At 40.2% G+C, this 72,089-nt stretch overlaps 1 protein-coding gene across 1 annotated transcript; it reads left to right on the top strand.

Annotated features, from left to right (window-relative positions):
• Positions 1–38,356: 38,356 nt before the first annotated feature.
• LOC128651806 (putative nuclease HARBI1) lies at positions 38,357–65,642 on the top strand. Its single transcript, XM_053704789.1, has 2 exons — positions 38,357–38,394; positions 65,227–65,642. Exons 1-2 carry the CDS (start codon positions 38,361–38,363, stop codon positions 65,604–65,606), a joined length of 414 nt encoding a protein of 137 aa, XP_053560764.1. The 5' UTR covers positions 38,357–38,360; the 3' UTR covers positions 65,607–65,642.
• The last annotated feature ends 6,447 nt before the right edge of the window (positions 65,643–72,089 follow it).

The raw sequence follows: 72,089 nt of genomic DNA, 5'->3' as shown, positions 1-72,089 counted from the left end.
CACTGCAAGTATCTGCCGCCCCCTGTCTTTGGAAAACATGTGCAGTGTCTTAGTGCGGGTGTTTACAACATTCACCTTTTCCTACAGCCGGTGTTCTGTAATATTTCCCTAATGTGTTACTTTGTCCTAACTATGTAACGCGTAAGGCCAAGCCTACATCTAGATAGAGAATTTTCATATCCGCCATATTTGTTTCAAATGGAGGCTGATGTTAAAATAGTGACTAGATTCTGTATAATTTTCCAACCACGCTATATTTGGCTGTTTTCAGTGCAGATTTTGCTGAAACATAAATAATTAAAACATAAACACAAAATATTATGTATGGTATTAGCTTATGATGATAGCGTTTATTTTAGAAATGTATTTTTCAGGCAATGTAACAAAAAATAATCTAAACATATCAGTATCCTGAAAAAATACATTTCTAAAAGTAATGCTATCATCACAAGCCATTAACATACATAATATTTTCTTATTATGTTGTAATGTTTTATGTTTGAGCGACATCTGCACTCAAAACAGCCAAATATAAACACCCGATCAATATTTTCACATCAGCCTCCAAAAATGGTGGATATGAAAGTGCTCTATCTGGCTGTACGCGTTACATAGGTAGGAAAACGTAACAGTAGGCAGATATAACAGAACACCGGTGTAAAGGAAACGTGATCACTAAAGAGTTGTATCTGTGAATAAGTGACCAGCATTGACCAAGCTTTTTATATGTGTATAGCGAATTGTGAATTTGTATTAGAAAGGATAGTTCAATAATACAGACTGTAATTTCACTAAAATAATTAGGAAAACTCCCAAATCATGAATCTGATATATGTAGGCTGACCATATTTCCTTGAGACAAAAACGGGACATTGAGATTTCAAAAACGGGACAGGTTTAATATTATTTATTCATAGGAAAAAAATTATGATTTTAACAAAAGTTAACTTTTATGACGTGAATATAAACTATTGAGCCAACAATTATTCTTCTGTTATTGGTCTCATTATCTCCACTATCATAAAGTATTCAAATTTATCATTCAATTTTACATTTGCCAAACAAACATGCTTTAGAAAAGTGAGTTTTCACCATAACGTCTAAATACCAATCCCCAGTGTTTTCACAATGTCCCCATGATGGGAATGTGTATATTTTTTAATCACATGCCCTTTAGCTAACTCAATGTTTCCAAATTATCCTCTATGTTGTCAAGGCAAATTCCACCAAAATATTAACTGATTTTTGGTAAAGGCAGGGTAAAAGTATAGCCTCTTAACAGGCGTTTAGAAGATCTGGATTGATTATTATATTAGTAGTTGTAGATTTTAGCTGTGTTGCCCAAAAATGTTACATGGACGAACTGAGAAAAATGTGGAAATAGTTACTTGATTGATAATGATAACTGTACAACATAATTAACATGCTCTTGCACTGCATACACATAATTTTATGTTAAATTGATTGACAGGCACACAGGTCAGACTCTTACCGTGCACATCTCTTGCAGAAGTTTATCTATTGAATTATTTCTCTGATGTCAGAATTGATAATGGCAGAGGGAGATGATCTTTATATCGATGACAGATCTAGTCTGACTCCTTACTCCTAGAAGACCTTGCTTGGCGGCTAGCTAGTAGTTCTAACTACCTTCCCTCTCATGACCTCATCTCAAAGTCTCTCTCCTCAGTCTGACAGCTCTCGACTGACCTGTCATTTTCTATCACACCCCTAATTTTGAGCCAGTCACTTGTAATGGCTAGTTATTTATTGTGCGCCGTAAACAGGCGTATTTGTCCATTTGCGGGCATGCAATAAATTAGCACTCAACTTGTAATCTAGCCCTATATCTCTAACAATAGAGTAAGATTATTATCAAAACTAAAAACAGAGCATCCAGCACTGATAGTCAAGGTAGCTGTTTAGAAAAACAAAACTGGTGTGGACCATATGAAATTAAGGGCTTTAAAAAATGCTTTGAACATTCAAGCCCAATGGTATAAAAGTGCCAATATGGTAGTACCATGGTAAACTTTTAAAAACACCTTCCTAATACTCCTAACGGAGGTGTAGAGTTTTAGACACTGAAACACACCAACAGATGCTTTTTTCTGCTACAAATAAATCTGTACAAAATGAAGAGTAAGTATTTTAATACAAATGTGGATATTTATATATTTTATATTACATTGAGTTTCTTGTAGGAAGCAGCAGTGAATAGAGATCTTCAATACTAATACTACTTTATTTTTATTGTAAATAAGCTTTTACTTTAACCCCTTAATGACAACAGTACTTTTCCATTTTCTGTCCGTTTGTGACAAAGGCTATTTTTACATTTTTGCGGTGTTTGTGTTTAGCTGTAATTTTCCTCTTACTCATTTACTGTACCCACACATATTATATACCGTTTTTCTCGCCATTAAATGGACTTTCTAAAGATACCATTATTTTCATCATATCTTATAATTTACTATAAAAAATATATAAAATATGAGGAAAAAATGGAAAAAAAACACTTTTTTTTAACTTTTAGCCCCAAAATCTGTTACACCTCTGCAACCACCAAAAAACACCCATGCTAAATAGTTTCTAAATTTTGTCCTGAGTTTAGAAATACCCAATGTTTACATGTTCTTTACTTTTTTTGTAAGTTATAGGGCCATAAATACAAGTAACACTTTGCTATTTCCAAACCACTTTTTTTCAAAATTACTGCTAGTTACATTGGGACACTGATATCTTTCAGGAATCTCTGAATATCCCTTGACATGTATATATTTTTTTTTAGAAGACATCCCAAAGTATTGATCTAGGCCCATTTTGGTATATTTCATGCCACCATTTCACCGCCAAATGCGATCAAATACAAAAAATCGTTCACTTTTTCACAAATTTTTTCACAAACATTCGGTTTCTCACTGATATTGTTTACAAACAGCTTGTGCAATTATGGCAAAAATGGTTGTAAATGCTTCTCTGGCATCCCCTTTGTTCAGAAATAGCAGACATATATGGCTTTGGCGTTGCTTTTTGGTAATTAGAAGGCCGCTAAATGCCACTGCACACATACTTGTATTATGCCCAGCAGTGAAGGGGTTAATTAGGGAGCATGTAGGGAGATTTTTGGGGTAATTTTAGCTTTAGTGTAGTGTAGTAAACAACCCAAAGTATTGATCAAGGCACATTTTGGTATATTTCATGCCACCATTTCACCGCCAAATACGTTCAAATAAAAATTTTTTTTACATTTTTCTAAATTTTTGGTTTCTTACTGAAATTATTTACAAACAGCTTGTGTAATTATGGCACAAATGGTTGTAAATGCTTCTCTGGGATCCCCTTTGTTCAGAAATAGCAGACATATATGGCTTTGGCGTTGCTTTTTGGTAATTAGAAGGCCACTAAATTCTGCTGCGCATCACACTTGTATTATGGCTAGCAGTAAAGGGGTTAATTAGGTAGCTTGTAGGGAGCTTGCAGGGTTAATTTTAGCTTTAGTGTAGAGATCAGCCTCCCACCTGAAACATCAAACCCCCTGATCCCTCCCAAACAGCTATATTCCCTCCCCCACCCCACAATTGTTCCCGCCATCTTAAGTACTGGCAGAAAGTCTGCCAGTACTAAGATAAAAAGGTTTTTTTTTGGGGTTTTTTATAGCATATTTACATATGCTGCTGTATAGAATCCCCCCTTAGCCCCCAAACTCACAGATCCCCCATCAAACAGTTCTCTAACCCTCCCCCTCTAACTTAATGGGCACCATCTTGGGTACTGGCAGCTGTCTGCCAGTACCCAGTTTATTAAAAAAAATATGCTTTTATTGTTTTTTTGGACTTTTTTCCCATTTTCTGTAGTGTAGCTTCCCCCCCCCCCAGAACCCTTCGATCATTTATTGCATTAAAAAAAACCCTTTTCTCCCAATTTTGAAATTACATTTTTCTGTAGTGTAGCAGTTCCCACCCGCTCCCGCCCCGTGCACGCGCCCGCCCGCCGCACACGTGCACGCGCCCGCGCGTCCGTGCGCGCCCCCGGACACTGCCGCATCCGATCCCGCCTCCGATCTTGCCCCCTCCAAATCACAGGCCCTTGGCAGGCCGCCCACCCACCTCCCTGCCTTGCTCCCACCCACCAACGACGCTCCGGTGCAGAGAGGGCCACAGAGTGGCTCTCTCTGCATCGGAGGCTTGTAAAGGGGTATTGCAAGAAGCCTCCATATGGAGGCATCACTGCAATACCCTCAGAGCTGCTGGAAGCGATTGTGATCGCTTCCAGCACTCTGTTAGACAACTGACGTACCAGGTACGTCTATTGTCATTAACTGCTTGTTAATGCATGACGTACCTGGTACGTCAGTTGTCATTAAGGGGTTAATATACACATTTTCTGTTGAATGTTGCAGGGTTTGGTACATTTACCATACCTAAAGGGACAGTATTCACCTTAGTCATCTTAAAGTCTTACCTTAGATTAGGCTGCAAACAGCCTCCTGCAGCTTTTCTATATCATGCAACAGGAATAGTAAAAAAGTTATTATAAAATTAATATTGTCTCTGCCCACTTTGAAATGACTGCCATGCTCCACCCACTGATGACATCATGATCTGGGCTGCATCTAGGCACTATGCCGAATATCATTGACAGATCGGTGGAATTCAACTAGTGAGCCTTTTGTGATTGGATGCCGTATGCATCCCAGATCATAATGTCATCAGTGTGCAGAGCTTGACAGCCATTTCAAAGTGGCCAGAAGCAATATTAATTTTAAAATAACTTTTTTACTATTCCTGTTGCATGATAGAGAAAAGCTGCAGGAGGCTGTTTTCACCTTAATCTAAGGTAAGACTTTAAGATGACCAAGGTGTAGACTGTCCCTTTAAGTATGATGGTATGCAAGGTAAATGGAATGGCAATTAAAGGGACATTGAACCCAAATGTTTTCTTTCATTCAGATAGAGCATGCAATTTTAAGCAACTTTCTAATTTACTCCTTTTATCAATTTTTCTTCGTTCTCTAGCTTTCTTTATTTGAAAAAGAAGGCATCTAAGCTATTTTTTTGGTTCAGTACCATGGAAAGCACTTTTTTATTGGTGGGTGAATTTATCTACCAATCAGCAAGAACATCACAGTGTGTTCACCAAAAATGGGCTGTCATCTAAACTTACATTCTTGCATTTCAAATAAAGATACCAAGAGAATGAAGAAAATTTGATAATAGGAATAAATTAGAAAGTTGCTTAAAATTGCATATATATATATATAATCCTGAAGAAAAAGCGCACTCCAAAGGTCTTAATATAGCTTCCACTTTAATGTGTTAACGTTTTCGAGCCTTTACAGCTCGTCCTCAGAATTCTGTTTCAGAATTGATTTCTGTCTGTCTGAGGATGAGCTGCAAAGGCTTGAAAACGTTAACACATTGAAATGGAAGCTATATTAAGACCTTTGGAGTGCGCTTTTTCTTCAGGATTGTGCATTTTGTTTGCTGCACCCAAGGCTATAGTAGTGAACTTTGGAGTGCACTTTGTCTCTTTTGTGTATATATATATATATATATATATATATATATATATGTATATATATATATATATATATATATATATATATATATATATATACACAGTATATATATATATGTAAAATAGTTATTTTAATCTATGTATCTACCCAATGAAAAGCACTGCACAGTTCTACTGGTCGCAAGGCCTAACCTAAATGAAACAGAAGCAAATTGCAAATGGTCTTATATCAAGTGGAAATTACTATAGCTCAAATGCTCCTGAACTGAAACCACAAAAAAAATAGATATGATCCAGGGGCTAGGTATTGTACCCTTTAATGGCCTATATTACGAGTGGAGCGCTTGCAAGCACGATATTTGCTCTCCACTAAGTAATACCAGTACACGCAAATGTGCGTTGGTATTAAAAGTTAAGCACAATGTGAATGCAACCTCGCATTCACATTGCCTGGAAACATTGTGCTCCCGATAGCGCGCTTCCATAGACTCCAATGTAAGCATCGTTCTGATGCCGTGAGACACAGCAAATAATCTAGCGCATCGCAGGGGGTACGTCGCACAGCATTGGGCAGCAAATTTAAAATATATATGTATATGAATATATACTGTACATACAGAATATATTTATGTGTTTATATATGCATATACATATATATTTTCAGTTTAAAATACAGTCCCAATAGGCCTCTATGTAAAGGCAATTTTCAGAGCTGTTTTTTTTTCTAACACCCCCAACCCCTCACTTTAACCCCTTATAACGGATTTGTGCAGTTTTTTTTTTCACAAAAAATAATGATATTCAATTTTTTTTAATACAGTTAACTGTACAGTTTATTATGGGGCAACTGGGGGACATTTGTATAATTAATCAGAGGTCTGACCTCTGGTTAATTGCGCTTAGTGCAAAGTGCTACCGCAAACTCGCAGAAGCATTAACCAGCTACTTGTAATGGCTGGTTATTTAACATGCGCCCGCAAACGGGTATATTTGCCCGTTTTTCGGGTGTACATTAAAATATCACTCTACTCGTAATCTAGCCCAATTTGTAAACATTTAGCAAACATCTTAGAATGGTAGACCTGCAGACTTTGGCAACAACTTCATCAGCCTGCTCTGTGATAATGCTCTCTCAACATCGAATCCTTAACCTTTATTCTACTCCAACCCCTACCTATCTGACGATGAAGGAATCAATGAGGAGAGTGAAACAGCTGAGAGAAATAGAAAATGGACCCCAACCTTCTGTTAATTGTTCTCTTGATTATTTCCATTCCTTACCATGCAACACAGCAAGTTAATTAGGAAAGACTGGCTGAAGACCAAAGCACACCTCAATAAATGGAAGCTGCATATTCTTATCTCAGTCCTGCTTATTTACTGTGTGATCCAAGAGTGAGGTAGCAGGAAGTACTGCATTAATTGCTTGATATACTGCCACTAAAGCCACATAAAAAGATAATCCAGGCATTAATTGCTTAACCATTTCAGATACATAGGCAGCTGCGGGAAAATATTACAAACCCAAAGCACAGTGTGCCTTTCCCAGAATGGGGACGTAAAAAAAAAAAGACTAATTACTGAAACAAAACTAAGCATTTACAAGTGGAAATGACTATGGCCTCTAGTTATCAAGCCGTCAACCTCAAATACGCTGGAATTCCGCAGCGTATTTGTGGCGAGGTTGATTCGCCTAAGTTATCAAGCCCTACACACCGGCAAAAGTAGAATTTAGTGACGTAAGCTTCGATCCGCCGGACTCAGTCCGACACAGATCGATTCTTACGTCACTCCAGATGTTCCGCACACAAGTTCGGCACAATCTGACTACTTTTGCTAGTTATCAAAAAACTAGCAGGTACGCTCGGCACTTTTCCGGCCCAGTGTACCTGGTTTTCAATCCGCCGCCCTGGAGGCGGCGGATCCCATAGGAATCAATGGGAGTCTGACCATAGCGAAAGTTCATGTTCGCTGCTACCCGACATCCCATTGATTCCTATGGGAGCTGTCTACACCTAACACCCTAACATGTACCCCGAGTCTAAACACCCCTAATCTGTCCCCCCCTACACCTCCGCAACTAAATAAAGTTATTACCCCCTAAACCGCCGCTCCCGGAGCGCACCGCCACTATAATAAATATGTTAACCCCTAAACCGCCGCTCCCGGACCCTGCAGTCACTATAATAAATTTATTAACCCCTATCCTGCCCCCCTACACCGCCGTCACCTATAATACATTTATTAACCCCTATCCTGCCCCCCCTACACCGCCGCCACTATAATAAAATTATTAACCCCTAAACCTAAGTCTAACCCTAACCCTAACACCCCCCTAACTTAAATATTAATTAAATACATCTAAATATTATAACTCTTATTAACTAAATTAATCCTATTTAAAACTAAATACTTACCTTTAAAATAAATCCTAATATAGCTACAATATAAATAATAATTATATTGTAGCTATCTTAGGATTTATTTTTATTTTACAGGCAACTTTCAATTTATTTTAACTAGGTACAATAGCTATTAAATAGTTATTAACTATTTAATAGCCACCTAGTTAAAATAAAGAGAAATTTACCTGTAAAATAAAAACTAACCTAAGTTACAATTACACCTAACACTACACTATACTTAAATAAATTATTCCTATTTAAAACTAAATACTTACCTGTAAAATAAATCCTAAGATAGCTACAATGTAATTAATAATTACATTGTAGCTATTTTAGGATTTATATTTATTTTACAGGTAACTTTGTATTTATTTTAGCTAGTTAGAATAGTTATTAAATAGTTATTAACTATTTAATAACTACCTAGCTAAAAGAAATACAAAATTACCTGTAAAATAAATCCTAACCTAAGTTACAATTAAACCTAACACTACACTATCATTAAATTAATTAAATAAATTACCTACAAATAACTACAATTAAATACAATTAAATAAACTAACTAAAGTACAAAAAATGAAAAAAAACTAAGTTACAAAAAATAAAAAAAAATAAGTTACAAACATTTAAAAAATATTACAACAATTTTAAGCTACTTACAACTAATCTAAGCCCCCTAATAAAATAACAAAGCCCCCCAAAATAAAAAATGCCCTACCCTATTCTACATTAAAAAGTTAACAGCTCTATTACCTTACCAGCCCTTAAAAGGGCCTTTTGCGGGGCATGCCCCCAAAAAAACAGTTCTTTTGCCTGTAAAATAAAAATACAACCCCCCAACATTAAAACCCACCACCCACACACCCTTACTCTAACCCAAACCCCCCTTAAATAAACCTAACATTACCCCCCTGAAGATCATCCTACCTTTAGCCGTCTTCAGCCAGCCGACCGCCGATGGAACAGAAGAGGACATCCGCAGTGGCCAAAGTCTTCATCCAAGGGGCGCTGAAGAAGTCTTCCATCCGATTGAAGTCATCATCCAAGGGGCGCTGAAGAAGTCTTCCAACCAATTGAAGTCATCATCCAGGCAGCGTCTTCAATCTTCATCCATCCGGAGCGGAGCGGAGCCATCTTCAGACGAGCCGACCTCTTCTACCGACTGACTAACGACGAATGACGGTTCCTTTAAGTGACGTCATCCAAGATGGCGTCCCTCGAATTCCGATTGGCTGATAGGATTCTATCAGCCAATCGGAATTAAGGTAGGAAAAATCTGATTGGCTGATTGAATCAGCCAATCAGATTGAAGTTCAATCCGATTGGCTGATCCAATCAGCCAATCAGATTGAGCTCGCATTCTATTGGCTGTTCCGATCAGCCAATAGACACACGCTCAGGCCGTGGATCAGGCCGTAGATGAGCGTGAAGAGGAAGAGTTGTGGTCACCTTCACCACCAGAAACAGCCTTATCAGCCAATCTGGAGGTGCGACCAGGAGGCTCCAGGTTTCTTATACATATGAATGGAGACCCGCTGACCAGATACCAGTTCAGGAAGGTGTTAGGTCTCATAGCGCAGTGGGCGGGTCTTGATGGGTCACGTATTGCCCCCCACTCATTCAGAGTGGGAGCGGCGACGACGGCGGCAGAGCTGGGTTGGTCCTCGGATCGTATTCGCTCATTGGGGCATTGGAGATCTCAGCGGTACAAATCCTATGTTAGGCCTCTGTACGCATAAGGGTATGGGTTGATAACGAGGGATGTGGGCTTGCTAGGGTAAACAAAAAAAGGAGGCTGGCCATGGTAAATGGTGGTCAGGTCCAGTAAGTGTGCAAGCTAACTCTTGTTTCTTTGTTTCAGGGTGTGGATCGTCGGCCATTCATATGTGCACTGGGCTGCAATTCGAGCTGCGGCAATGTCAGGAGGACAGCAGCTGGGATTTCCATCGTCCAAGGCTGTGTTGCGTTGGCTAGGGCACAGGGGTTTGTCCTGGGCAGATCTGCCTGCATTGCTACAGGATGCCGCAAGGAGGTGGGAAAAGCCCCACATTTTAATTTTACATGCTGACGGCAATGACATGGGGGCCATCCCCACGTTAGATTTAATCCGGGCAATGCAGGCGGATCTGCAGCAGTTCCGACTCTGGTTTCCAGGTGTGCAAATCGGGTGGTCGAATGTGACCCCTAGATTGAGGTGGAAGCAAATGGTGTGCCATAAAGCGGCTTTCCAGGTCAGGAAAAAGATAAGCAGGGACCTGAGGAAGCAAGTAGAGGACCTCAAGGGTTTTGTTATCGCGCATGGGAACAACTCAGCAGCCCATAAGGGTTTATATAGGCAGGATGGGGTTTATTTAGAACTGGCAGGAGTAGATTTCTTTCTTCAGAACATCAGGCAGGCGTTACTCCTAAGGGTGTAGTGGTGGCGGCAAGAGTCTGGACCATTTAATTTGCAGGTCTGTCTCTTGTGGCGGGTGGTCAGGATCACGGCTGCAGGCTGGAAGGAGGTTTGAATGAAGGTCATTGCAGTCAGGGTGACGTCACAGGCTCGGTATGACTGATTATTAACAGGCCGAGAACCCCCTACATTTCAAAGCTGCGTTGAGTATCTCCGCCTTGTGGTCTGCAGCAGTGTCCCTTGGCCATTTTCTAGAAGGGGTTATATATATAGTTAGTTATGTAGGCCGATTGCCGCCACCCGTGTTGTTATTACCTGTCCTTGCCAGTACCCATTGCTGGAATTAATAAATACGACCCACGGGTCTTTCACCCACCTAATGTGTCGAGTTTTATTGACAAGTTATTAAAAGGTCAACTGTTAAGTTTAGTGTTATCACTTATTTAGGTTGTGAGCAGACACTCAGGAGATGTAGGGCATTTAATTATGTATGTGTGTGTATGTGTGTATGTATGTGTGTATATCTGTGTATGTGTGTATCTCTGTGAATGTGTGTGTGTGTGTGTATCTGTGTGTGTATTTCTGTGTGTGTATGTGTGTATCTCTGTGTATGTGTGTGTACCTCTGTGTATGTATGTTTCTATATTTCTTTGTATGTATGTGTGTTTATCTTTGTATGAGTGTGTATCTATATCTCTGTGTGTATGTGTGTGTATCTCTGTGTATGTATAATGTTATCTATATTTCATTGTATGTATGTGTATATATTTGTATGAGTGTGTATCTCTGTGTGTATGTGTGTGTATCTCTGTATGTATTTGTGTATCTTTGTGTGTATATTTGTGTGTATTAGTGTGTGTATCTCTATGTGTATCTCTGTGTGTATGTGTGTATATCTCTCTCTGTATCTCTGTGTGTATGTGTGTATATCTCTCTCTGTATCTCTGTGTGTATGTGTGTATATCTCTCTCTGTATCTCTGTGTGTATGTGTGTATATCTCTCTCTGTATCTCTGTGTGTATGTGTGTATATCTCTGTGTGTATGTGTGTATATCTCTGTGTGTATGTGTGTATATCTCTCTCTGTATCTCTGTGTGTATGTGTGTATATCTCTCTCTGTATCTCTGTGTGTATGTGTGTATATCTCTCTCTGTATCTCTGTGTGTATGTGTGTATATCTCTCTCTGTATCTCTGTGTGTATGTGTGTATATCTCTGTGTGTATGTGTGTATATCTCTCTCTGTATCTCTGTGTGTATGTGTGTATATCTCTCTCTGTATCTCTGTGTGTATGTGTGTATATCTCTCTCTGTATCTCTGTGTGTATGTGTGTATATCTCTGTGTGTATGTGTGTATATCTCTCTCTGTATCTCTGTGTGTATGTGTGTATATCTCTGTGTGTATGTGTGTGTATATCTCTGTATCTCTGTGTGTATCTCTGTGTATATCTCTGTGTGTGTATGTGTGGGTTTATCTCTGTGTGTGTGTGTGTATGTGTGTGTGTGTGTGTATATCTCTCTGTGTGTGTGTGTGTGTATCTCTGTGTGTGCATGTGTGTGTGTTTATCTCTGTGTGTATATCTGTGTGTATCTCTGTGTGTGTATATCTTTGTGTCTATTTCTCTGTGTGTATATCTCTTTGTGTATCTCTGTGTGTATATCTCTTTGTGTATCTCTGTGTGTATATCTCTATGTATATATCTCTGTGTGTATATCTCTGTATCTCTGTGTGTATCTCTGTGTATATCTCTGTGTGTATGTGTGTGTATATCTGTGTGTATCTGTGTGTATGTGTGTGTATATCTGTGTGTATCTGTGTGTATGTGTGTGTATGTGTGTATATCTCTGTGTGTATGTGTGTGTATATCTGTGTGTATCTGTGTGTATGTGTGTATGTGTGTATATCTGTGTGTATCTGTGTGTATGTGTGTATATCTCTGTGTGTATGTTTGTGTATATCTGTGTGTATGTGTGTATATCTCTGTGTGTATGTGTGTGTATATCTGTGTGTATCTGTGTGTATATTTTTGTGTATCTCTGTGTGTATGTGTGTGTGTATATCTCTGTGTGTATCTCTGTGTGTGTGTATCTCTGTGTGTATATCTCTTGTGTATCTCTGTGGGTATATCTCTGTGTGTATGTGTGTATATCTCTGTATGTATGTGTGTAAATCTCTGTGTGTGTATCTTTAAGTATGTGTGTAACTGTGTTTATGTATGTGTGTATCTCTAAGTATGTATATGTATGTACTGTATGTGTGTATATCTTTGTGTATGTGTGGGTGTATTTATAAGTGTGTTTGTGTGTCTGTGTATGTGTCCCTTTCATCTGCATCTTGTGTACTAACCTTACACAATCACGCCAGTACATCACCTAACATCAAAGGTCCTCATAGCACCCAAGGACCCAAAAACCTTAGAAATACAGCTTCTGTTATCAAGATCTACCCTTAAAAACACCCACCCAAAATAAAATAAAAAATAGATAAGATGAATTGGTGGGGGGCTGGAAATGTTAGGGATAGTGTGGCAGTGGTGGGTCCTAGGAGATCAGTGGATCCCCTTATAGTAGGCATAGCAATGATACCTATATAAATTATATGCCAGCACGTTTTACAAGCAAAAGGTGTTTTGTTTTCTGTGGCTACAGAATGCCCCCCAATTAAATTCTGTTGCAAAGTATTATAAAGAATGAAACTTTCCTGTTTTGTGAAAATATTGTAAGCTTCTTCTGTCTGTCTCTCCTTCCCTTCCTCCCTCCCTTCCTCTGTTCCTCCCTCATTTCTCTGTCCCTTCCTCTGTCTGTCCCTTCCTCTGTCTCTACCTCCCTCCCTTCTCTCTCCCTCCCTCCCTTCTCTCTCCCTCCCCTCTCCCTCCTTCTATCTTTTCTTTCCTCCCTCCTCCCTCCGTCTCTCCCTCCCTCCCTCTGTATCTCCCTCTCTCCGTATCTCCCTCTCTCTGTCTCTCCATCTCTCCCTCCGTCTCTTCCTCCTCTGTCTCTCCCTCCCTCTCTTCTCTCTCCCTCCCTCTGTCTCTCCCTCCCTCTGTCTCTCTCTCCCTCCCTCCTTCTGTCTCTCTCCCCTCCCTTCCTTTGTCTCTCCCTCACTCCCTTCCTCTGTGTCTCACTCACTCCCTTCCTCTGTCTCTCCCTCACTCCCTTCCTCTGTTTCTCTCTCCCTTCCTTCCTCTCTCCCTTCCTCGCTCCCTTCTTCTGTCTTTCCCTCCCTCTGTCTCTCCCTGCCTCCCTCCCTTCATCTGTCTCTCCCTGCCTTCCTTCCTCCCTTCCTCTGTCCCTCCCTCCCTTTGTCTCTCCCTCCCACTGTCTATCTCTCCCTCCCTCCCTTCCTCTTTCTCTCTTTCCCTCACTCCCTTCCTCTGTCTCTCCCTCACTCCCTTCCTCTGTCTCTCTCTCCCTTCCTCTCTCCCTTCCTCTCTCCCATCTTCTGTCTCTCCTTCCCTCTCTCCCTCCCTCTCTCTGTATATCCCTGCCTCCCTCCCTTCCTCTGTCTCTCCCTGCCTACCTTCCTCTGTCTCTTCCTTCCACTGCCTCTCCCTCCCTCCCTCTGTATCTCCCTCCCTCTGTATCTCCCTCTCTCCGTCTCTCCCTCCATCTCTTCCTCCTCTGTTTCTCCCTCCCTTCTCTCTTCCTCCTTCTCCCTCTCCCTCCCTTCTATCTCCCTCCCTCTGTCTCTCTCCCTTCATTCCTCTGTCTCTCTCTCTCTCCCTCCCTCCCTCCCTCCCTTTGTCTCTCCCTCCCTCCCTTCCACTGTCTATCTCTCCCTCCCTTACTCTTTCTCTCTCTCCCTCTCTCCCTTCTTCTGTCTCTCCCTCCCTCTCTCTGTCTCTCCCTGCCTCCCTTCCTTCCTCTGTCTCTCCCTGCCTGCCTTCCTCCCTCCCTCTGTCTCTCCCTGCCTCCCTTCCTCTGTCTCTCCCTGCCTCCCTTCCTCTGTCTCTCCCTTCCTCTGCCCCTCCCTCCCTCTCTCTCCTTCCCTTTCCCTGTCGGCATTTAGCGATGTCGGGCAGCCTCAATGTTAATCCCATGATCTATATTTTTTATAACTAGTCAGTAATTTTACCCCTTGTCTACTAGTAACATACAAATGAATGATTTTACCTCTTAAGTTGCCAGTAACAAGTAGTTTCTGCTCCATACTATAGTGCACAAGCACTTGTAAAATTACAATATTTAGTTCCTATTTAAAATATTTAAGAAAAAAATTGTCTCTTTATATGGCAATTAAAATCATGGTAGGGAGGGGCATATGAGGTGGGAGGGGCAATAGGGTAGAGGAGGGGTGAAGGAGGAATGTGGAGCAAAGAGGAGGTGGGGGGGCTGCCACACTTTTGCCCGGAGGCCCTGGTTGGTCTCAGTCCGCCCCTGGACACAGAAAGTGCTAGGCTATTCTACAGAATTTAAAAAAAACCTCTGAATTACATTGTTTCCAATGCAGCAAAGGATTCTGGGTAAGATATGCAAATTAAGTACACAATGACACACCTTTTTACTTCAGTCTGCTTTTCAGCAGGTTCCCTTTACGCCAAAGTATCGCTGTTCACACAGCTTATAAACTTAGCTAGGGTTAGTGCAGTGATTCATAACCATCCCAGGACAGACTGTTTCGTGGTTTTTGCTACTCATCAGCTGGGAGAAGGTTAGAATCACTGCTGGGTGAAGTTGATTCCAGGCAGAATACAACAACATTTTAAATTAGGGGGAGATAAAAGGCGAGTTTAAAATCCTCCACTACGCACAAAATGTAGAAAAAATAACTCATTGTGTAGTTCATTAGCAAATCTAGACAGGCCCAGAGGCTTGTTTTCCCACAGAAAACCTCTGAATTACATTGTTTCCAATGCAGCAAAGGATTCTACATTCTACAATGTAATTCAGAGGTTTTCTGTGGGAAAACAAGCCTCTGGGCCTGTCTAGATTTGCTAATGAACTACACAATGAGTTGTTTTTTCTATATTTTGTGCGTAGTGGAGGATTTTAAACTCGCCTTTTATCTCCCCCTAATTTAAAATGTTGTTTTATATATATATATATATATATATATATATATATATATATATATATATACACTGTATATATATATATACAGGGAGTGCAGAATTATTAGGCAAATTAGTATTTTGACCACATCATCCTCTTTATGCATGTTGTCTTACTCCAAGCTGTATAGGCTCGAAAGCCTACTACCAATTAAGCATATTAGGTGATGTGCATCTATGTAATGAGAAGGGGTGTGGTCTAATGACATCAACACCCTATATCAGGTGTGCATAATTATTAGGCAACTTCCTTTCCTTTGGCAAAATGGGTCAAAAGAAGGACTTGACAGGCTCAGAAAAGTCAAAAATAGTGAGATATCTTGCAGAGGGATGCAGCACTCTTAAAATTGCAAAGCTTCTGAAGCGTGATCATCGAACAATCAAGCGTTTCATTCAAAATAGTCAACAGGGTCGCAAGAAGCATGTGGAAAAACCAAGGCGCAAAATAACTGCCCATGAACTGAGAAAAGTCAAGCGTGCAGCTGCCAAGATGCCACTTGCCACCAGTTTGGCCATATTTCAGAGCTGCAACATCACTGGAGTGCCCAAAAGCACAAGGTGTGCAATACTCAGAGACATGGCCAAGGTAAGAAAGGCTGAAAGACGACCACCACTGAACAAGACACACAAGCTGAAACGTCAAGACTGGGCCAAGAAATATCTCAAGACTGATTTTTCTAAGGTTTTATGGACTGATGAAATGAGAGTGAGTCTTGATGGGCCAGATGGATGGGCCCGTGGCTGGATATGTAAAGGGCAGAGAGCTCTAGTCCGACTCAGACGTCAGCAAGGTGGAGGTGGAGTACTGGTTTGGGCTGGTATCATCAAAGATGAGCTTGTGGGGCCTTTTCGGGTTGAGGATGGAGTCAAGCTCAACTCCCAGTCCTACTGCCAGTTTCTGGAAGACACCTTCTTCAAGCAGTGGTACAGGAAGAAGTCTGCATCCTTCAAGAAAAACATGATTTTCATGCAGGACAATGCTCCATCACACGCGTCCAAGTACTCCACAGCGTGGCTGGCAAGAAAGGGTATAAAAGAAGAAAATCTAATGACATGGCCTCCTTGTTCACCTGATCTGAACCCCATTGAGAACCTGTGGTCCATCATCAAATGTGAGATTTACAAGGAGGGAAAACAGTACACCTCTCTGAACAGTGTCTGGGAGGCTGTGGTTGCTGCTGCACGCAATGTTGATGGTGAACAGATCAAAACACTGACAGAATCCATGGATGGCAGGCTTTTGAGTGTCCTTGCAAAGAAAGGTGGCTATATTGGTCACTGATTTGTTTTTGTTTTGTTTTTGAATGTCAGAAATGTATATTTGTGAATGTTGAGATGTTATATTGGTTTCACTGGTAAAAAATAAACAATTGAAATGGGTATATATTTGTTTTTTGTTAAGTTGCCTAATAATTATGCACAGTAATAGTCACCTGCACACACAGATATCCCCCTAAAATAGCTATAACTAAAAACAAACTAAAAACTACTTCCAAAACTATTCAGCTTTGATATTAATGAGTTTTTTGGGTTCATTGAGAACATGGTTGTTGTTCAATAATAAAATTAATCCTCAAAAATACAACTTGCCTAATAATTCTGCACTCCCTGTATATGCACTATGTAACCATTTCCTTTTAAATACCTTAAAACAAGAAAATCATTTTTATTCAGTTTTAATATTTTAAAATTTGTTTTACAATATATTTACTGTGAACATTTTTCCTTCCAGTGTTACATAGTAGAAATTGTTCTTTTATATATATATATATATATATATATATATATATATATATATATATATATATATAAATATGAAGAAAGCAAAAAAAAAATTTCCAATATACATTCAGTGAAACATCACAGACAAACTGAAGACTGACATGTTTCGCATATAGCGCCGTTCAGTACACCTGTGGTACCTTTTTAAAAGCAAAACTAGTTTATGATTGGTTTACAAATAGTAGTTTATGATTGGTATATATATATATATATATTTATATATATATATATATATATATATGTATATATTCAAATAGATATATAGGTATAGATACATATTGTTTTTTTACAACATATATACAGGTATACACCAAACTCCTAGCAGACATATTTCCCCCAGACACTCTCCACTAGAGAGACCCTACCATGTTTGAACAGCTATGTACAATGACTGAGCTACCGAGACATCTGATTTCACTAATATATAAGATTATCTTAATACCGCAGACCATAACACTCCCAACCTACACTATCACATGGAACAGAGAAATCTTTGTACTTATAACAAACACAAACTTTGACTCAAAGTCTTTCGGTTAACAAAACGCTCCTCAATCTCAGCCAACATCCAAGAAATGCACCGCAAGTTGTTATGTAGGTGGTAATTGACTCCTATGAAACTGCATAAGTGCTTTCCCACCTTAAGTGCAAAATTTTGGAGAGGATGTAACAGAGAGGGATCCCTACTCCATAAATGGTGGCCCTGCCTAAACTGAATTGTTTCTGGTGAGAGATTCTTGGAATAATATCAGACAAATTGAATGTAATCATACCTAACTCTCCTGAAGTCCTATTATTCCACACTTTGCCTAAACTTAAAGATGAAGCTAAGCTAGCCCTATTGCTGATAATGCTCACCCGAGCCAAAAAACTTATACCTAAAAAATGGAAGACCAAAACTGCCTCAACCACAACAGAATGGCACTCCTAGGTATCAGATTTACTATTGTTTGAATGGTACCATTAATTTAAAATAAAAAAAGAGAAGCTCACGAGATGATGTTGGCCATTTGGAACAATACACCCCTGTAACAAAGTTGTTGATGTAGAAACGCCTGTACTCACTCCCTGCACCTCATTGAACCCCATTCCATTTTACACCCCCTTTTTCTTTTCCTCTTTTTTTCCCTTTCCTCACCTCTCTATCCTCTCTCCAGTTACACATAACTTTTTCTTCCTCTTATCTACCGAAGGCACATAACAACGCTTATATTTTTATTGTTAGTTTACTGTTAAACATATTATTATTTTTTTTAAACAGTCAATATATTACATTTTTAAAACTTATCATGCAGCAAAATGTACAGATGGTATGAAATAACATAAGTATTGCAAGATATGCAATTCTGTAACAATCACTTCAGGATGATATAATATGCTAGAATATAGGAATGTCTCAAAATATAATAGTCTGTATGAAGACATTTAGGCCTAGATTTAGAGTTGGGCGGTAGCCGTCAAAACCAGCATTAGAGGCTCCTAACGCTGGTTTTAGGCTACCGCCGGTATTTGGAGTCAGTCAGGAAAGGGTCTAACGCTCACTTTCCAGCCGTGACTTTTCCATACCGCAGATCCCCTTACGTCAATTGCGTATCCTATCTTTTCAATGGGATCTTTCTAACTCCGGTATTTAGAGTCGTGGCTGAAGTGAGCGTTAGAAATCTAACGACAAAACTCCAGCCGCAGAAAAAAGTCAGTAGTTAAGAGCTTTCTGGGCTAACGCCGGTTTATAAAGCTCTTAACTACTGTGCTCTAAAGTACACTAACACCCATAAACTACCTATGCACCCCTAAACCGAGGTCCCCCCACATCGCCGCCACTCGATTAAATTTTTTTAACCCCTAATCTGCCGACCGCCACCTACGTTATACTTATGTACCCCTAATCTGCTGCCCCTAACACCACCGACCCCTATATTATATTTATTAACCCCTAACCTGCCCCCCACAACGTCGCCGCCAGCTACCTACAATAATTAACCCCTAATCTGCCGCCCGCAAAGCGCCGCCACCTACATTATAGCTATGTACCCCTAATCTGCTGCCCCTAACACCCCCGACCCCTATATTATATTTATTAACCCCTAATCTGTCCCCCTCAACGTCGCCTCCACCTGCCTACACTTATTAACCCCTAAACTGCCGAGCGGATCTCACCGCTACTATAATAAAGTTATTAACTCCTAATCCGCCTCACTCCCGCCTCAATAACCCTATAATAAATAGTATTAACCCCTAATCTGCCCTCCCTAACATCGCCGACACCTAGCTTCAATTATTAACCCCTAATCTGCCGACCGAATCTCGCCGCTACTGTAATAAATGGATTAACCCCTAAAGCTAAGTCTAACCCTAACACTAACACCCCCCTAAGTTAAATATAATTTAAATCTAACGAAATAAATTAACTCTTATTAAATACATTATTCCTATTTAAAGCTAAATACTTACCTGTAAAATAAACCCTAATATAGCTACAATATAAATTATAATTATATTATAGCTATTTTAGGATTTATATTTATTTTACAGGCAACTTTGTATTTATTTTAACCAGGTACAATAACTATTAAATAGTTAAGAACTATTTAATAGCTAAAATAGTTAAAATAATTACAAAATTACCTGTAAAATAAATCCTAACCTAAGTTACAATTAAACCTAACACTACACTATCAATAAATTAATTAAATAAACTACCTACAATTATCTACAATTAAACCTAACACTACACTATCAATAAATAAATTAAATACAATTCCTACAAATAAATACAATGAAATAAACTAACTAAAGTACAAAAAATAAAAAAGAACTAAGTTACAAAAAATAAAAAAATATTTACAAACATTAGAAAAAAATTACAACAATTTTAAACTAATTACACCTACTCTAAGCCCCCTAATAAAATAACAAAGACCCCCAAAATAAAAAATGCCCTACCCTATTCTAAATTACAAAAGTTCAAAGCTCTTTTACCTTACCAGCCTAGGATTCTATCAGCCAATCGGAATTCGAGGGACGCCATCTTGGATGACATCCCTTAAAGGAAGCGTCATTCGTCTGGAAGTCGTCGGTGAAGATGAACATGGATCCGGAAGAAAAAGATTGAAGATGCCGTTGATAGAAGACTTCAGCCGGATCATGGACCTCTTCAGCTCCCGCTTGGATGAAGACTTCAGCCAGATCATGGACATCTTCAGCCCCCCGCTTGGGCTTGGATCAAGACATCAGAGGAGCTCTTCTGGATCGATCGGTGAACCTGGTATGGTGAAGATAAGGTAGGAAGATCTTCAGGGGCTTAGTGTTAGGTTTATTTAAGGGGGGTTTGGGTTAGATTAGGGGTATGTGGGTGGTGGGTTGTAATGTTGGGGGGGGTATTGTATGTGTTTTTTTACAGGCAAAAGAGCTGAATTCTTTGGGGCATGCCCCGCAAAGGGCCCTGTTCAGGGCTGGTAAGGTAAAAGAGCTTTAAACTTTTTAAATTTAGAATAGGGTAGGGCATTTTTTTATTTTGGGGGTCTTTGTTATTTTATTAGGGGGCTTAGAGTAGGTGTAATTAGTTTAAAATTGTTGTAATATTTTTCTGATGTTTGTAAATATTTTTTTTATTTTTTGTAACTTAGTTCTTTTTTATTTTTTGTACTTTAGTTAGTTTATTTCATTGTAGTTATTTGTAGGTATTGTATTTAAATAATTTATTGATAGTGTAGTGTTAGGTTTAATTGTAACTTAGGTTAGGATTTATTTTACAGGTAATTTTGTAATTATTTTAACTAGGTAACTATTAAATAGTTCTTAACTATTTAATAGCTATTGTACCTGGTTAATATAATTACAAAGTTGCCTGTAAAATAAATATTAATCCTAAAATAGCTATAATATAATTATAATTTATATTGTAGTTATATTAGGGTTTATTTTACAGGTAAGTATTTAGCTTTAAATAGGAATAAGTTATTTAATAATAGTTAATTTATTTTGTTAGATAAAAATTATATTTAACTTAGGGGGGTGTTAGGGTTAGAATTAGCTTTAGGGATTAATACATTTATTAGAATAGCGGTGAGCTCCAGACGGCAGATTAGGGGTTAATGTTTGAAGTTAGGTGTCGGCTATGTTAGGGAGGGCAGATTAGGGGTTAATACTATTTATTATAGGGTTATTGAGGCGGGAGTGAGGCGGATTAGGGGTTAATAACTTTATTATAATAGCGGCGCGGTCCGGTCGACAGATTAGGGGTTATTAAGTGTAGGCAGGTGGAGGCGACGTTGTGGGGGGCAGATTAGGGGTTAATTAATATAATATAGGGGTCGGCGGTGTTAGGGGCAGCAGATTAGGGGTACATAGGGATAATGTAAGTAGCGGCGGTGTACGGAGCGGCAGATTAGGGGTTAATAATAATATGCAGGTGTCAGCGATAGCGGGGGCGGCAGATTAGGGGTTAATAAGTGTAAGGTTAGCGGTGTTTAGACTCGGGGTACATGTTAGAGTGTTAGGTGCAGACGTAGGAAGTGTTTCCCCATAGAAAACAATGGGGCTGCGTTAGGAGCTGAACGCGGCTTTTTTGCAGGTGTTAGGTTTTTTTTCAGCTCAAACAGCCCCATTGTTTTCTATGGGGATATCGTGCACGAGCACGTTTTTGAAGCTGGCCGCGTCCGTAAGCAACGTTGGTATTTAGAGTTGCAGTGGCGTTAAATTATGCTCTACGCTCCCTTTTTGGAGCCTAACGCACTGAAAACCCAGCCATTCTGTGAACTCTAAATACCAGCGGTATTTAAAAGGTGCGTGGGAAAAAAAGCATGCGTAGCTAACGCACCCCTTTGGCCGCAGAACTCTAAATCTAGGCGTAAGTAAACAATGGCACACCTCATTTTTTTATTTTTTAAACAATATATATAGTTATATGGGGACTTAAAAGATAATTAGACAACTAATGAAATGTTATCCTCAAGTAGTATATAAGGGCCTCTCATGATCCCCTAGAATGTTACCTTCAACTGAGGAGGATTTCAGGGGAATTAGAGAAAAATAAGATTTTCCAAGGATGCATTTTGCTATGATTACCCAATAAGCAATATCTGGGGGGGTGGATTTGGCAGATGAGTACTATGGGAGCTAAAATAATATAATCAGAAATAAACATACATATATAACTTGATGGAGGAGATAGCAAAGGTGGTAAGGTAACTAAAACATCTTGATAAGGAACATGGACATGATCTGATATACGGCATAGTTTTCGGCGCAATCGAGGGGAACCCGCGCCGCCCGTAATTTCACCTCGCAACTCGAGCTATCCAATATACTGCGCCATCAGATGCTAAACTGGCGTAAGTGGGAAAAAACGGCGATCAACTAAAATGTGCGCAAATACACATTTTAGTCGTCGCAAGTACTTATGCCAGTATTTTGTTCACGTAAAGTCTCAATAAAGAGTAGTTCGTACATAAACCCATGTGCAGCCGCCATTTTCTTTAGTGTGTCTGGTTGGTTCTTGGAGCTACAGCACACTACAGTGAGTATAGTGATTATTAGTAAGAGCAGTGAGAGAGGCCCATTTCATCAGTTAGTTAGGTTGGATTTTTGCATTTGTCTTTGGTTAAAGCCTGTACATTTACTTACACTTTTTTTTACATATTGCACACATTTTGCATACATACATATACAAAATACACAACACTTTTTTTTTCTAACACCTCACACATTTTATTTATCTTTTACAGTGTGATAGGCTGATTGTTTGGTTGTGATTGTGTATGATTGAAGTGGGAGTGAGTGTGAGTGTGTGAGTGTGTGTAGTTTGAGGATGACAGGGAGAGCTAGGAGGGGAGGAGGGGAGGAGGGGAGGGGAGTTGCAGGGAGATGATTATGGACAGGAGGAGCAGCAGGGTCCCCGTCAGGGAGTAAGTGGAGTGGGAAGAGGGAGAGCCAGAAGGGAGGATGGGAGTGGGGTTTCCCCAAGACCAGGCACACTTAGAAGAGGGATAGAGGGTGCACATGGGGATAGAAGGGGGGAGGAGGGAGATGATAGGGAGGAACCAACACCAGGGACATGCCAGGGAGGAAGCCAGGCGGCCCAGGATGATGAGCGCATGAGGTGCCCAAACTTCTCTTTCGCTGAAAATCTAGCGCTAGTCCAGGCCATCATGGAGAACCACACTGCCCTCTTTGGCCAAGAGAAGGGCAAAGGAGTTGGCCGAAGGCATAAGGCTGCATGGCTGTTGGTCGAGGATGCAGTAAACAGCATGACCCATCAGAGGAGGAATGTCAATGGGCTAAAGAAAAGATGGAACGACTGCAAGAGGCGGGTGAAGGAGAAAATGGGCCAAGAAGCCATGCACCAGAGGGGAACAGGCGGTGGTCCTCCCCGGAGGCTGAATACAATGAATGGCAGGAGATAATACGCAGGTCCCTGAGCATCACAGCAGTCCGTGGACTTCCAGGGGCTCGTGACTCAGGGGCTGCAACATCAGCACAGCATGCTGGTGAGTAACATCCCACACACCAGTATTATATGTATTTGTGATATAACATCCTTTAATGTCACACATTCATGTACACAATGAGGAGCATGGTATTTGGCCTACTAACAAAAACATCTACAATTATATTTCACATTAAAGGGACATTAAACCAAATCTTTTTATTTCACTATTCAGATAGAGAATACAGTTTTAAACAACATCCCAATTTACTTCTATTATCTAATTTGCTTCATTATTCTGATATTCTTTGTTTATTAAATATCAATGCACATGGGTGAGCCAATCACATGAGGCATTGATGTGCAGCCTCCAATCAGCAGCTTCTGAACCTATCTAGATATGCTTTTCAGCAAAGAATATCAAGAGAATGAAGCAAATTAGGTAATGGAAGTAAATTAGAAAGTTGTTTAAAATTGCATGCTCTAGCTGAATCATGAAAGAATAAAAATGGGTTTAATGTCCATTTAATGCTACTTAACACATTGAAATTCATGATATGAGGTGAAATAGTGAAATACTAACATGTCTCAGAGTAACACAGGCCACAAGGCACATGTAGAGTTTTCAGTAAATGGACACTATAGCCATCACAATACTTTTAGCTCAAGAAAGCACGTTATGTGCCTACATCAGGCTAAAGGAAATTGTGTGACCATAGTGTCACTTAAAGAACACATTTTCTCCATCACTGACATGTACACATAACTATTGTATGAAACACATACATGTATATTTTGCATATTAAAATCCCTCATATCACAAATCACAATGTGCACATGCATGTTATAGAGTTTGACATGAGAATGAGTATAGGCCCTAGCATGTATCAATGTACATTGTATGCCCACATGGATATATATATGATTGTACTAATACCTCTCATCATTTGACTCCTCAATAGAACCTCCTGTCACCAGAGTGCAAACGGGCATGCATCCACCACAACCACCAGTCCAAAGAATGCCTCCACTGCAACCACCAGTCCAAAGAATGCCTCCACCGCAACCACCAGTAAAAAGAATGCCTCCACCGCAACCACCAGTCCAAAGAATCCATCAACAAGGACAGTATGCTCCCAGGCATGAACTGGGTTGGACTTTCTCTGTTGAGGACCCAGACGTCATGCCACCAACATTTGCAGACAAGCCCTGGCAGGATCCCTGGGCGGAAGATTGTTCTTTTGGCTTCGAGGGCGAGCCAAGTCAGCCCCAAAGGGTACATGTCTTTACCCCTCCCCCCCAATATCAGGCCAGTCAGGGCTTTTACGCACAGGACATGCAAACTGGACAGGCTGAGTGGTCGTTGTACACCAGTCAGCAATGGGACTACCAGTCCACCTGGAGAGCTCCACCATCCGCTTCCCTTGGAAGAGCTCCAGCATCTGAAGAGGAGCATATAGCTGTATTTGTCCCTGATGCAGCACCAGCTGTAGTAGTTCCTCATGCAGCACCAGCTGTAGTAGTTCCAGAAGCAGCACCAGCTGTAGTAGTTCCTCATGCAGCACCAGCTGTAGTAGTTCCAGATGCAGCACCAGCTGTAGTAGTTCCTCATGCAGCACCAGCTGTAGTAGTTCCTCATGCAGCACCAGCTGTAGTAGTTCCAGATGCAGCACCAGCTGTAGTAGTTCCAGATATAGCACCAGCTGTAGTTGTTCCAGATGCCGCAGAAGCTGAGGATGTTCCAGATGCAACAGCAGCTAGAGGTGAACCTGTGCCTAGAATCCCTGCTGGTCAACAGCCTGTAGATACTCTGTATTCTCCCATGGGCGAAGAATACATTTCCCTCCAGAGGAGGCTCACAGCAAGCTTTGAGAGAATACAGAGAGACCAACGCAGGTTTTACAGGAGCCAAAAGACTTTACTCCAGTGTTCCATTGAGTTGCAACGGGACATGGCAGCATCTTTAAATGATATAGTCCAAAACCAGTCTCAGATGATGAGAGTTATTTCGGATATGCAGATGCAGACTGACAACAGATGGCGGGAACAAAACCAACTGTTGGGTGTGTTGGTGGAGCATTTCACACACCAGCAGGACACTGCCCCCAGCCTCTCATCTGTGGCCAGCACTCCTGCAGAATCCTCTGAATCCACACAACCCAGGAGAACCAGGAAAGCCACTCCAGGCACCTCTGCCCCCTCATCTAAGAAGCCTAAAAAAAATAAAATATTCTTATAGTTCACCATAAATCTTGTCCTCTGTTTTTTACCATATAATTGTCATCCACATCCATGTGAGGGGTGTTTTAGTACACTAATATTGTTAAAACATATAATAAGGCCTGTGTGGAAATGGCCCAAAAAAAGGTAATATTATCCTATTTCTAACATATTCTTGCACTATAACTCCCATCCACAATAGTTGTTTCTGAAGGGTACATATAGTAATATTCACTTGTAAGATGTAAATCAATGTATCTCACATCCAATATAAATGGACCCATTGGTATATATAGCAGTGATGTTACTGATAGGGTGGGCATTATCAGTTGTTTTAAGTCTGCAGGTGAGAGGTTGTGGTGTGTGTGATTGGTTTAACACAATTGCAAAGAGGCAGCCTTCAAGAAGGTGTTATAAATGATCTTATGAGCCATCCTAGGTTTTGCTTTCAACAAAGAATACCAAGAGAACAAAGCAAGTGTTCAAATTAAATCTGAAAGTAGTTAGAAATAACATGCCCTATTTAAAAGAAGGTTTTCTTTGGAGTTGACTGTCCCTTTATATATTTTGGCATCAGTGCCAAGCTGTGTTAGCATTAGAATAAATTACACTCCAGTGGGTTCTAAAGAGATGAAGGTAATCCAATTTACAGTAAATAAGCAAGTATATGTCCCCAATGTGATAAAGTACCTACAAGCTCAATCCATTTGACTATTTCAAATACACAAATAAACCTTAAAAAAGAAATATCATAGTATACTGTCCCTTTAACCTTGAGATGTTGCTTAAATGTATGTGTTTGTTAAGGCTTCCAGGGAGTTACGTTGGTTTTTTTAGTCAGTGCAAGGGCTCCTGCAATTTGTGGCGAGATGAGAATGGAGTAGATTTTCAGAAATCTGCGCGCGTAAGTCCTTACGCTGTATATTGGATACCAAACTGCGCGTGTTTTGTATGTCAGTCTATGGGTAAAAATAATATGGGCGAAGGCAGAAATATATGCGCATAACTTCTAGGTTATTCCGTATATAGGATACCAAACCAGCGCAAAATTTGGCGTTGCCGGATTTTGCGGGCCGACGATTTTTATTGGATCGAGCCCCATGTATTCATATATAACTGACCTGACTCCTATTATACACACCAGGTAGCTCTTAAATGACATTGACCATATCAATATAAGTGGGGTTTAGTGGAGAAGTAGTAACTGGGAGTAAATGTTTAATAAACCATCAAAATACGAATATATTGAACCCAAACAGGAATTAGTCAATGGGGCCTATCTATCAAGCTCCGAGCGGAGCTTGACGGCCCGTGTTTCTGGCGAGTCTTCAGTTATGGAGCAGCGGTCACAAAGACCGCTGCTCCATAACCCTGTCCGCCTGCTCTGAGCAGGCGGACAGGAATCACCGGAATTCAACCCGATCAAGTACGATCGGGTTGATTGACACCCCCCTGCTGGCGGGCCATTGGCCGTGAGTCTGCAGGGGGCGGCGTTGCACCAGCAGCTCTTGTGAGCTGCTGGTGCAATGCTGAATACGGAGAGGGTATTGCTCTCCGCATTCAGCGATGTCTTGCGGACCTGATCCGCACTGTCGGATCAGGTCCGCAAGACATTTGTTAAATTGGCCTCTATGGGGGATAGTTATCAACGTGTCAACTTTCCTGCCTTCGCCGGCCCTTTTTATCTTACCTCATTATGGATTGAGGTTAACGAATGTAAGCACAATACCTCTTGTATATAATAAATTTCCACTCTATTTTATACAGTATTATGCTCTGTGTGTACCTCTCTTTTTTGCATGAACCTGGGGGACGTTGCCATCCACTCTCTATATTATTGAGGTGGTTAAGATTCTCACCATCGCATGAAAGATATACAGAGTCCAAGGATACCATTGATCACAAGGCTCTTTCCCCCTATACCTGAACAAGACGTGGATAAAGCATCCAGAAAATAGTACTCGGGAGGACAAGGATAAAACCATCTTTACCCACACAGAGCAGACAGCTTACCTCATAAAGATTGAGGTCTCATCTGGTAAGCAGGAATTCTTACTTTTACAACTTTATTTGAAAACGACATTCACAACAAGAAACCAACAGAAACTGTGTTTATTTACCATCAAAGAACTGTTCACTTTCTAATAGAACAAATTGTTCCATATATACCAGTAGAGTCTACTATAGCAGAGTGCCTTCTTACTACCATTGATTGCTCTTTCTTTATTTTATATATATATATATATATATATATATATATATATATATATATATATATATATATATATATATGTGTTTTTAATAAAACTATTTAGCATTCCAATGTTCTTCACTTAGAAGAAAATGTTCTTTTTATTTTTAAATATTTATTTCTATATATATATATATATACATACAGTATATATATATATATATATATAGAAGGTATGATAAGTGCACTCCCACAAACTATAGTCAAATGCCAGGGTGCTAAGAAGCAAGCAAATAGTAGGTGTAGAACAAAGCACTTACTGGTCTTGAAAAGTGTCCAAACTTACGCCTAGATTTAGAGTTTTGTCCGTAAAGACCCGCGTAGCTAACGCTGCTTTTTTTCCCAGCGCACCCTTAAGACAACGCTGGTATTTAGAGTTGTCTGAGTGGCTGCGTTAGGCTCAGAAAAGGGAGCATTGAGCAGAATTTAGCGCCACTTCAACCCTCAATACCAGCGTTGCCTACGGTAGCGGTAAGCTGGAAAAACGTGCTCGTGCACGATATCCCCATAGGAAACAATGGGGCTGAGCTGGCTGCAAAAAAAACCTAACACCTGCAAAAAAGCAGCGTTCAGCTCCTAGCGCAGCCCCATTGTTTCCTATGGGAATACACTCTCTAAGTCTGCACCTAACACCCTAACATGAACCTAGAGTCTGAACACCCCTAACCTTACACTTATTAACCCCTAATCTGCCACCCACGCTATCACTGACACCTGCATTATAATATTAACCCCTAATCTGCCGCTCCGGACACCGCCGCAACCTACATTATTCCTATGAACCCCTAATCTGCTGCCCCTAACATCGCCGACACCTACATTATATTTATTACCCCCTAATCTGCCCCCCCAAACATCGCCGCTACCTTACCTACACTTATTAACCCCTAATCTGCCGACCGGACCTCGCCGCCACTATAATAAATGTATTAACCCCTAAACTGCTGCACTCCTGCCTCGCAAACACTATAATAAATTTTATTAACCCCTAATCTGCCCTCCCTAACATTAGAGTAGGGGTGTGTGGGTGGTGGGTTTTAATGTTGGGGGGGGGTGTATTGGCTTTTCCAATCAGCCAATAGAATGCAAGCTCAATACGATTGACTGATTGGATCAGCCAATCGGATTGAACTTCAATCTGATTGGCTGATTGCATCAGCCAATCAGATTTTTCCTACCTTAATTACGATTGGCTGATAGAATCCTACCAGCCAATTGGAATTGAAGGGACGCCATCTTGGATGACGTCCCTTAAAGGAACCTTCATTCATCGGGAAGTCGTCGGTTGAAGAGGATGGCTCCGCGTCGGCTCCTTTGAAGATGGCTCTGCTCCGGAAGGATGAAGATAGAAGATGCCGCCTGGGTGAAGATGTCTGCCGGTCCGGATGTCCTCTTCTGCCCGGATAGGATGAAGACTTCTGCCAGTCCGGATGTCCTCTTCTGTTCCATCGGTGGCCGGCTGGCTGAACACGGCTCAAGGTAGGGTGATCTTCAGGGGGTAGTGTTAGGTTTTTTTAAGGGGGGATCGGGTGGTTTTAGAGTAGGGATGTGTGGGTAGTGGGTTTTAATGTTGGGGGGGTTGTATTTTTTTTTTACAGGTAAAAGAGCTGATTACTTTGGGGCAATGCCCCGCAAAAAGCCCTTTTAAGTAAGGGCTGGTAAAAGAGCTGATTACTTTAGTAATTTAGAATAGGGTAGGGCATTTTTTTATTTTGGGGGGATTTTTTAATTAATTAGGGGGCTTAGATTAGGTGTAATTAGTTTAAACTTCTTGTAATATTTTTTTATTTTTTTTAATTTAGCGTTTTCCTTTTTTTTTTTTGTATTATAGATTAGTTTATTTAATTGTATTTTAGTTTAGATAATTGTAGGTAATATATTTCATTAATTTAATGATAGTGTAGTGTTAGGTGTATTTGTAACTTAGGTTAGGATTTATTTTACAGGTAATTTTGTAGTTATTTTAACTAGGTAGCTATTAAATAGTTATTATCTATTTAATAGCTATTGTACCTAGTTAAAATAAATACAAAGTTGCCTGTAAAATGAATATAAGTCCTAAAATATCTACAATGTAATTATTAGTTATATTGTAGCTATATTAGGGTTTATTTTCTAGGTAAGTATTTAGTTTTAAATAGGAATAATTTATTTAATTATAGGAATATTATTTTGTTTAATTTAAATTATATTTCACTTAGGGGGTGTTAGGGTTAGGGTTAGAGTTAGATTTAGGGGTTAGCGCCCCTTGGGGGATGACTTCTGCTGCTCCGGATCTCCTCCTCAGTTCCATCGGTGGCTCGGCTGAGTGAAGACGATTCAAGGTAGGATGATCTTCAGGGGATTAGTGTTAGGTTATTTTAAGGGGGGTTTGGGTTAGATTAGGGGTATGTGGGTGGTGGGTTTTAATGTTGGGGGGGGTTGTATTTTTCTTTTACAGGCAAAAGAGCAGTTTTCTTTGGGGCATGCCCCACAAAAGTCCCTTTTAAGTGCTGGTAAGGTAAAAGAGCTTTGAACTTTTTTAATGTAGAATAGGGTAGGGAATTTTTTTATTTTGGCAGGCTTTGTTATTTTATTAGGGGGCTTAGATTAGGTGTAATTAGCTTAAAATTGTTGTAATATTTTTAAAATGTTTGTAACCTATTTTTTTATTTTTTGTAACTTAGCTTTTTTTATTTTTTGTACTTTAGTTAGTTTATGTAATTGTATTTAATTGTAGTTATTTGTAGGTTATTTATTTAATGATAGTGTAGTGTTAGGTTTAATTGAAACTTAGGTTAGGATTTATTTTACAGGTAATTTTGTATTTCTTTTAGCTAGGTAGTTATTAAATAGTTAATAACTATTTAATAACTATTCTAACTAGCTAAAATAAATACAAAGTTACCTGTAAAATAAATATAAATCCTAAAATAGCTACAATGTAATTATTAATTATTTTACAGGTAAGTATTTAGTTTTAAATAGGAATAATTTATTTAAGTATAGTGTAGTGTTAGGTGTAATTGTAACTTAGGTTAGTTTTTATTTTACAGGTAAATTTCTCTTTATTTTAGCTAGGTAGGTATTAAATAGTTAATAACTATTTAATAGCTATTGTACCTAGTTAAAATAAATTGAAAGTTACCTGTAAAATAAAAATAAATCCTAAGATAGCTACAATATAATTATTATTTATTTTGTAGCTATATTAGGGTTTATTTTAAAGGTAAGTATTTAGTTTTAAATAGGATTAATTTAGTTCATAATAGAAATATTATTTAGATTTATTTAATTAATATTTAAGTTAGGAGGGTGTTAGGGTTAGTGTTAGACTTAGGTTTAGGGGTTAATAAATTTATTACAGTGGCGGCGGTGTAGTGGGGGGCAGGATAGGGGTTAATAAATGTATTATAGGTGGCGACGGTGTAGGGGGGGCAGATTAGGGGTTAATAAGTTTAATATAGGTTGCGGCAGGGTCCGGGAGCGGCGGTTTAGGGGTTAAACTATTTATTTAGTTGCGGCGAGGTGCGGGATCAGCAGGATAGGGGTTAATAACTTTATTATAGAGGGCGGCGGTATAAGGGGGGCAGGATAGGGGTTACTAAGTATAATGTAGGTTGCGGCGGTGTGCGAGAGCGGCGGTTTAGGGGTTAATACATTTATTATAGTTGCGGCGGGGTCAAGGAGCGACGGTTTAGGGGTTAATACGTATAGAGTAGCTTGCGGTGGGCTCCGGGAGCGGCGGTTTAGGGGGTAATAACTTTATTTAATTGCGGCAGTGTAGGGGGGGCAGATTAGGGGTGTTTAGACTCGGGGTACATGTTAGGGTGTTAGGTGTAGACATCTCCCATAGGAATCAATGGGATGTCTGGCAGCAGCGAACATGAACTTTAGCTATGGTCAGACTCCCATTGATTCCTATGGGATCCGCCGCCTCCAGGGCGGCGGTTTGAAAACCAGGTACGCTGGGCCGGAAAAGTGCGGAGCGTACCTGCTAGTTTTTTGATAACTAGCAAAAGTAGTCAGATTGTGCCGCACTTGTGTGCGGAACATCTGTAGTGACGTAAGAATCGATCTGTGTCCGGCGGATCGAAGCTTACGTCACTAAATTCTACTTTTGCCGGTCTCTAGCCTTTGATATCTAAGGCGAATCAGCCTCGCAACAAATACGCTGCGGAATTCCAGCGTATTTGAGGTTGACGGCTTGATAACTACCCCCCTATATCTGGTCACATACGTGCAATCTGCAGAACTAGCCAATATTATATGGACGTTAAGGAGAATGTAAAGCTGCCACATGAGCATCGAACCTATACCCTGTGGCAAAAAGCTTAAAATTCTAGCGATTGGTTTAGTAAATTATATATGACTATCATAGGTAGAAATATACGCACGTAACTTCTAGGTTACGCCGTATATAGCTAGGTTTATACCATCAACTATCTAAATTAATATTTAGTCTAAGAGTCCAATGAAGATAGATAATTTCTGCGCCAGGATCATGAATTATGGCAGTACCTCCTTGCTCTCTATACCGGGTTGTAAAAGACTTATTAGTCTACCTCCTCACCTAGTCACAGCTGTACAGCCAAGGTAAAAATGTGATTGCTAAGCAGTTATACTGACTTAGAGCATAATTGAAAAGGGCACCTGGGGCAAATGGTACAATATAGCTCTAGCTAAGTAAACATACTATCAGTCATATCTGCTATAACTAAAGCATCAAACTAAAATTGTTCAATATACACTAGGGGGTCAATTTATGATAGTGCGGACGGACATGATACGATGTAGCGAATCATGTCTGCCGCACATCGATAAATGTCAACAGCATACGCTGTCGGCATTTATCATTGCACCAGCAGTTCTTGTTAACTGCTGGTGCAATGCTCCCCCGGGAACAATGCCCACCCCCCAGATAAACTGACCCCTAGGACTATATATAAGAGCAAGTGTACTAACCAAAAAAGTGCAAAGAATAAAGTAGCAGCCCTATAGGGAAATCTCTGCATATTACATATAAGGATGGCTATTTGCATCTACAGGTAGATCAAAATAAACCAAGCATATCTCAACAGTGATATTAGGATAAAATTAACTAGTCAAAGGGTATAAAGTGCATGTTGGTTTGAAGTTAGGACTAATAAGTATATAAGGGTGAACAGTCCTGAAAGGTGTATAGCGGTATTAGTCGTAAAGTAAATTAGTGGATTTTCCTACAAACACTATGGGCTCCATGTACTAAGCCGTCAATTCATCCGTCATTGTAGACGCGGATAAACTCGCCGTTACTCGCCGCGGGCGAAATGGTGTCCGCTGTCGCTATGTACTAATATTCCCCCAATAAATAGACAAGTCTAGCCCGCCGCGAGCAGTTGCGGATTGTTGATAAATTTGACGCCTCGCTCGCCGCGACTAAGCTGATGGTACTTAACTTTCAGTTGAATTGTCTGGCCAATTATTAACACGTGACATGCAAGGTGTCACGAACATCATAGTAGTCGCGGGATATTTTGCTCCTATAAAAGTTCAACTTATCTAAACAACTTTATTATTGTTCAAAATTTTTTGAAGAGTGATAACAGAGCGTTATTTTTGTAATATTTATTTACAATTTGGATATGGCTTCATCTGGATCTGATAATATATAAATATTAATATAAAAATAATTATAAAGATTGACAACTAACAATACAAATTTAAATAGATTACTCTTTAATTACAGTCGACAAATTGGGCGCAATTTATGTACATGGAAATGAGAGAAAAATTAGACGCCAGTTATGCTGTAAGTACAATGCTGATATTACTGCCTTTTATATATGTCTAGACTGGCGTCTAGATTGACTTTCCTATTGTTTTGTACCTTGCCCGCCACCTAAAAGGTGGCGAGGCAAAAATAGCGAGGTGGGAGCGGAAATTGTAGCGAGCGGACAAATAGATTTTTTAGTACATTCGTTTTTTGGCGAGTTGGTGGTCAAATGTGTCTAATTACAGTGAAAAATGGAGCGGTAGCGAGGTTTGGCGGATAAGTACGCTCGCAATTTTAAAGATGCGAGTTTTAACATAATTGACGGCTTTGTACATATCAGTTTGCGAGTTTTGACGCGAGATTTGTTGCGGGTAGCTCGCTGACTGCTTAGTACATGGAGCCCTATGTGGGTTTATCTCACTCTCAGCTGCGGCAACTGTAGGTTGCAAAGTATAGACTGTAATAGGTGAGAACTATAGACAGCAGAAAAACATCAACTGAAGGAAATTGCAACTACAGTGATGAAGAATAAATGCGAAAGCTAAACTCTTCTCCAATGTACACTGATGGTAACTTACAATAAGTGAAGACAGTGTTTAAGGTCCTAAGTGAAAAATAAATTGATGGAATTAACTAGTAGGTCAAGTCTGGACTCTAACAATAAGCAGACTAGTAATGAAAATAATCTTCATATATAACAACTTAAACTAGAAAATGTATGACTGAGGAGCTATCAAACAAGCAAGCATTTAGAAAACATGTGAGGCAGCTATATACTTCAAAGAGCAGGCAGAAAACTCAGAAAATTCCATCAGCCAATCAGATTTTCCTACCTTAATTCCGATTGGCTGATAGAATCCTATCAGCCAATCGGAATTGAGGGGACGCCATCTTGGATGACGTCCCTTAAAGGAGCCGTCATTCGTCGTAGTCCGTCGGTGAAGAAGGTGGTTCCGCGTCGGCGGAAGGAAGATTCAAGACCCGGCTTGGAAGATGACTTCACCCGGATAGAAGACATCTTCAGCGCCTCTTGGAAGATGACATCGGCCGGATCAAAGACTACTTCAGCGCCGCCTGGATGATGACTTCATCGGATGGAAGATTTCTTCAGCGCCGCTTGGAGGATTAACTTCTTCCGCTCCGGATGTCCTCTTCAGTTCCATCGGTGGCTCGGCTGAGTGAAGACGACTCAAGGTAGGATGATCTTCAGGGGATTAGTGTTAGGTTTTTGTAAGGGGGGTTTGGGTTAGATTAGGGGTATGTGGGTGGTTGGTTTTAATGTTGGGGGGGGTTGTATTTTTCTTTTACAGGCAAAAGAGCTGAACTTTTTGGGGCATGCCCCCACAAATGGCCCTTTTAAGGGCTGGTAAGGTAAAAGAGCTTTGAAATTTATTTAATTTAGAATAGGGTAGGGATTTTTCTTATTTTGGGGGGTTTGTTATTTTATTAGGGGGCTTAGATTAGGTGTAAGTAGCTTAAAATTGTTGTAATATTTTTAACATGTTTGTAACTTATTTTTTTATTTTTTGTAACTTAGCTTTTTTTATTTTTTGTACTTTAGTTAGTTTATGTAATTGTATTTAATTGTAGTTATTTGTAGGTAGTTTATTTAGTTAATTTAATGATAGTGTAGTATTAGGTTTAATTGTAACTTAGGTTAGGATTTATTTTACAGGTAATTTTGTATTTCTTTTAGCTAGGTAGTTATTAAATAGTTAATAACTATTTAATAACTATTCTAACTAGCTAAAATAAATACAAAGTTACCTGTAAAATAAATATAAATCCTAAGATAGCTATAATATAATTATTAATTATATTGTAGCTATATTAGGGTTTATTTTAAAGGTAAGTATTTAGTTTTAAATAGGATTCATTTAGTTAATAAGAGTTAATTTATTTAGATTTATTGAATTAATTATTTAAGTTAGGGGGGCGTTAGGGTTAGGGTTAGACTTAGGTTTAGGGGTTATTAATTTTATTACAGTGGCGGCGGCGTAGTGGGGGGCAGGATAGGGGTTAATAAATTTATTATAGGTGGCGACGGTGTAGGGGGGGCAGGATAGGGGTTAATACATTTAATATAGGTTGCGGCGGGTTCAGGGAGCGGCGGTTTAGGGGTTAATACATTTATTATAGTTGCGGTGGGCTCCGGGAGCGGCGGTTTAGGGGGTAATAACTTTATTTAGTTGCGGCGGTGTAGGGGGGGTCAGATTAGCGGTGTTTAGACTCGGGGTACATGTTAGGGTGTTAGGTGTAGACAGCTCCCATAGGAATCAATGGGATGTCTGTCAGCAGCGAACTTGTACTTTCGCTATGGTCAGACTCCCATTGATTCCTATGGGATCCGCCGCCTCCAGGCTGGCGCTTTGAAAACCAGGTACGCTGGGCCGTAAAAGTGCCGAGCGTACCTGCTATTTTTTTGATAACTAGCAAAAGTAGTTAGAATGTGCCGCACTTGTGTGCGGAACATCTGGAGTGACGTAAGAATCGATCTGTGTCGGACTGAGTCCGGCGGATCGAAGTTTACGTCACAAAATTCTACTTTTGCCGGTCTCGAGCCTTTGATAACTAAGGCGAATCAGCCTCGCCACAAATACGCTGCGGAATTCCAGCGTATTTGAGGTTGACTGCTTGATAACTAGGCCCCAGAGTATGCAATCTTAAGCAACTTTCTAAATTACTTCTATTCTCAATTTTTGTTTTGTTTTGTTTTGTTTTTGTTCTCTTCCTATCTTTATTTAAAAAGCAGGAATGTGAAGCTTTGGAGCCCAGGTCTGGCGCTTAGCATAAGGAAGCTGCCTTAAATTGCTCCAGTAGAGGGGTGTAAAATTGGAGAAACAACATTGTGATTTTTTTTTTACATTTTGCTGCTGGGCTAGCCTACAAACATTCACTCTCCAGTCATGTTCCGAAGCCGTGACAGCACCAGGAACATGACCGGAGAGGAAGAGGGAGGAGCCAGCCAGCAGCAGTAGTCAGAGGAAGAGAGCGGGAAGACAGGCAGGAGTGCAACAGGCAGCAAATTTGAAGACACAAGATCTAGGGTAAGTTTGCCAATTGCCTCACTAATGATATATACTACTGATATATATATATATATATATATATATATATATATATATACCATGCATGCTCAGAGTCAACACAGTATATAAAACATATCTGTGGTTAGGAAGCATGGTGGTTTCGTTAGTAGGAGTTACATGCAGCTGCTTCTTCTTGCTACAGTTATTCAGTCTCGTCTGCAGACTGCTTGTTTTCACGCTCCCCTTTAGAGCTGGCTAAATTTACATTCTTACACAGCAATGATTTTAACTAGTACTAACTAAAACACCATGCTTCATTCAGATACTTCCTAACCACAGATATGCTTTTTCTGTGCTGTGCTGACTCTGAGCACGCACGGTATAAAAGCATATCAGTAGTTTCTGAACACAGCATGGGGGTGGTTTAGTTAGTACTAGTTAAAATAATTCCTGTCCGTGTCCTGTGTAAGGATGTCAATTTAGCCAGCTCTAAAGGGGAGTGGAAAAACAAGCCGTCAGCCATGTGTGGATATTTCTGGGAAGAAGAAGGGTTGCAGGCGAGAGTGTGGAGAAGGCTGCATTGGGTAAGTTCAGGCGAAAGTGTGGAGAAGGCTGCATTGGGTAAGTTTAGGCAAGAGTGGGGAGAAGGCTGCATTGGGTAAGTTCAGGCGAGAGTGGGGAGAAGGCTGCATTGGGTAAGTTCAGGTGAGAGTGGGGAGAAGGCTGCATTGGGTAAGTTCAGGGGAGAGTGGGGAGAAGGCTGCATTGGGTAAGTTCAGGCGAGAGTGGGGAGAAGGCTGCATTGGGTAAGTTCAGGTGAGAGTGGGGAGAAGGCTGCATTGGGTAAGTTCAGGGGAGAGTGGGGAGAAGGCTGCATTGGGTAAGTTCAGGGGAGAGTGTGGAGAAGGCTGCATTGGGTAAGTTTAGGCAAGAGTGGGGAGAAGGCTGCATTGGGTAAGTTTAGGCAAGAGTGGGGAGAAGGCTGCATTGTGTAAGTTCAGGCGAGAGTGTGGAGAAGGCTGCATTGGGTAAGTTTAGGCAAGAGTGGGGAGAAGGCTGCATTGGGTAAGTTCAGGCGAGAGTGGGGAGAAGGCTGCATTGGGTAAGTTTAGGCAAGAGTGGGGAGAAGGCTGCATTGGGTAAGTTCAGGCGTGGTGTTCAAGGAAAAAAATATTTATTTTAAATCACACTACTAGATGGAGCTGGAGCTGATAGTTGACACACAGCCTCATGCAGTTTCCATTTTAGTGTGCACAGTAGTAAGTGGAACATGTGGTTCAGGGACACAGCAGTTGGATATATATTTTTTCTACTCATCATTTATGGCCCTGTGGGCTATTAGTTTCAACAAATTAGCTTCTGTATAGAGAAGGGGCAATTGGTGGACAGGGCACCTATGCCGGTGTTCTGTCTGTATAAGCTGAACTGTGCTGCAGCTGCCTTATGTCAAAGTTACTGACCTTTTCTCCTCCCCCCTCAACTATTAAAAGTGTTTATTCAGGTCAAGTGTCAGCTCAGACTTCTTCCTGGTTAGATAGTTTCGGTATATGCTGCCAATCAATCTCCCTGCTTATAACGGAGGTGAGTGAAGAAAGACCTTTCTTTAAAAGTCTTTTTGACTCCTTGTCTGCTAAAGAGATATACAGTGATTTGTTATTTTTTTTACTTGGGTTGTGGCTTGATTGGTTAGGATATCTGTAACAGGTAAAAAAAAAACAGTTTGAGGAAGCTCAGTCTGTCTAATGATTGTTTACCTGCACTCTCTGTATGCAGGATTTCTGGATATCTCTGTACCCTGTGTATTCATAAATGGTGGACTGTCTGCATGTGGCATTACTAACTTTCTACATTGGCTTTATAACCTACATCCTGTGTATATGAAATATATGTCCACCTTTTAGTTGTATATACATGTACAGATAAAGCTTTTGCTGGGTATAATTTAACAGAGATGTAAACTCCTACATAAGTGTTTAAAATACCCAAATTACACAGAGAGATGCTACACACACACATACTCACAACACACACACTGCACAATGCACTACACATACACACACTCATCAGACATGCACACACCCCACACACTAGACAGTCACAGACATACACGCACACACTCACCATGCGCACACACACACTCACTGCACGCACACTGCACTACATGCACACTGCACTACACATACAAACACCACACACACTAGACAGACATACATGCACACACTCACCATGCGCACACACTCACTACACGTACACTGCACTACATGCACAATGCACTACATATACTAACACCACACACACTAGACATACATACACTCACACACTAACCATGCGCACACACACACTCACTACACGCACACTGCACTAAACATACACACACTCATCATACATGCACACTGCACCACACACACTAAACAGATATACACGCATACAGTCACCAAACACACACACACACAGTAACACACGCACGCTTAAACATAAACACAAAAAATAATCACGTTGCACCCTGACCAATTATTATGGCCAAAACAAGGCCTACAATCGGAGATGCGGGGGTGGGCAGCAGAATTTTGAGTGACTAGGGCAGCATAAAACCTAAATACACCACTGATATATATATATATATATATATATATTTATGCTTGATATTGGGGTGGGTGGCATTGTCGGGGGGTTATGGTGTCATGGTGGGGGATTGGGGACGTCAGAATACACCTTCGCCTGTATAGGCAAAAATCCTTGCACCAGCCCTATAGGAGCCAGCCCATTTTTTTTTTCAGACCTGGGTTACATTTGCTTATTGGTAAAAACTATCCAGGGTGCTGAACCTAAAATTGCCCGACTCCTAAGTTTTACATTCCTGCTTTTAAAACAAAAATAGTAAAAGAACGAAAAAAAAAGATAATTGGAGTAAATTAGAAAGTTGATTAAAATTGCATGCTCTATCTGAGTCATGAAAAAAAAATTGGGTTTAGTATCCCTTTAAACACTGAAGGGTGATAAAATTTGGACATGAGAACACGCCCTAATTGATGTTCCCAAATCCATATTAATAAAAACTTGCATATTGACTTATGGAGATGATGTGACTCAAATTTGTTGTTCAAGATGCAAAACAAAAGATTGTATGTACCAGTCAATTTTTTATTCACAATGTATGCCTTTATGTAAAAAAATCAATAAAGCTTGTTTAAAATAAATAAATAAATAAAAACTAAATAAACCAAATTCACATCCGGTTGAGCGCACTTGGTCTAACACGGTTTCGGGTTAGCAAGCGTTTTTTTTTTTTCATAGCATGCTTCATTGAATTCCATGGGGCGAATGCGTTAGCTTGGTTACAATGTCTGAAGTCCTGAAGTTAGCATGCATCGGGTTTCACTCGTGTGCAAGCATTTTACTTTTAACTTGTAATACGAGCTTAAGCCGGGCACAATAAAAGTTAACTTCTTAATGTGTGGCTCTCCCTATAGATATTTCAGGACATATTATCAAGATTTTTGTGATAACTTTTGATTTCAAATCAGCAAGGGAACATATCCCATATTTAGGTATTAGATTGCCATCTCACTCTACCCAACTATACCAGGCTTTATAACCTACATCCTGTGTATATGAAATATATGTCCACCTCTTAGTTGTATATACATGTACAGATAAAGCTTTTGCTGGGTATAATTTAACAGAGATGTAAACTCCTACATAGGTGTTTAAAATACCCAAACTACACAGAGAGATGCTACACGCACACATACTCACTACACGCACACTGCACAATGCACTACACATGCACACACTCATCAAACATGCACACTGCACTACACATACAAACACCCCGCACTAGACAGACATACACGCACACACTCACCATGCACAGACACTGCACTACATGCACAATGCACTACATATACTAACACCACACACACTAGACAGACATGCACGCACACACTAACCATGCACACACACACACACTCACTACACACACACTGACTACACGCACACTGGACTACACATGCACACACTCATCATACATGCACACTGCATTACACATACAAACACCACACACACTAGACAGACATACATGCATACTTCTTAATGTGAGGCTCTCCCTAAAGATATTCCAGGACATATTATCAAGATTTTTGTGATACAGTTTGATTTCAAATCGGCAAGGGAACATATTCCATATTTAGGTATTAGATTGCCATCTCACTCTACCCGTCTATACCAGGCAAACTATATCCCATTATTCAAAGCAATTAGAAAAGATCTGCTTAAATGGCAGAAACATAACATGCATACAAGCCTGAGGAAACGCGGAGCCCCCCGAGAAACGCGTCGCTATTATCCTTTGTATTTCACTGGGGAGACTCTTTATACACCCAGCTGTAACATTTGCTATATACCTTTGGTATTTTTTATTATTTTTAATAAAATACTTATTTGATTCATACACATGCTAAGTGGATGGTGTTAAAGACTCCCTTTCAGTTACCCAGGGGCTAGATTGCCCTCCTCTCTACATTCTCTCCCAGTTCCAGTGATACAGTCACATTGGAAGGCATTGGGTCGTGGTGAGGATTGTTCTACATCAGCCAGCTGGTTTGCTGCAGAATACCAGCCTGACTCTACCGGCACAACTGAGTGCCATCCCACTTGTGAGTACCCGGTGTTTTTCCATTTCTGGATTATCTGGTGTTTACTGATCTACACATGTGGTGCCTTTGTCCTTCTTTTTGTTTTTATGCTACAGAGGTTCATCATCCTATCAGGTGAAGTCAGAGAGCTGCCTACTACGTCCTATGCTTTTTGAGGATATCCATTGGACTTTTATAACACCATCCAAAGACTGGTTGTAATTATCTCTTGTCCGTGATATTTTGTTATCATTTATCATTTATTGTATTTTTATATTTTATATTTTGTCATTGTGGTCATATTTTTTGATCACTCCAGTCATTTTTATTAGTTTAGCGCCTCCTATAGGAGCTAGTGGTTCAAGAGGTATCTCTCTTTTACCGTCCAGACTATCACTCCTTGTACATTTATTAACAATGGTATTGAGCTGGTTGTTTGTTCCTGTAAGTGCACTTCTCTCTGTGCGTATTTAGTCTCCCTATGGGGAAAAAGGGGCAACCAGACGTGGACTCCTTGCTCAGTGTGCTTAGAGGAATACTGCTGCACCTCATTGACGAGGCCTGATAAAGGCAGAAACGATCATCTGGGGTTGTTCAGAGAGGAATATATATATATATATATATATATATATATATATATATATATATATAAATAACATTTTTAATAAACAAAGTTGCAAACAATGGTGTGTTTTTTTTCTAAACAATATAGTTAAAACAAGAAGGGGGTTATCTTCACATAATTTAGGGCCTTGGGTATATTAATATAACATTGAAGTGCTCTTAGGGGCTCCAATGAGCCTCTACTCAAATAATTGCACACGCCAAGTATCACCCAACAATATTAAATAACTAAATATAACCTTTCATATTGATAATTTGATTTTGACATTAAATAATTATTAGTCTGTGCATTTCAGTATTTGAAACCAAAACAGCATAAACTTGTAGTTAAATATTAAAAGAGCATATTCTAAATCTTTTCAAAACGTAGTTATATAGCTACAAAATCTACAATATAATGTAATGGGGAATTTTATAGGTAAATTATTGGAGAAAAACAATAAGGAAGGGTTACAATTAATTGAAATGATGTCACTTTGGTGCCGATTTATCATTTGTCTAGCAGACATGATCCGCTGTAGCGATCATGTCCACCAGACATCGATAAATGCCGACAGTATACGCTGTTAGCATTTATCATTGCACAAGCAGTTCTGGTGAACTGCTTGTGCAATGCTGCCCCCTGCAGATTCATGGCCAATCGGCCATAGCAGGGGCTGTTTCCGGCGAGAATGAAGGCAAGGCAAGCGCAGAAACAGGGGTATTTGGCTCCATTTGGGCAATGATAAATCGGCCCCCATGTATCAAATTATGGGTTATTATAAGTTGCAAGAATCTACAATAAATACGCTATATGGGCACCATATACTAAATAGTGATAGGTGCTCTGGAGCCCTTGCGGGGCAGGTTCACATATGCGAGTCTACTTCCTGCAATGTTAGAAGCAGCGATCATTAAACTGTTGCTTCTTGGCAAGGGGAAATCATTGATAGTTTGCTTGCTCTCAGTGACTGACAGTCCCTTCTCTCACGCGATTGGTCGCTTGAGAGAAGGGGCGGGCATTACACACTCACTTGAGCTTGTAATGATACATATGGGCAGCGGATCTTGTTCGCCCGCTGCCTGTATGTTGCAAAGGTAAGCGGTCAACTTTTCAAGTTGAGAAGCTTGTCTGCTCGACCTTTAGTACATGGCGCCCTATGATTGCTTTTTATGTTTTGTTTTGTTTTTTGTGGCGTCAAGATTCTATTGTGAGTAACATCTTTTGAATAATAATAGAAATAGACTGGAGCTGGGAATCTTGCTGAATAGTTTAAGGTCCTGGAAAAATACATTTTCTGAATGAGAAGTAAGAGCACTAGTAATGGGGTTCATGTACTTACATCATATTTGCCATATCTGAGATATCTTTTAAATAAGAGATTTATGCAGCTAAATTCCTGTAAGCCATAGTCCAGAATAACCATTACATGATCTGCTCATCACAGAGGTGATTTTCTGTAATAGTTTGAACTACAAAATAGCTCTAATAATATACTTTAGGTATATGCTGTAACAATTTGTTGATTAATTTAATCCTATGTTCTTAGAACTTTTGTAACTGTCCTGATTCCAGGTGTGATGTATGCAGTGGTATATGGCTAATGAACATTTTCTTTATTATCTTACATAATTTGTACACTTTGTTGGCTATTGTCCTTCTATGTGGTGGCTGCTATATTGGACTCTATGGAAATAAGTGGGATAGACTATTTTCTAAATATGACAGTCTTTTTCTATATAAAAGTTATCAGAAAGTAATTTCATCTTATGATGCTGTTGTTGTAGGTTTATTTTTTTCATTGGAGCTTTAAAGTCATATAATTAATGTTGTATATAATCAGTAGTTCTGTTGGTAGCACTAACACTAAATAATTGGTCCCAGATCAGATGCTATAGCAGAAGTTTTTAGCAATACATTTTCTCAGTTTTAAGGGTGTAAAATATTATGGGCCAAAATTAATTATGAGTGGAGTGCTAACAGTTATGCACAAGCGATAAGGGGTTTATCATGGGTGTTTGCGCTATTCGGGTTTACCACTCATATTACAAGTAAATGCAACCGCTTGCGCACAATCATGATTTATGCTAGAATGCTTACCGCATCCTCAGAGCTCTGGATAACCATTTTGCAAAACAAAAAAGTGTCACAAAACACATCAAAATAGATTACAAAGTATACTTACATATAATAACACATTCTAATAAGAATTATACTAAAAAATATTGCACACAAAAGTTTTAAGGTCTTAAAGATATGAGGTCTCAGGTGTTAGTAAAAAAAAGCCAGGCAAAGGGCTTTAACATAGAGATAAAGACATATACATCTCTAAAAATGTCTATATGTGTGTACATATGTATTTATATGGGTATATGTGTATTTATGTATTTACAGACATATATACACATATAAACACATAAATACATATATAGACATACTGTATATAGAAGTTACTTGCATTGGATCCATTTCCAGTTAAGTAGATGAAAACACGTAAAAGCATATTTATGCAATATTAATATTTAATAAAGGTTTTAACTAGGTATTTACTGTAAATATTTGACATTCCAATGTTCTTCATATAGCAGAATGTGTTCTAAGTATTTATAAATAGATATTCCTATATATCTGTATATATCTATACCTATATATAATAATTTATGTATATAGGTATAGATACAGTATATATTGTACCAAAATACCATCAGATATATGTAGAAATATTTATGAAGAACATATTCTTTTATGTGAAGAATATTGGAATGTGAAATATTCATATTTTCATGTCAGGTTAGCACAAACGAGAATATGCAATTGGGTTTGCTTGTGAGTAGAGTGTACAGTTTATTTATTTTAAATTAAACGTGATATTCTAACTTTGACTTTTTGCACTCGTCGAGTTAGCATGAGAACGAAAACTGTTTATTTTCAACTCAACCCGGAGAGCACAAAAAACGTACTTCTAGCACAGTTAACGCTCGAGCATGAGCGTAAATTAGTGCGCCACTTGTAAACTGGCCCTTTGATTGGTTAATGGTATCCGCTATTATTATTATTTTCCTCATATGTAAACCTTGCGCAGATCAAAGAAACATAACTATAAAAAGAACTTATTTAAATGAGGATAACCCCTTCTTTTTTATAGAGTTTAGAGAGGAAAAAACACACACAATATTGTGTTTATTAAAATTATAATTATTATCAGGTATTTGAAAAGCGCCAACTGATTCTGCAGCACTATAATTAAAAAATGCATTTTTTCAAACTCTTTGTTGCAGGTTTCTTATGTATCATAATATTGCTACTGTACATAAAACAATGGTAGAATGGATGAATCTGCTGGGTCACCTGGAAAAAAAAAGATATACTCTATATTCTAGCCCTATCAACTTACTTCAGGTTGCAAGCAATATATAACTCACCTTATGTAATATCAGAAATTAGTGCGCTAAGAACATGCCGGCTGTGCTAACATTCTCTAGTAAATCTTTTTTACTACTGACTTGTAATAAGATTGTGCTCTATTCCAAGAGCAGGGTCGTGATATAGATAGCATACCTGCACTATCAATAGCGATCCACTTGTAATCTAGGCCAAAATGTAGAAAAGAGCAAAGCTCAGGGTCAAAAGTTAGTGGCAGAAATCATGTTCTTATTTACTCGTACTTCTATTTAAAGTTTTGTTATCTGTAGGAAACAATTATCTAATTGGTGTTGTAATAATCGGAAATGTAAATAAAGGCAATCTCATCTCACCTATTTGTACCAGGGCTAGTACATTCTTGCATGCACACAATGATCCTTGCACAGACGGCTCACAAAATAAACCCCAAATGAGTCAAATCCAAGCTTTATAAGGAAAAATATAAAAGTGCAATCCACATGCAGTAACCAAGTGTGCATGCACACTAAACGTGTCTACACCGGGACTATGGTCTCTCTAACATTAGCTACTGTATGTGATCTTAGCACCTGTTTGCTATGGATTATGCTTTTATATTTTTTCGAATAATGTTTGGATTTGACTAATTTGGGATTTCTGCTTATGTTAGCCGTCTGTGCATGATTGGACTTTGCCATTTTAGCAGAGACGCTTCTCCTAAGCACCGACTTAAATACACCCCCCGCTCACTCTTGTTGGAAGGGAGGTAAGAGAGATTAACGCTCTTAAGATTTTTGTACTATTCTTGCAGTTACACTTTAAAATCGTAACTTAAAGGGGCACTCAATAAAAATTAAACTTTCATTATTCAGATAGAGCATGCCATTTTAAACAACTTTCCAATTTACTTCCATTAACAACATGTGCACATTCTTTGTATATTTAAACTTTTTGAGTCACTAGCTCCTATTGAGCATGTGCAAGAGTAAGTGTGTACGCATTTGTGAATGGCTGATGGCTGTCACATGGTACGTGTATGCATTTGTGATTGGCTGATGACTGTCACATGGTACAGAGGGAGTGGAAAAAGACATAACTTTTAAAATTGTCAGAAAAAAATCTACTACTCATTTGAAGCTCAGACTAAGTGCTATTGCATTGTCCTGTTATCTTGCATTTATTGATTATGCGAATCTACTGTGTTGACTGGTCCTTTAAGCCAAATCAAAAACCTAGTAAGAAAAATATTATATAAATCCCTATAGTGACTTGCAAATAATAATCTGCTAATAAATATTACATATTTGTAAATCCTGTCCCATGGTGAGGGTTAGTTGGTCATCAGGTAATGACAACTGTGGAGGATAGAAATTGAGGGAGGAGTTATTGACCTTTATGTGGCCTGTAGGAGGAGTTAGGCTGAAAAGTTAAGAATTTCAGTCAGACTGAATCAACCCTGTTGGTTGGAGTCACAGCAAATGGGAGGGGTGTTTGCCTGTCTTTAAGATTGTATATTTATGTGGGTACTGTCACTCAGATGAGCAGGTTCTGGGGTATAAAGTTTATGCAAGGTGGTGGCAGATTTAGGACTATCTTGAATACTGAAAGGGGCCAGCAGAATGTGCATCTTTCTAGAATTACCCCTATTAGGCATGTTTAAGAAACAGACAAGTAAGTAAGTTTATTGCACTGGAATTGGAGACTTGGAGGCTGGAAGAAGGATAAGTGAGCAGGCGTGCCCACACCAGAACTGGAGTCTGAGGAAATGCCCACTATGGGGCAAGGAACAGAAGTCCAAACTTAGGCTGAACACAGGAGGTGCCCACTGGAGGCCAGAGACTGGAGGTGCCCACTGGAGGCCAGAGACTGGAGGTGCCCACTGGAGGCCAGAGACTGGAGGTGCCCACTGGAGGCCAGAGACTGGAGGTGCCCACTGGAGATGCCCACTTGAGGCCAAGACTGGAGGTGCCCACTTGAGGCCGAGACGTGTAAGTATATCCTAGGTTACAATATAATTTACTATTGTCTCAGCAGTAACCTCCCATAGATTTGTATTATTTTACTGTGTTTCTAGTCAGGTGGTAATTATACTTGTGGAGTAAAGAGGATTCAGTTTGGAAAAATATATACAGATTTATTAAACAATATACTAACAAGCGATATACCATTTAATTATACACAAAACAAACTCTCTGTTACACTATGAAATAAAATATGCTATTAGACTTCGTTTTAACCCAGTAGGTACAGATCTAACAGTGCAGTCATAACAATGCAAAGTACATCAGCGAGAACCAACTATGCAGTATGGGTTACTAAGAACGGTTATTTAATACAATCTTTGCCAAATATTACCATTAAAATTATGTCTTGGTAACTTAACAATACAATGCAATTAATCAGATTCAGAATGAATATCTACAGCCAACGGACACATAAAAAAACAAACAAAAAAACACCTCTATAATGCTTCAACAAGTCTCAGCCTTAGGGAATATAAAACTACTAAAATTAAATATATCTAAACATAACGCCCAGGGTTTTCCTTACAATGAGCTAAAAATTAACTACACAATATCTATGAAAGGATTTCTTGTATTGTTTGGTGAATTAGATTCCTAGACAATGTAAACCAGACTATAGGGGTAGTACATACATATATACTGTATGTATATATATATATATATATATATATATATATATATATATATATATATATATATATTAATGGGCTTATAATTTATATCATGCCTATCTCAATAAGGACTTTATGCCATAACTTCTTAAATTATTTAAAGGGACAGTAAACCTAAAAAATAATGTTATATAATTCTGCACATAGTGCAGAATTATATAACATTATTTAGGTGCTATAGCCATAAAACCCTTTTTTCACTTTTAATATTTAAAAAACATACCGCTTTTACAGACCCGCTCTCTGCTCTTTGCTGAGCGGGTCTGTTTTTTTTAGTCAGCGCATCGGGCCAGCTGTATAGTCACAGCCCGGCCCGACCGCGCCATAGCATTAAGTGAAGCTCGCTCCTGCTGTCAGACAGAGCAGGAGCGAGCTGCACTTAGTCTTATGGCGCGGTCGGGCCAGGCTGTGACTATACAGCTGGCCCGATGCGCTGACTAAAAAAAACAGACCCGCTCAGCAGAGAGCAGAGAGCGGGTCTGTAAAAGCGGTATGTTTTTTAAATATTAAAAGTGAAAAAAGGGTTTTATGGCTATAGCACCTAAATAATGTTATATAATTCTGCACTATGTGCAGAATTATATAACATTATTTTTTAGGTTTACTGTCCCTTTAAATAATTTTTATACTTGTTACTGTATCCGGTCCCACAGAATCTCTTAGTCCGCAGGAAAAACAGGCAAAAGTTTCAAAGGATATCAAAAATATAAGATGGGTACCACCAGGATTCAAAGTTCTCTTTCAGGGAATTTTTGGACAGAGCTTTCAGCTCACTTTCAATCAGTGTAAAATCCTTTGTGTGTGTCCTGTGACCCAATTTATCCTGAACTATTACTCCGCCCTAATCTCTAACAGCCATTCACTGATGTGTGAGGATCTGCAATGCTGTGATTGGATAAACACTAATTAACTTTTGGGAAAAATTCACCCAATGTTAAGTATAGCTGGTTGTACGTTTACTAACTGGCCACAAGATGGCGATGGTGAGTTGTGCCATAAAGATGAACTATATCTTACATTTTATCTTTCTTAAAAACATATATTTTAAAAAGTATTCATGTGTTCATGGCTTATCATTTGGTTACTGTCTTCTTAAAAATATATTTACATGGGCTTTAACATAGGGAGATAATTTATATATACATCAATCTCCATATGTTTATTTAATATTTTTGATTAACTAAAATGCATCAGTTTAAAATTAAATCCTCATGATTTAGATAGATATTTATACATAAGGCATATACATATATCTCCCTATGTGGGTATCCCATGGGTAAGTGTATGTTACAGATGAGGCATAATGAATTATATAGTATTTTACTATAATTTCTCATTATATGTATATCTTAATCTGTCATGATTCCTTAATATATGGTAATATCTGGGAGTAGAATTTGATCACCCCTGTTGATCAGGTAATCAGTATATATCTTCATGTACAATACATAAACATAGAAATCAAATATATATATATATATATATATATATATATATATTTATATATATATATATATATATATATATATATTTATATATATATATATATATAAAACACGGAAGGGAACTGCACTCCAAGACCGGACCAGGTACACATCCAGTGACTCAGCAACATCCCAGCCCTGGGTGCTAAATAGCACTCCAAAAAAGCTGTGATGTCACCAGAGCCACAGGCAGTTAACTCCAGTCCGGAATGGGTGCAAGAAACAAGGGGGATTACAAACAAAAAGTAATACAACACATAGAGACACCCAGCACTCACCAGCTAGCTCACAGCTAAGATAAAATCACAACTGGAAAGGTTAGTTACCGCATCTGGCCAATTGGGAAAAGCTCAGGCACCACGTCAAGGTCCTTTCCACTGCCTGAGTCCCTAACAAAGCCACACCATGCGAGCTTACAAAGCCAAACAAACTGAAAACAAAGAAGGGGTGCACAGGTGGATGTAATCACCCAGAGAAATACAAAACACAGAAGGGAACTGCACTCCAAGACCGGACCAGGTACACATCCAGTGACTCAGCAACATCCCAGCCCTGGGTGCTAAATAGCACTCCAAAAAAACTGTGATGTCACCAGAGCCACAGGCAGTTAACCCCAGTCCGGAATGGATGCAAGAAACAAGGGGGATTACAAACAAAAAGTAATACAACACATAGAGACACCCAGCACTCACCAGCCAGCTGACAGCTAAGATAAAATCACAACTGGAAAGCTTAGTTACCGCATCTGGCCAAATGGGAAAAGCTCAGGCACCACGTCAAGGTCCTTTCTAAGGTTAACTGCCTGTGGCTCTGGTGACATCACAGCTTTTTTGGAGTGCTATTTAGCACCCAGGGCTGGGATGTTGCTGAGTCACTGGATGTGTACCTGGTCTGGTCTTGGAGTGCAGTTCCCTTCCGTGTTTTGTATTTCTCTGGGTGATTACATCCACCTGTGCACCCCTTCTTTGTTCTCAGTTTGTTTGGCTTTGTAAGCTTGCATGGTGTGGCTGTGTTAGGGACTCAGGCAGTGGAAAGGACCTTGACGTGGTGCCTGAGCTTTTCCCATTTGGCAAGATGCGGTAACTTACCTTTCCAGTTGTGATTTTATCTTAGCTGTGAGCTAGCTGGTGAGTGCTGGGCGTCTCTATGTGTTGTATTACTTTTTGTTTGTAATCCCCCTTGTTTCTTGCACCCATTCCAGACTGGGGTTAACTGCCTGTGGCTCTGGTGACATCACAGCTTTTTTGGAGTGCTATTTAGCACCCAGGGCTGGGATGTTGCTGAGTCACTGAATGTGTACCTGGTCTGGTCTTGGAGTGCAGTTCCCTTCCGTGTTTTGTATTTCTCTGGGTGATTACATCCACCTGTGTACCCCTTCTTTGTTCTCAGTTTGTTTGGCTTTGTAAGCTCGCATGGTGTGGCTGTGTTAGGGACTCAGGCAGTGGAAAGGACCTTGACGTGGTGCCTGAGCTTTTCCCATTTGGCCAGATGCGGTAACTAACCTTTCCAGTTGTGATTTTATCTTAGCTGTGAGCTAGCTGGTGAGTGCTGGGTGTCTCTATATGTTGTATTAGTTTTTGTTTGTAATCCCCCTTGTTTCTTGCAACCATTCCGGACTGGGGTTAACTGCCTGTGGCTCTGGTGACATCACAGCTTTTTTGGAGTGCTATTTAGCACCCAGGGCTGGGATGTTGCTGAGTCACTGGATGTGTACCTGGTCTGGTCTTGGAGTGCAGTTCCCTTCCGTGTTTTGTATTTCTCTGGGTGATTACATCCACCTGTGCACCCCTTCTTTGTTCTCAGTTTGTTTGGCTTTGTAAGCTCGCATGGTGTGGCTGTGTTAGGGACTCAGGCAGTGGAAAGGACCTTGACGTGGTGCCTGAGCCTTTCCCATTTGGCCAGATGCGGTAACTTACCTTTCCAGTTGTAATTTTATCTTAGCTGTGAGCTAGCTGGTGAGTGCTGGGCGTCTCTATGTGTTGTATTACTTTTTGTTTGTAATCCCCCTTGTTTCTTGCACCCATTCCGGACTGGGGTTAACTGCCTGTGGCTCTGGTGACATCACAGCTTTTTTGGAGTGCTATTTAGCACCCAGGGCTGGGATGTTGCTGAGTCACTGAATGTGTACCTGGTCTGGTCTTGGAGTGCAGTTCCCTTCCGTGTTTTGTATTTCTCTGGGTGATTACATCTACCTGTCCACCCCTTCTTTGTTCTCAGTCTGTTTGGCTTTGTGAGCTCGCATGATGGTGTGGCTGTGTTAGGGACTCAGGCAGTGGAAAGGACCGTGACGTGGTGCCTGAGCTTTTCCCATTTGGCCAGATGCGGTAACTAACCTTTCCAGTTGTGATTTTATCTTAGCTGTGAGCTAGCTGGTGAGTGTTGGGTGTCTCTATATGTTGTATTAGTTTTTGTTTGTAATCCCCCTTGTTTCTTGCAACCATTCCGGACTGGGGTTAACTGCCTGTGGCTCTGGTGACATCACAGCTTTTTTGGAGTGCTATTTAGCACCCAGGGCTGGGATGTTGCTGAGTCACTGGATGTGTACCTGGTCCGGTCTTGGAGTGCAGTTCCCTTCCGTGTTTTGTATTTCTCTGTGTGATTACATCCACCTGTGCACTCCTTCTTTGTTCTGAGTTTGTTTTGCTTTGTAAGCTCGCATGGTGTGGCTGTGTTAGGGACTCAGGCAGTGGAAAGGACCTTAACGTGGTGCCTGAGCTTTTCCCATTTGGCCAGATGCGGTAACTAACCTTTCCAGTTGTGATTTTATCTTAGCTGTTAGCTAGCTGGTGAGTGCTGGGTGTCTCTATGTGTTATATATATATATATATATATATATACACACACATATACACACACCATACTGGTTATTTCATATACTTAATTCCATATTTAACTTATCTATACATTCAAACATGTGGTACATAATTTGTACAGCATTTATCACCATTTTATGTAACAATTTTTTATATACAATTCAGACTTTTAACTTTTTGCATTTCCTTCCCAAACAAATGTTGTATTTTGTTTTTGTTACGCTGTGTCTGAGTTGGCCCCTAAGCCAGCAGGCATCTCATTAACATATGAGTGTGACCCATAGGTTTGTAAATCTATTCACAATTGTTTCTAGACAATGGGACTCCACCTGTGTTTCTTTTTTGTGTTTACAAACAGCAGGGGTTCTTCCTGGCAAAAGTCTTGTTACCTTTTCTTGGATAAATGTTTAATCCACTTAAGTTGTTGTGTATAAGATAAAAAGGCCCATTTCTCAAGCTCCATATGGAGCTTGTGGGCTTGTGTTTCTGGCGAGTCTTCAGACTCACCAGAAACAGCAGTTATGAAGCAGTGGTATAAAGGCTGCTGCTCCATAACCCTGTCCGCCTGCTCTGAACAGGCGGACAGGAATCGTCACAATTCAACCCGATCAAGTACGATCGGGTTGATTGACACCTCCCTGCTGGCGGCCGATTGGCCGCAAGTCTGCAGGGGGCGGTGTTGCACCAGCAGCTCTTGTGAGCTGCTGGTACAATGCTGAATACGGAGAGCGTATTGCTCTCCGCATTCAGCGAGGTCTTGCGGACTTGATCCGCACTGTCGAATCAGGTCCGCAAGACCTTTAATAAATAGGCCTCATAGTCCTAAAAACAAATGGTGTAGCTTGATTCAATTTGGAGACTGGATACATCAAAGTTTTAACAATGGTGGGGGCTGAAGTGGAAGTCTTTTGAAAACAAGTTTCACACCTTGAACAAATTTTAATAGGACAGTTTGCAATTTTAAAATATAGTGTTTCTGTTATAAGAAATGCAATATTTTTCCCTCAATAGACTGAAGGTACTTCTGTGACAGGCAGGAGACACCGATACTTCTGTGACAGGCAGGAGACACAGGTACTTCTTTGACAGGCAGGAATAACAGGTACTTTTGTGACAGGCAGGAGACACAGGATACACAGGTGCTTCTGTGACAGGCAAGAGACTCAGGTGCTTCTGTGACAGGCAGGAGACACAGGTCTTCTGTGACAGGCAGAAGACACAGGTGCTTCTGTGACAGGCAGGAGACACAGGTACTTCTGTGACAGGCAGAAGACACAGGTACTTCTGTGACAGGCAGGAGACACATGTACTTCTGTGACAGGCAGGAGACACAGGTATGTCTGTGACAGGCAGGAGACACAGGTATGTCTGTGACAGGCAGGAGACACAGGTGCTTCTGTGACAGGCATGAGACACAGGTACTTCTGTGACAGGCAGGAGACACAGGATACACAGGTGCTTCTGTGACAGGCAGGAGACACAGGATACACAGGTGCTTCTGTGACAGGCAGGAGACACAGGTACTTCTGTGACAGGCAGGAGACACAGGTACTGTACTTCTGTGACAGGCAGGAGACACCGGTACTTCTGTGACAGGCAGGAGACACAGGTACTTCTGTGACAGGCAGGAGACACAGGTACTTCTGTGACAGACAGGAGACACAGGTACCACTGTGACAGGCAGGAGATACAGGTGTTTCTGTGACAGGTAGGTATAACAGGCACTTTTGTGACAGGCAGGAGACACAGGATACACAGGTGCTTCTGTGACAGGCAGGAGACACAGGTGCTTCTGTGACAGGCAGGAGACACAGGTGCTTCTGTGACAGGCAGGAGACACAGGTACTTCTGTGACAGGCAGAAGACACAGGTACTTCTGTGACAGGCAGGAGACACAGGTACTTCTGTGACAGGCAGGAGACACAGGTACGTCTGTGACAGGCAGGAGACACAGGTGCTTCTGTGACAGGCAGGAGACACAGGTACTTCTGTGACAGGCAGGAGACACAGGATACACAGGTGCTTATGTGACAGGCAGGAGACACAGGATACACAGGTGCTTCTGTGACAGGCAGGAGACACAGGTACTTCTGTGACAGGCAGGAGACACAGGTACTTCTGTGACAGGCAGGAGACACAGGTACCACTGTGACAGGCAGGAGACACAGGATACACAGGTACTTCTGTGACAGGCAGGAGACAAAGGATACACAGGTGCTTCTGTGACAGGCAGGAGACACAGGTGCTTCTGTGACAGGCAGGAGACACAGGTGCTTCTGTGACAGGCAGGAGACACAGGTGCTTCTGTGACAGGCAGGAGACACAGGTACTTCTGTGACAGGCAGAAGACACAGGTACTTCTGTGACAGGCAGGAGACACAGGTACTTCTGTGACAGGCAGGAGACACAGGTACTTCTGTGACAGGCCGGAGACACAGGTGCTTCTGTGACAGGCAGGAGACACAGGTACTTCTGTGACAGGCAGGAGACACAGGATACACAGGTGCTTATGTGACAGGCAGGAGACACAGGATACACAGGTGCTTCTGTGACAGGCAGGAGACACAGGTACTTCTGTGACAGGCAGGAGACACAGGTACCACTGTGACAGGCAGGAGACACAGGATACACAGGTACTTCTGTGACAGGCAGGAGACACAGGATACACAGGTACTTCTGTGACAGGCAGGAGACACAGGTACTTCTGTGACAGGCAGGAGACACAGGTACTTCTGTGACAGGCAGGAGAAACAGGTACTTCTGTGACAGGCAGGAGACACAGGTACTTCTGTGACAGGCAGGAGACACAGGTACCACTGACAGGCAGGAGACACAGGATACACAGGTACTTCTGTGACAGGCAGGAGACACAGGATACACAGGTACTTCTGTGACAGGCAGGAGACACAGGATACACAGGTGCTTCTGTGACAGGCAGGAGACACAGGTACTTCTGTGACAGGCAGGAGACACAGGTACTTCTGTGACAGGCTGGAGACACTGGTACTTCTGTGACAGGCAGGAATAACAGGTACTTCTGTGACAGGCAGGAATAACAGGTACTTTTGTGACAGGCTGGAGACACAGGATACACAGGTGCTTCTGTGACAGGCAGGAGACACAGGTGCTTCTGTGACAGGCAGGAGACACAGGTGCTTCTGTGACAGGCAGGAGGCACAGGTACTTCTGTGACAGGCAGAAGACACAGGTACGTCTGTGACAGGCAGTAGACACAGGTACTTCTGTGACAGGCAGGAGACACAGGTACTTCTGTGACAGGCAGGAGACACAGGTACGTCTGTGACAGGCAGGAGACACAGGTGCTTCTGTGACAGGCAGGAGACACAGGATACACAGGTGCTTATGTGACAGGCAGGAGACACAGGATACACAGGTGCTTCTGTGACAGGCAGGAGACACAGGTACTTCTGTGACAGGCAGGAGACACAGGTACTTCTGTGACAGGCAGGAGACACAGGTACTTCTGTGACAGGCAGGAGACACAGGTACCACTGTGACAGGCAGCAGACACAGGATACACAGGTACTTCTGTGACAGGCAGGAGACACAGGATACACAGGTGCTTCTGTGACAGGCAGGAGACACAGGTGCTTCTGTGACAGGCAGGAGACACAGGTGCTTCTGTGACAGGCAGGAGACACAGGTACTTCTGTGACAGGCAGAAGACACAGGTGCTTCTGTGACAGGCAGGAGACACAGGTGCTTCTGTGACAGGCAGGAGACACAGGTGCTTCTGTGACAGGCAGGAGACACAGGTACTTCTGTGACAGGCAGAAGACACAGGTACTTCTGTGAAAGGCAGGAGACACAGGTACTTCTGTGACAGGCAGGAGACACAGGTACTTCTGTGACAGGCCGGAGACACAGGTGCTTCTGTGACAGGCAGGAGACACAGGTACTTCTGTGACAGGCAGGAGACACAGGATACACAGGTGCTTATGTGACAGGCAGGAGACACAGGATACACAGGTGCTTCTGTGACAGGCAGGAGACACAGGTACTTCTGTGACAGGCAGGAGACACAGGTACCACTGTGACAGGCAGGAGACACAGGATACACAGGTACTTCTGTGACAGGCAGGAGACACAGGATACACAGGTACTTCTGTGACAGGCAGGAGACACAGGTACTTCTGTGACAGGCAGGAGACACAGGTACTTCTGTGACAGGCAGGAGACACAGGTACTTCTGTGACAGGCAGGAGACACAGGTACCACTGTGACAGGCAGGAGACACAGGATACACAGGTACTTCTGTGACAGGCAGGAGACACAGGATACACAGGTACTTCTGTGACAGGCAGGAGACACAGGATACACAGGTGCTTCTGTGACAGGCAGGAGACACAGGTACTTCTGTGACAGGCAGGAGACACAGGTACTTCTGTGACAGGCTGGAGACACAGGTACTTCTGTGACAGGCAGGAATAACAGGTACTTCTGTGACAGGCAGGAATAACAGGTACTTTTGTGACAGGCAGGAGACACAGGATACACAGGTGCTTCTGTGACAGGCAGGAGACACAGGTGCTTCTGTGACAGGCAGGAGACACAGGTGCTTCTGTGACAGGCAGGAGGCACAGGTACTTCTGTGACAGGCAGAAGACACAGGTACGTCTGTGACAGGCAGGAGACACAGGTACTTCTGTGACAGGCAGGAGACACAGGTACTTCTGTGACAGGCAGGAGACACAGGTACGTCTGTGACAGGCAGGAGACACAGGTGCTTCTGTGACAGGCAGGAGACACAGGTACTTCTGTGACAGGTAGGAGACACAGGATACACAGGTGCTTATGTGACAGGCAGGAGACACAGGATACACAGGTGCTTCTGTGACAGGCAGGAGACACAGGTACTTCTGTGACAGGCAGGAGACACAGGTACTTCTGTGACAGGCAGGAGACACAGGTACTTCTGTGACAGGCAGGAGACACAGGTACCACTGTGACAGGCAGCAGACACAGGATACACAGGTACTTCTGTGACAGGCAGGAGACACAGGATACACAGGTGCTTCTGTGACAGGCAGGAGACACAGGTGCTTCTGTGACAGGCAGGAGACACAGGTGCTTCTGTGACAGGCAGGAGACACAGGTGCTTCTGTGACAGGCAGGAGACACAGGTACTTCTGTGACAGGCAGAAGACACAGGTACTTCTGTGACAGGCAGGAGACACAGGTACTTCTGTGACAGGCAGGAGACACAGGTACTTCTGTGACAGGCCGGAGACACAGGTGCTTCTGTGACAGGCAGGAGACACAGGTACTTCTGTGACAGGCAGGAGACACAGGATACACAGGTGCTTATGTGACAGGCAGGAGACACAGGATACACAGGTGCTTCTGTGACAGGCAGGAGACACAGGTGCTTCTGTGACAGGCAGGAGACACAGGTACCACTGTGACAGGCAGGAGACACAGGATACACAGGTACTTCTGTGACAGGCAGGAGACACAGGATACACAGGTACTTCTGTGACAGGCAGGAGACACAGGTACTTCTGTGACAGGCAGGAGACACAGGTACTTCTGTGACAGGCAGGAGACACAGGTACTTCTGTGACAGGCAGGAGACACAGGTACCACTGTGACAGGCAGGAGACACAGGATACACAGGTACTTCTGTGACAGGCAGGAGACACAGGATACACAGGTACTTCTGTGACAGGCAGGAGACACAGGATACACAGGTACTTCTGTGACAGGCAGGAGACACAGGTACTTCTGTGACAGGCAGGAGACACAGGTACCACTGTGACAGGCAGGAGACACAGGATACACAGGTACTTCTGTGACAGGCAGGAGACACAGGATACACAGGTACTTCTGTGACAGGCAGGAGACACAGGTACTTCTGTGACAGGCAGGAGACACAGGTACTTCTGTGACAGGCAGGAGACACAGGTACTTCTGTGACAGGCAGGAGACACAGGTACCACTGTGACAGGCAGGAGACACAGGATACACAGGTACTTCTGTGACAGGCAGGAGACACAGGATACACAGGTACTTCTGTGACAGGCAGGAGACACAGGATACACAGGTGCTTCTGTGACAGGCAGGAGACACAGGATACACAGGTGCTTCTGTGACAGGCAGGAGACACAGGTACTTCTGTGACAGGCTGGAGACACAGGTACTTCTGTGACAGGCTGGAGACACAGGTACTTCTGTGACAGGCAGGAATAACAGGTACTTCTGTGACAGGCAGGAATAACAGGTACTTTTGTGACAGGCAGGAGACACAGGATACACAGGTGCTTCTGTGACAGGCAGGAGACACAGGTGCTTCTGTGACAGGCAGGAGACACAGGTGCTTCTGTGACAGGCAGGAGGCACAGGTACTTCTGTGACAGGCAGAAGACACAGGTACGTCTGTGACAGGCAGGAGACACAGGTACTTCTGTGACAGGCAGGAGACACATGTACTTCTGTGACAGGCAGGAGACACAGGTACGTTTGTGACAGGCAGGAGACACAGGTGCTTCTGTGACAGGCAGGAGACACAGGTACTTCTGTGACAGGCAGGAGACACAGGATACACAGGTGCTTCTGTGACAGGCAGGAGACACAGGATACACAGGTGCTTCTGTGACAGGCAGGAGACACAGGTACTTCTGTGACAGGCAGGAGACACAGGTACTGTACTTCTGTGACAGGCAGGAGACACCAGTACTTCTGTGACAGGCAGGAGACACAGGTGCTTCTGTGACAGGCAGGAGACACAGGTGCTTCTGTGACAGGCAGGAGACACAGGTACTTCTGTGACAGGCAGGAGACACAGGATACACAGATGCTTCTGTTACAGGCAGGACACATAGGTGCTTCTGCGACAGGCAGGAGACACAGGTGCTTCTGTGACAGGCAGGAGACACAGGATACACAGGTGCTTCTGTGACAGGCAGGAGACACAGATACTTCTGTGACAGGCAGAAGACACAGGTACATCTGTGACAGGCAGGAGACACAGATACTTCTGTGACGGGCAGAAGACACAGGTGCTTCTGTGACAGACAGGAGACGCAGGTGCTTCTGTGACAGACAGGAGACACAGGTAGTTCTGTGACAAGCAGGAGACACAGGATACACAGGTGCTTCTGTGACAGGCAGAAGATACAGGATACACAGGTGCTTCTGTGACAGCCAGGAGACACAGGATACACAAATCTGTATTAATGAAATAGGTTACTGTTATATTATAAATAAAGCTGTACCGTATGATTGGGTATTTAAAATATACAGGGGAAGGCTAGATTTGAATGAGCTGATTAAAAGTATAACATTAGAAACACCTAATTAATAGCTTTAGTAAATTGTTAACCGACTTAAAGACAAAGAAAGAGAAATTTGCTGCAACAGATATCTAATCATCACCTAATTATTTAAAAAATGTGGATTTTTCACATCTTTGACATTTTATGAGAAGGTTAAATAACATCTCTATCTTATAACCTCAAGCAAAATTTGAGTTGCATGTCATACAGGAGTTTGTTTTTTTTTATCAGAGAGACGAAAGTGTTATTTAAACATAATTTCTTTATTAAATACTGTTAATTAAACATTGATAACCAATATCTAAATCAATCTAATAACTAGACTTTGGCCCACATTCAAATCAATCAGAATCCCCTTGTAAAGTGTATCAATGTATTTTTTTGTGGTTTATGAACACATTTCAAATCATTAAAAAAAACTGCAATAACCCATGAACAATTTGTACCACAAAAAAATTCCCCTTTAAAATGCATGGGGACATTTTGACACCGGTATTCTAATCATAAAAGAACATTTCTCCCAGATGGAACATTGAACAGGTAAGCCTTTTAAGCAGAATAATTTTAATATTTTTAAAGTTCTTGCACAAATGTAATTGTAATTAGCGAAACACAATTTATGAGAATCAGATCTTTTCATACATGTGTTCATTTATGAATAAAGTATGTGTGTCCTGTGAATGTGTGTGTGTACTTGGAAGAGTATTGTGTATAAAATAAGTGGGCCCTCAAATTAAAGAAAAAAAGACATGTTTTATTAGTAAATGAAGAACTTGCTGGTCCCTCTCCTTGCAAAAAAATCTATGCAGCTGAAATTCCAGAGCTAGAAATGTTTTTATAAATAACATTTATTGATGATCAAGTGTTCTCCCATTGTTTGATTGTAATGTATTCTCATGAAGGTCTCTTAAAAGTCTAAAAGAATTCCATAAAGGACAACCTAAAACAAGGCGGTCCTAGGGGGATAAAAAATTGTTCAGGTTGCACCACAGTTTTGCTGAGTAGGCACAATACAGCCCCTTCCAACAATGCTCATGGCGGCCTAGTCATGCTGTAACCAACCTATAATACTCCTGGACCCCCCAACTCCACCCACTGGCCACTCATGGCCCGGCCCCACACATGCATGCTTGAAATGCCACTGACCTAAAGTATGACCTTGCAAACCAGGAAATGTTGTCTAGGCAACTCGTATGTTTTTTTAAATTGATTTGTTGGGTTTCCTCATTAATTGGTGTGGCTTTATAAGAAATAAAAATAACACTCAAGCTGCTATACAAAGGACTCTATTTATCAAGCTGCATATGCATCTTTGGAGCCCCTGAGCCTACAGCCAAGAGGTAAGAAGCAGTGGTCTTAATAAAGCTGTTTCTTAACCATTCCACCAGCTCTGAGCTGGTCGTTTTAAAATCACCCCAGACTAGCCTGATTGGGGCGATTGACAGCTACAGCTTGCACATGATTGGTTGCTTGAGAGCAGGGAGTGGTGTTGCATAAGCAGTCATTTGTGCAATGATAAAAGTTGTGATCATGGGCAGACATATTCCCTAATTCGAAGCCTGTCCACCCGCACATTGATAAATGGAGCTCAAAGTGATAATTTTAAATGTTTGGAATCCATGCATTTATATAATAACCTCATTTATATGGATCAAATAGGGGTCTTTTCAAATGTTCAGTAACTTGATTGATTTTTCTTGAGTTTTTCAAATTTGAAATCACTCCAATCTATCTATTTAAATAAATTTAAAATTTTTGTGGTATTTTAGTGGATTTGCATTTTGTCTTGAGTAAACTCAACAATTATATTCAAATTAATCTGTAAATCATGTGAGCTGTTTTTTATGGGATTTTTGGACTTTCCTAATTTAGCAACCTATAAGTGAAAACCCATTTAGATCTGTTTTGAACAGCAAAACTTGTTTTCCCTTTTTGAAAACTAAATATTAAATTTATTCCCAACTAAAAGACAAAAATCAGAATGTTAAATTGTCACTGTAGTTAAGTCTTTCCACATTAAAAAATGTTATAGAGTATATTGTTAATTTCATACAGTGGGAACTGTTATTCTAATTACAATTTTTAAAAAGATCACTGACAATTATAGGGGGTGAATAGATAAAAATATCTATTTTGTGTGGAGCATTGTTGTATGTAAATTTGTTAGTAAACAGTTCTAAAAAAAAAACCCTTTCATGGCAATTGTTATAAGGTCTAAACCCCCTATTCCATCCTCCGTACTGTAAACCTTATCCTATATATAAATAAGACAACGCACACAATTTTTGGGAGAAAGAACCGGTCACGGTCCACGTTTATTAAATAAACACTTTAACTAGTGCCTAAGCGTTACTCTAATTACCCTTAGGCACTTAATCAACCTAACATCAAAACTTGGCAACAAGTTCGTAGTAATCAAAATCGTTGGCGGCATCTCTCCCTATCCTAGCCTCTACTAGCAGATGGTCAAGGCCCCTTCCGATACCTGCAGCGTGACACCCGGCTGTACACACCCAATGGCACTCAGAGAGAGTTGTGATGTTGAGAGATCTTCGGCCCACATTCGCGAGGGAGAGGACCCCCAGGCCGGCGCCTGGCGGGCATAACACCTCCCTTCTTTCTGGACCGTCACTCTTCTCTCTTTGTGCCCGCTCCCCGGGGCATTGACCACCCACCACAAGAGCCAAGTGACCTCTTGCCGCCAAACAGAAACCAACAGGCACCTATTAACTAAATAACAACAATAATAACAGTAACAATAATAACAGATTGCAAAATATCAACATTGCTAAACTCGCTTAAATAACCCTCAATAAGGCTCCCCTGACGTCCTTTAGGAACATGTCCAACCCAACGTCCGTCAGGTGGACTCCGTCAGGCCTAAATAGGTCCTTTTTGTCGGCCGTGATGTTTTCGTGCCTGATCACGAAGCCCCCCAAGCCCGTGACCGTCCTTCCCATCTCCCTGTTAATCTTTTTGCGCACATTATATGCAGCCTTCTGAGTAACAATGTGATGCCAATGCAGTCGAGCAACCACATTCGACCACCCCAAAGTCACCTCTTGCAACCAAGTGTGCACCCAATGCACATCTGCTGACATTCTTTTAATCAGGTCCAATGGGGGCAGTGCCCCCAAATCATTCCCCCCGAGGTGCAGCACTAAAATATTAGGCCGCCCCCACCTTCTGTGCGCCTCCTGCAAGAGCGCCGGCAAATCAGCCCACAACAATCCCCTGCGCCCTAACCACCGGAAGCTTGCCTTGGACGTTGGGAATCCAAGCTGCTGTCCCTCCGGTGACCGCAGCGCCCTGATGTATGCCCAGTGGATGTATGAATGCCCTACAATCCACACGCGAACTGGAGGGGATTTCACATTTACAACACCTGGTAAAAACAGAGTACACCACCATGAACCAACAAACCCGCACAGATTAGCTAACATAACAATAAAACCCCAGCAACAACAAAACTCCCCGTGCCATAATGCAACTTAACTTTGCCCTTTTGTTGGTCTAATATATGTTTTATACTGTGCAGATTTCCATCTACCCATGCACTTAATCTCCACTGCTGGGAGACACTTCTGCGCTGCACTAGTCGCTGCGCCTATCCGAAAAGAATGTGGGGCAATCCTGCTGGTGTCCAAGCCCGCATTCTCAGCCACCTTAGCAAGCACCCTACGGAATTGGAACGCCGACAAGGCTGAGCCATCCTTGTGTATAAAGAACAGCTCGCCTCCAGCAGGCCTCACCGTAAGGTATTGTTCCACACAACGGACCGGACAACACCTTCAACACCTTCCTAACCAGGAAGGCTCCTGAGTGGTCCGCATGACCCAACGCTTTGTTAAAGAAGGCTACAGCCGATAGCCTCCCGGCTGCACCAGCCCTACTGACCCCATCACGCCTCAGCTGCGCTAACCAGTCTAACACCTGCACCCTAGTGGCCCTTTGTACCTGCACTCCCCTTTGTAGACAGAAAGCTTCCCAGCTGTTCCTGTACGCCGACCACGTCCTTGGCGCCAAAGATGCCTTAACTAACGGCAAGATGCTCACCCAATCTTCAACAACTGCCAAAGAGAAGATGGCATGTTAGACCCTCATTCGCCGCCATGGGTGCTGCTTCCCTAAACTGCCCCCATTTAAATCGAGAGAGTGCGTCAGCAATAACGTTTTGCACTCCCGGGATGTATTTGGCGGTGAAATGGATGTTGCACTGCAAGCAGCGCAACACCAAGGGCTCCATGTACTAAGCAGTCAGCGAGCTACCCGCAACAAATCTCGCGTCCAAACTCGCAAACTGATATGTACAAAGCCGTCAATTATGTAAAAACTCGCATCTTTAAAATTGCGAGCGTACTTATCCGCCATACCTCGCTACCTCTCCATTTTTTACTGTAATTAGACACATTTGACCACCAACTCGCCAAAAACGAATGTACTAAAAAATCTATTTGTCCGCTCGCGTCAATCTCCGCCCCACCTCGTTATTTTTGCCTCGCCACCTTTTAGGTGGCGGGCAAGGTACAAAACAATAGGAAAGCCACTAGACACCAGTCTATACATATATAAAAGGCAGTAATATCAGCATTGTACTTACATTGTTCATTTCAGCAGCTATGGAGAGAATTCTGTTTTTGTTTATTCTCCGTTTGATGCAAATCCGGGCTAGAAGACAGAATACTGGAAATGTAGCTAATCGATTGGTTAGAAGAAGGAGAGTTCGAGTCCCCCGTGTATTCCTTCCACGGGTTGGTTTGCACGGCCTTTCTGACCGAGAGATCATACAAAGATTCCGGCTTGATCGTGAATCGATATTACACCTGTATCGAGAGATTGAAGATCATTTGGAGCCGATGACTGCTCGTTCACAAGCTATTCCGGGACTTCTGAAACTATTAGCTGCATTGCATTTTTTTGCAACAGGCTCCTTTCAGGCAGTTTCTAGTGTCATTATTGGAATGAGTCAATCTGCTTTTTCACGCCACTTATCCAAAGTAATAGGGGCTATGATGGTTATTTTTCATCGATATGTTTGTTTGCCATCTACCCCTGAAGAATGGCAATCTATCAAGTCAAATTTCTATAGGATGGCTGGGATGCCCAATGTCCTAGGTGCCATAGACTGTACCCATGTTGCTGTAAGACCACTTCAAGCTCGTGAGGAGATCTATAGGAATAGAAAGCATTTCCATTCCTTGAATGTCCAGATGGTCTGTGACCCCAACATGAGGATTATCAGTGTCCGTTCTAACTTTCCTGGCTCCTGTCATGATTCTTACATTTTAAGGCAGACTGGGTTATACCGGAAGTTCGAGGACGGAAATATGCCTGACGGATGGCTTCTAGGTAAGCATAACTGGCGTCTAATATGTCTCTCATTTCAATGTACCAAAATTGCGCCCAATTTGTCGACTGTAATCTGTATAGTTTAATTGTATTGTATAGTTCTGAATCTTTATAATTATTCTTATATTAATATTTATATTTATTATATCTTCTATTAGGAGATGGAGGGTACTCATGTACAGAATGGCTGTTGACTCCCTATAACAACCCACAGACCAGAAGTCAAGTACGTTTCAATGAAGCTCACCGATCTACCAGGGGGATTATTGAGAGGACTTTCGGTATTTTGAAAATGCGTTTTCGATGTCTTGATCGTTCTGGTGGTGCTATGCAGTATGCACCAGAGAAAGTTGCAAAAAGTATATTGGTTTGCTGCATACTGCACAATATTGCAATTAAAAGAGGCTGTCCATTAGAAGATGAAGATCCAATAGATGCTGATGATTTACCAGAAGAAATATGTGTAGAACAAGCTAATAGGCGTGGAAATGCAACAAGGGACATGGTTTCAGAACAATATTTTGTGTTTGAGGATTAAAGTTTCAGTTGATCAATAAAAAACTTTCTTTATTAACTTGTCTCCATTTTTTTTTTAAGAATTAAGGTTATTAAAAATCACTCATGATGAACAGTTAAATACATAACAGTTGTTGCTCTTCAATTATCAAAGGTTTCAAATAAATAAAGTTTATGATCAAAGTTATTACAGACAATATATTATAGGTAATACATTGTCTTTGTGACATCACACTAGTGTCTACAGCTGCTCTCACTCTTTTACATTATGTGATTATTGTAATGTAATCCCTCCATAGCTGATGCTAATTCATTGTATTGTGTCATTGAATTGTAGCTGTAACAAGCGACAGTATATTCAACAGTGCTTTATGTTATCAGATTGGATTTTTGAGTTAAAAAAGACTTGCAAATTTTATTTGTTTTATTCTAACCTCTATTTTTAACAGCTACTAGGTTTTCCCATATTCAAATAAATACCTTAAGGGCTTACTCTTAGCACTTATTTTCTTAACCTTTATAATATATTTTTGCATTCAAGATTTGTTAAAAGAATAGTGGCATATAGAAAATAATGGCAAAATAAATTATTTTATTACAAAATTATAATCTTTAAACATTATATAGTAACAATTGTAAACCAAAGTAACTTGTAATACATATAAACACATCTGAAAAAAAAGGAAATGTTTAGAAACCAAATAACAATTGTAAACCAAAATAAATTCTAATACATATAAACACATATGAAACAAAGAAAATGTTTAGAAACAAAATAACAATTGTAAACCAAACAACATTTTAATACATATAAACACATCTTAAAAAAATTAAATGTTTAGAAACAAAATAACTATTGTAAACCAAAGTAAATGTTAATACATATCAACACATCTGAAACAAAGAAAATGTATAGAAAACAAATATCATTTGTAATAACTATAAACATCGATATTTACAAACCTTCATAAAATACATTAACCTCTTAAGGACATATGACGGAATTTTTCCGTCATAAAACAATTGAGCAAACTGAAAGCTGTGTCCTTAAAGGGTTAATCTACATATACATTATATTTTTCTCTATTTTTCGGGGATACATATCTATATCAATGCGCTAATGATTGACATAACAATTAATCACGTCATCGTCTAACATGTCGCGTCCTGAACCTTTTGGTGCTGGAGAATTGGTGATATTAGTTTATGCCATGGATAAATATTTCCCTAAACGGATTGGTGGTGTGAGGGGAGTGAGCCAGGAATGCAGAGACAAAATTATATACGAGATGCTGAGAAGAATGCATCGTATTTCAAAAATTAAAAGAACAAGACGACAGTGTCTTAGAAAATATAGTGATTTGAAGAGAAGAGAACCGAAGTACTATAAATCGATTCGAAGATTGATAAGGACATGTAAGTTTCAAAATTATATATGAAATAATTTTTAATAATATAAAAAAAGGGTTTATTTTTGAACTGCGTCATCATTGACGAATCCAGGACAATAATATTTTCTGAGTGTTACTTTGACTATATTAGTATATACAATTGCAAAAAGTTACAAAAGTAAGCATGCAGAACTGAGTTAGTAGATTAAAATTTAACTATATTACTATATACACTTAAAAGGTTAGAAAACTTAGCATACAAAAATGAGTTAGTAGAGTAAAATATAACTATATTAGTATATACCATTGAAACATGCAGAACTGAGTTAGTAGAATAAAATATAAATATATTACTATATAACATTGAAACATGTTAGAAAAGTAAGCATGCAGAACTGAATGTTTTGAAAACAAAAAATTACTTGGAATAATTAAATAAAAAATTTTTATTCCAAATTTTTTTTATATATATGTTTATAGATATGAGAAGTAGGAGAATGAAGTGTGCACACCCACCACGCTACTTAAGGTCAATGTTGGTGCAAACACCCAGAAGTGAAGCTCTTTCTCCACCTTTGCCAATAACACTATTGGATATTGAATTATCTCCAAATCCATATGAAATTTGTCATAAAAAGACACAGACAGGTAATGACTTATTATTTAAATTTTAAATCATATATTTTAGGTTTTGGCTTAAAAAGTTTTAGCATGCAATATTAATCAAGTTGCTAATTTACTTCTATTATCATTTTTTTCCTCATTAACTTTCTATCTTTATTTGAAAAAGAAGGCATCTAAGCTAAGAAGCCAGCCAATTTTTGGTTGAGCACCATGGACAGCACTCTTTGATTGGTTCTGTCCAATTAGCAAGTACAACACAGTTGGTTCACCAAAAATGGGCTGGCATCTAAACTTAGATTCTTGCTTTTCAAATAAAGATACAAAAAGAATGAAGTAAAATAGAAAGTTTATTTAAATTGCATGCACTATCTGAATCATGAAACTTAGAAATTGGGTTCTATGTCCCTTTTAATGATTATTATTATTGTTTTAAATAATATATACAAGGTTTTTGATTTAATAGTTTTCTATCTTTATCTTTGTAATTTCGTTCATAGATATTACCATGGAAGACATGGAAACTAGTATGGAAATGGAAGAATTTCAAAATCCTGATAGTGTGACAATATTTGAAGCATTGACTTCAGATGATACTCAACCAAGGATAGAAGTTTTACCAACAATGATCTTAGATAAAGGTATGTTTCATACTCAGTAATCTTAAATCTAAGAAAATCCAAGTTTTAACTAATACATATTGTATATTTCAAATAGGAGTTGGCTCAGATGAAAGCTTTAATGGAGTGGACATAAGTGTAGAAGCTAATATAGTAGATAACGCAGATAACAGCACATCAGGAGGTAATATTTGTGATGAAAAACCCTATCATACATTGAATATGTATATGAAAATTGAATTAAAATTTGCTTTGCATTTATTTTTCTACAGATTTATCTTCAACATCAACTATTGAAACTGCAGACAAAAGTACTCAGAGTTGTCTTGAAGATCATGTTAAACAAAAAATTTCTAAAATTAGGGCAACTTTGGGAATGTTAATGGAGCAAGTATATTTTTTATACCGTAAATATGTAATTTGATTTCATTTTTTGTTTTGTCATGATGATTGTCAGAAGAATGACAATTAATAACTGAGAAAAACTTTTGTGTTGAAGAATCAAAAGTGAGTTTGAATTTATGTAAATAAACGTTTTTTTTGGCCATAAAAAAATTTGTCTTTATTAAATAATAACATTTTAAACTTAAAATACACAAAAAATAACTTAGTAAACAATATACAGATTAAAAAAATGAACAGTGACTAAATAATACAAAATGTTCACTCCAGACGTGGCCTCTTTGGGTCTGTTGTACCCTCCCTTTCACTGACAATAGCCAACAGAGATTGTAATGTCCTTTCACTGATGGTTAAAGCTCTGTTAATTTGATTGTTTTTCTCTTCATCCATCTGCCTCTGCCACTGGAACATCTCTCTTTGCAGCTGTAATTTCTGCATCTCTATCTCATTCCTTTGCATTTCTATTTCCACATTTTTTTCTGACAGAGCAGCCCAGCGGTCAATATTTGTGTTAATAATATTTTGCATTTCTCTGTGGTCCTCTCTGTATTGCCTTGCCAGTGTCAACATTTCCCTCAATGCAACATCGCCCAATAGTCCTTCTGCCGGTGTATTGTCAATATTTACACCACCTGTTTGCAGTGCAATTGGTGGTGCCTGTGTTTCAACAGGTTCCTCAATGTTTTCTGGTGTGTGAATTTCATCCGGTTGCGCATCTCCCAAATCTTCAAGAATATCTGGAGTCTCACTTCCATCATGCCCTCCTGGTGGTTCATCTTGAATGGGATTTTCCACTATAGGCATGAGATTGATAGTGATCTCCCTTGATGAGTTTTCTTCTTCTAGATCAAGACATAACAAATTGTTAGTAAATAAAAATAAAATGTTATAAAAACACTTGCAGAAATAGAATAGAAGGAGAGAGCAGATACAACCGTCATACACCAATTTAAGTTATATTATATATTTATACATATGTGATACATACCATCAAATAATGGAGATGAATGTCCAGTCAATCGCTGGAAAAGACGTCCCAAATCACCTATAAAAAAATAAATAACATAAAAATAAATAAATAAATAAAATTAAAATGTTTTTTTGTCAATGTAACGATATATTCAAAATTATTAATGGAAATGTATTTTGCAATTAACTGGACACTGAAGCAAAAATAATCTTTTTGAGAATAAGATATATTGCATGGAATTTCTATCAGCTTTCTTATGTAATACTATGATCAATTCTCAAAAAGAAAATAATGATACATTTTAAAACCATTAGAAAGTTGATTAAAATAGCATGCATGCTCTACACGAATCCTCATTTAAAAAAATTTGTACAGTGTCCCTTTCATGAAAATCTATGATCATTGCTATTTGAACTTCAAATTACATTCCATCTGTAAAAGATCTCGAAATAGAATATGTCAATAATGACATTTGACATTTAAAAAAAAATAAATAAATAAAAAAAAATTGAGAGATAAAAGAGATAAAACACACAACATTGAAATTATTCATTTGTAAAGTACTTACCAGTTGCTCTACCAACACCAGTTTGTGGAGTGCTGGTCCTTAGATCAGGTAGTGTGTCCGCCGAGGAAGTTGCGTGTGTAACATTAGATGATGAGCGTATTAATTGTCCATGTGTAAAACTGTCCGAAGGTCTGGAAACAGCTGCACTGGGTGGTCTTGAAACCGCAGAAGATGAAGTAGAACAAGTGGGCACTTCGTTACTCCTCACAGGCTCTGCTTGTGTTGTTGGCATCGCTTTAAAAAAAAAATAAAAAAAAAATTAGGTTTATTTTTATTTCTAGTTGAAACTGAAAGCTAAAAGTGTTAATAATAATAATTACAGCAGTGAATGCAGGCTCAATCATTAAAGGGACATGCCAACCACCTTTTTTTATGATTTGGAAAGAGAATGCAGTTATAAACATCTTTATAATTTACTTATATTATCTAATTTGTTTTATTCTCTTGATATTCTTTGTTGAAAAGCATTTGATTGATGCACAAAGAAGCCTCGTGTGATTGGCTCAACATGTGTATTTATTTTTCTTCAACTAAGAATATCTAGAAAATGAAGCCAAAGAAATAATGGAAGTAATTTGTAATGTTGTTTAAATTTCAATTCTCTATCCGAATCATTAATAAAAGATTTTGGGTTTAGTGGCCCTTTAAAGGGACATGAACAAATATAATTACCTTTACAAATTGCATAAGAAAATGCTTTTTCAAAAATATTTAAATGTATTATGTTTTTGCATTCATTGGATTTTTATACTTTGAGGAAAAGCAAATATATACAGGCACAGTAAATGATCATTGGTTGATGCACATAGATGGTTCATGTGACTGCGTCAACTATGTGCATAGCTATATCTGAAAAAAGTATGTTTATAAAGTGGAGAACAATTTGGAAAGATGTTAACAATAATATTCTATAGTCAAATAACGCAACATGGAAGTCAATAGATCAGAAATTTAAGAAGGCATGTGATCTGGGGTTAGTCTCATGATTAATGTCGGACATACAATATTATTTTAATAGTTTCAAATTACATTATTTCTATTGTCATTATCTCTTTAAGGTTTCTATGCAATACTCGTTTGAAAATAAACACATGGGTGTTATCTTTAGGGATCACTATATTAATAATCAACAAATCTTTAGTTCCGTTAGACCATTAAAAAAAAGGCAGTATAACAACACTATTATTGTACAATCCCTTATACATATATGCGACATAAATGATTACAGTATTTGGGGCCTAAATGGCTTGTACAATCCCTTATACATATATGCGAGATAAATTATTACAGTATTTGGGGCCTAAATGGCTTGTACAATCCCTTATACATATATGCGACATAAATGATTACAGTATTTGGGGCCTAGATGGCCTATATAGATTAGGATACTGAAGCGTAAGAAGTCAGATAATGTTATTTTAAAGAAATATATATTGGAGACAATGACCTATCATAACTTTAAAAAAAAACATTTACGTCAACTATGTTGTACATTTACCTCTTAAATCACTGTCACAATCATCCGTTATGCCAGTGATGATCTCTGGTCCCAGACGCTGAACAAGCTTCTGCTCATAATCATTGAGGTCTGCCACATATGCTGGTCCACCTCCGGTAGCACGTGCCGAATTTTTTTCTCTGGCCAATTTAGCTTTGGCGAAGCGTTTAATGTCGTTGTAACGCTTCTTCAGCTGATCGACATCCTTTTTTCCTGGACCCTGGGCACTAACAGCGTCGCTGATCCTTTGCCAGATCTGCTTCCTCCTAGAAAAATTTGTCTGTTTGACACGACATCCAAACAAATAATCATAAGAGTCAATAATCATGTCAATCAAAACGACGTTTTGCTGATGAGAAAAGTGAGGATTCTTGGATTTTGAAGCGGTTTCAGATCCAGATGAAGCCATATCGAAATTGTAAATAAAGATCACAA

Source organism: Bombina bombina, chromosome 3, assembly GCF_027579735.1.
Source record: "Bombina bombina isolate aBomBom1 chromosome 3, aBomBom1.pri, whole genome shotgun sequence".
Lineage (NCBI taxonomy): Eukaryota > Metazoa > Chordata > Amphibia > Anura > Bombinatoridae > Bombina > Bombina bombina.
Note: the sequence above shows the minus strand (reverse complement) of the source record. Positions and strands in the feature narration are given on the sequence as shown.

What these genes read in the sequence shown, in the direction of transcription:
- LOC128651806 (XM_053704789.1), top strand. Translation starts at nt 38,361, where the DNA reads ATGCTGCCAATCAATCTCCCTGCTTATAACGGAG. An exon ending in TCTCCCTGCTTATAACGGAG is followed by an intron (nt 38,395 to 65,226) that starts GTGAGTGAAGAA and finishes ATCTTCTATTAG; the next exon opens with GAGATGGAGGGTACTCATGT.